This window comes from Puccinia triticina, chromosome 10A (genome assembly GCF_026914185.1).
Source record: "Puccinia triticina chromosome 10A, complete sequence".
NCBI lineage: Eukaryota > Fungi > Basidiomycota > Pucciniomycetes > Pucciniales > Pucciniaceae > Puccinia > Puccinia triticina.
In genome coordinates, this window is record NC_070567.1 from 1,414,399 (window position 1) to 1,484,022 (window position 69,624).

General features: G+C 48.1%; 11 protein-coding genes across 11 annotated transcripts; 5 read left to right on the top strand and 6 right to left on the bottom strand.

Annotated features, from left to right (window-relative positions):
* Positions 1-2,752: 2,752 nt before the first annotated feature.
* PtA15_10A163 (uncharacterized protein) lies at positions 2,753-3,367 on the top strand (the record flags this gene model as incomplete). Its single annotated transcript, XM_053160312.1, has 1 exon — positions 2,753-3,367. The coding sequence occupies one exon, from the start codon at positions 2,753-2,755 to the stop codon at positions 3,365-3,367; it is 615 nt and encodes a 204-aa protein (XP_053024299.1).
* A 118-nt stretch (positions 3,368-3,485) lies between these two features.
* On the top strand, positions 3,486-3,968 carry PtA15_10A164 (uncharacterized protein; the record flags this gene model as incomplete). Its single annotated transcript, XM_053160313.1, has 2 exons — positions 3,486-3,612; positions 3,841-3,968. The coding sequence occupies 2 exons, from the start codon at positions 3,486-3,488 to the stop codon at positions 3,966-3,968; spliced, it is 255 nt and encodes an 84-aa protein (XP_053024300.1).
* Positions 3,969-14,376: 10,408 nt separating this feature from the next.
* On the top strand, positions 14,377-14,850 carry PtA15_10A165 (uncharacterized protein; the record flags this gene model as incomplete). Its single annotated transcript, XM_053160314.1, has 2 exons — positions 14,377-14,451; positions 14,593-14,850. The coding sequence occupies 2 exons, from the start codon at positions 14,377-14,379 to the stop codon at positions 14,848-14,850; spliced, it is 333 nt and encodes a 110-aa protein (XP_053024301.1).
* Positions 14,851-16,082: 1,232 nt separating this feature from the next.
* PtA15_10A166 (uncharacterized protein) lies at positions 16,083-18,932 on the top strand (the record flags this gene model as incomplete). Its single annotated transcript, XM_053160315.1, has 8 exons — positions 16,083-16,098; positions 16,173-16,494; positions 16,569-17,747; positions 17,828-18,013; positions 18,083-18,378; positions 18,463-18,579; positions 18,660-18,770; positions 18,847-18,932. The coding sequence occupies 8 exons, from the start codon at positions 16,083-16,085 to the stop codon at positions 18,930-18,932; spliced, it is 2,313 nt and encodes a 770-aa protein (XP_053024302.1).
* Positions 18,933-19,683: 751 nt separating this feature from the next.
* On the top strand, positions 19,684-20,560 carry PtA15_10A167 (uncharacterized protein; the record flags this gene model as incomplete). Its single annotated transcript, XM_053160316.1, has 4 exons — positions 19,684-19,719; positions 19,964-20,311; positions 20,387-20,437; positions 20,531-20,560. The coding sequence occupies 4 exons, from the start codon at positions 19,684-19,686 to the stop codon at positions 20,558-20,560; spliced, it is 465 nt and encodes a 154-aa protein (XP_053024303.1).
* Positions 20,561-22,034: 1,474 nt separating this feature from the next.
* Positions 22,035-22,808, bottom strand: PtA15_10A168 (uncharacterized protein; the record flags this gene model as incomplete). The annotated part of the gene is made up of 3 exons (XM_053160317.1): positions 22,035-22,545; positions 22,631-22,709; positions 22,769-22,808. The coding sequence occupies 3 exons, from the start codon at positions 22,806-22,808 to the stop codon at positions 22,035-22,037; spliced, it is 630 nt and encodes a 209-aa protein (XP_053024304.1).
* A 13,109-nt stretch (positions 22,809-35,917) lies between these two features.
* On the bottom strand, positions 35,918-37,170 carry PtA15_10A169 (uncharacterized protein; the record flags this gene model as incomplete). Its single annotated transcript, XM_053160318.1, has 3 exons — positions 35,918-36,014; positions 36,144-36,209; positions 36,311-37,170. The coding sequence occupies 3 exons, from the start codon at positions 37,168-37,170 to the stop codon at positions 35,918-35,920; spliced, it is 1,023 nt and encodes a 340-aa protein (XP_053024305.1).
* A 2,658-nt stretch (positions 37,171-39,828) lies between these two features.
* On the bottom strand, positions 39,829-42,718 carry PtA15_10A170 (uncharacterized protein; the record flags this gene model as incomplete). The annotated part of the gene is made up of 6 exons (XM_053160320.1): positions 39,829-40,562; positions 40,648-41,114; positions 41,191-41,313; positions 41,408-42,064; positions 42,149-42,273; positions 42,371-42,718. The coding sequence occupies 6 exons, from the start codon at positions 42,716-42,718 to the stop codon at positions 39,829-39,831; spliced, it is 2,454 nt and encodes an 817-aa protein (XP_053024306.1).
* A 16,147-nt stretch (positions 42,719-58,865) lies between these two features.
* PtA15_10A171 (uncharacterized protein) lies at positions 58,866-62,569 on the bottom strand (the record flags this gene model as incomplete). The annotated part of the gene is made up of 17 exons (XM_053160321.1): positions 58,866-58,941; positions 59,021-59,137; positions 59,223-59,301; positions 59,360-59,498; positions 59,615-59,660; positions 59,754-60,049; positions 60,112-60,181; positions 60,259-60,378; positions 60,462-60,780; positions 60,869-60,938; positions 61,003-61,199; positions 61,339-61,445; positions 61,509-61,654; positions 61,748-61,810; positions 61,883-61,960; positions 62,033-62,083; positions 62,153-62,569. 17 exons carry the CDS (start codon positions 62,567-62,569, stop codon positions 58,866-58,868), a joined length of 2,391 nt encoding a protein of 796 aa, XP_053024307.1.
* Positions 62,570-63,800: 1,231 nt separating this feature from the next.
* Positions 63,801-64,559, bottom strand: PtA15_10A172 (uncharacterized protein; the record flags this gene model as incomplete). The annotated part of the gene is made up of 4 exons (XM_053160322.1): positions 63,801-63,911; positions 63,999-64,185; positions 64,349-64,413; positions 64,503-64,559. The coding sequence occupies 4 exons, from the start codon at positions 64,557-64,559 to the stop codon at positions 63,801-63,803; spliced, it is 420 nt and encodes a 139-aa protein (XP_053024308.1).
* Positions 64,560-65,578: 1,019 nt separating this feature from the next.
* PtA15_10A173 (uncharacterized protein) lies at positions 65,579-66,758 on the bottom strand (the record flags this gene model as incomplete). The annotated part of the gene is made up of 8 exons (XM_053160323.1): positions 65,579-65,634; positions 65,701-65,730; positions 65,804-65,888; positions 65,975-66,078; positions 66,159-66,213; positions 66,286-66,397; positions 66,472-66,562; positions 66,632-66,758. The coding sequence occupies 8 exons, from the start codon at positions 66,756-66,758 to the stop codon at positions 65,579-65,581; spliced, it is 660 nt and encodes a 219-aa protein (XP_053024309.1).
* Between the last annotated feature and the right edge of the window lie 2,866 nt (positions 66,759-69,624).

The window sequence follows — 69,624 nt, forward strand, 5'->3', positions numbered from 1 at the left end:
GTTATCCGATACTGAGCTAGAAGGAGAGTTGTTAAGAAAAGGAAAACAGGAGGGTGAGAATTTGACATGGTGAGTAAAGACAATCTTGGAGTTAGACGACACCCACAATTTATAGGTGTGATGATGCTCGTCATAACCTAAAAAGATTGCCTCTACACCTGATGGCGAGAATTTTGAGATTCGATCGGTCTTTTGAATGTAAGCAACTGCTCGACAACCAAAAGGAACCAGCCGAGAAAGATCAGGAGGAGTTCCATGCCAGAGTTTGAAGGGAGATTTGAAACCAATAGAGCTGTCCGGAGAACGATTTTCGAGGAAAACCGATGTAGTGACAGCTTCCCCCCACCAGAGCAATGGCATGTTGGCAGTGGGCAGCAAAGTTCTCGCTTTTTCAATGGTCGTCCTGTTTCCTCGTTCAGAGAAGGGGTTTTGCTGTGGAGTATAGGGAGCCGTGGTAAGATGTTTGATTCCTCGTTCTTCGTAAAGGGACTGAAATCGAGCGTTAACAAATTCTCCTCCATTGTCGGAAACCACTGAAACCAGTTTGTTGTTGGTAAAGGTTTCAGTCTGGTTAAGGAATCCGACAAAAGTGGGGAAAGTGTCAGACTTACGTCGCAGTGGGAAGATGAATTGAAATTTGCTGTAACCGTCCACGATTTTTAGAAAGTAGAGATTTCCACCACAAGAAGAAGGAGTCATTGGACCGCGGAGATCCATGTGAATGCACTCCAACGTCCTCGAAGCTAACGGAAATGAACCGGAGAACGGAGTTCTGTGCATCTTCGATAAATCACAGACGCTGCATTTGAAGGAGTCGAGTTTAATGTCGGGGAATGCTTTTTTTAAGTAGGGAAAGCTGGGGTGACCTAGAGCTCGATGTAGGTCCAAAGAGTTGAAAGAAGAATTTGCGGTAACCGCCAATGCTGAAGAAGTGTTCATGTGAATAAGAAGCACATTATCGGTGGTAGAACCCTTACATAACACATGATTGCCACGTCGACACTCGAAGCCGGAACCATTTGAGATCGATAGAATTGAGTAGCCACGGCGCATGTAAAAAGATTGAGGAATCAATGAGTTCGACAATGAGGGAACAAAGAAGGCTTCGGAGATGGTGATTGGTCCGACTGCAGTAAGAATGACAGCTGAGCCGAAACCAAGGACCGGAATCGCAGCACCATTTGCACCGTAGACTGACGAGGATATTGTGGTAAAAGAAGTAAAATATTGTTGATACTTGAGATAGTGACCGGACGCTCCGCTGTCAAAGACTATTGCATCAGCTATGCCGGAGTTGACACTTAGAAGAGCTTTGTTGGAGGCGTTTGAGTTGACTCGGTCAATGGCGGCTTGATGATAAGCTACAGCTTTGTCGGGATGCAATTAATGACAATCCTCTTCCGAGTGAGATGTGTCGGGATTGTGAGCGCCAAATCAACAGGTTTGTCGACGAGATTTGGATTTTTGGGAGGATCCTTGAAAGCTGGTAGAGTTGCTTTTGGGATTTCCTCGATTTTGATACAAAGCTAAGGCAGTAGCAGCCGCAGTTGCTTGAGATGCCGCTTCGGTTTGACGACGTAGCTCCGTTTCCAAGTCCGAAAGAAATTGAGCCATGGAAATCTTTGGGCGAACACCGTTGACTTTCTTCATGCTTGAAAATTGAAAAGCACGAAAAGTCCCGTAGGAAGATGGAAGCCGTTTGAGAGCAAAGAAAATCCAAACGAGTTCGAGACTTTTGACGTCGAAATCTTCTGCGCTTACTTCGATCATTAGTTGAAAGGTGGTTCAAAACTGATCTATGTTGTCGGCCATAGTGTCTTTGGGAAAAGTAAAGTCATGTAATTTATCCATGAGATTTGCCGAATTTTCGATGGAGCTTTCAGCATAGTGGTCTCGAATGGAATTCCAGAGTGCCACCGGATCGTAGACATCCAAATCAGGAACAAAACGAACGGCATCAATTCTTGAAAGATGAATTCGAATGTAGTTTGTGACTTGTTCAACCTTGCATTGATAGTCGGTGCGAGCAATGAGAGTTGGAGTATGTGGTTTTAGGAATTTATCTAAGCCTAAAAACCCCAACGAGCACCTGATGTCGTAGCGCCACGAAATGAAGTTGTGATGATTCAGTTTTTCGGTACACAGTTTGATACCTGTTGATGCTGAGCCACTTGATAGGGAAGACTTGGCGGCCATGGTGACGGGAACAAGGTCTTCGGGATGGAAAGTAGAATTAGAATCTTCTGAAAGCGATGCTGAAAGAGGTTCAATGTTTGGTTTTAAGTCGTGCTCGATTGAAGAACTGGTAGATGGCTTGTCTGGAGAAACTGGTCCAGGAGTGGCTTTGGGCGAATGAAGGCCGAAGTCTTCAAGAGGAGTTCGTTTTGCCAGGGTATTTGCTTTATTCGTTCCTTGAGCTTCGTCGGAAGTCTCGTATCAATCCTCTTGCTCAATGAGCTGGGCTCATAACCTATGAAACACCAGAGACAGCTGTGAGCAGAGCGAGGAGAGAGAAGACTCCGAGGGAAGCGAGCAAGGTCGAGGAAAAGACTAATACCTAAACGAGGTATTAGGATGACACAATGTGATGAACGTGTGAGGAAAGAAAGAAGAGAGAGCGGAGTAACAAGGTTGAGTACCGGTACATGAGATAGTGCGAAACCTAATGTATGATAACCAAATGAAGAAACCGCCTCCGGAACCTAATCGGTCACATACGTCATCTGTGACATGCCATCTTTATCTTCACATGATGCACATCCCATACAGAGAAGACAAGAAATTAATTGGAACGGTCCGGTGCGCCTCCATCAACGCCCATCTTGGCGTCGAACAGGCCGGCGTGATGACATGGACGCACATGCTCGTCTACTTCCTCCGAAGAGACTTGCCCTGGCAAGGATTGCAGGCGCCGAATAAACAGCGCAAGTACGATCGAATTATGGAGAAGAAGATGACCGCATGCAGCGAAATTCTCTGCCGGAAGCTCCCGCAAGAATTCGCGATCCTCCTCAGCTACTCGCGTTCGTTACGGTTCGATGGCAAGCCCGACTACGCCTGGCTCCGCGAGCTCTTCCGCGACCTGTCTGTACTCCACAAGGGCTTTGCGTACGACTACAGCTTTGATTGGTCGATCCAGACCGGAAAAGCCCAGGCCGAGGGGGCACGGCTTTGCGAGGAAGAAATGGCCGCCAAAGAGCGAATCGACTCGCTCGCTCCTCCTGCCCCTAGTCCTGTGGCACCCCTCAACAATGGCCGCGACGAGAACCTCCCCAGTAATGCCGAACCTCCCGAAGGAGCCCTTCCAACAAATACGGATTCCTCCAACAGAGAAGGATTCCGTCGTGAACTTGCCGATGATTACTAGGCTTCTCTCTGGGTGAGCTGCGGCCCTGGGTGCTCGGGTTGTCGGGAGAGGGTCTATATGTGGCTGCGGATACTCGATGGAGTGGATTACTCTTTGCAACAAGATATCTACGAGATAGATGGAGGTAGTGGAGGACGGGCACGGAGCAAAGGAAAAGGGAAGCCCTGGGAAGCTTTGTTCAGCTGGCATAAAGCAGAGTGCCAAGGGAGGGAGGGTGGACGGGCAAATGATGCCCGATCAGGCCGGTTAGACATGCCTCTTTTGGTCCCCAGTCCCTCTCTCGAAGATAGCAAGGCCTCTGATCCTCTACTTTCTTGTTTACATCGCCTCTCAACTCCCGTTGACTAATATATTCATATCTGTTAGGCGAAGAATAGGATCACTGTAAGCTCGCCAGTCAATGTGTAACCAAAGATGTGATTATGTATCCCTGACATTTCCCTGAACACCTCTTGTACTTATGCGCTTCACAGGTTCCCCGCAAATCGAACTAGGGAAGCTTCCAATGCGTCAACCAGTTTACCATCTTTACTCTCACAACCCCAGCCCCTCAGCCCCCTTGCCCCATCCGACTGAAATTCTGAATGGCAACCTCGACTGAACTATCCACTTCCTCTCCTTCTTCCCCTTTCCCTGTCCCACTCCAATTGCTTTAACTTCTAAACTCCCTCATGTACACATTATCAATCGGTAGTATGCTAACTGACATCAAAGGATAATAGTCTTCGCATGAGATCGCAAATCTGTAACAATTGTCTTTCAGGAATGTCTAGACTGAACATGTTTGTGTGGAAGTAAATATCTGATCGTGACTTTTCTTTTGAACTTCAAACCATGCAAGTACCGCTGGCCGGGGGTGTTCCCTATGAGACTGGCTAAGTTACGTGAGAAGAAACCCGATGTCTGGGCAGGATTTGCTGGGCTCGGATGTCGAACAACCTCGGCCCATGCCGTTCCCCTAAACTCGTGCTGCCCCCCAAAACTTAATGGAGGAACAGTGCGATGAAGCGCATCCGGTGGCCGGCACTGTTCATCCAGAGCTTCCCAGCATGGGCGGTGCCGGCCGTCACCAGGACTTGTCATCGACACATTGATGATTGGCACCGGTCAACAAGAGCTCAGGAGTTACGTATAGAAAACTCTTGATGGTTGTGTCTGCCCTTGCAAGTTCTAACTTCTAATAATCTCTGCTAAGGTTCCGATCCGGACCCCGCAGATCCGGAGACATCCGGAAACCCCGCAAGCCGGATCAGGGTTCGGGATTGAGCTCGAGGGATCCGGAATCCGGTCGGATAGTGAGCAGCGCTCCAAAAGCGAGATTTATGCGGGTAAACCCCAGAAAACACCCGAAAATAAGGTCTTTTCTCGGGGAATACCCGTTAAACCCGCATGAATCGGGCACCCTACCGGGGAATACCCGTTAAACCCGCATGAATCGGGCACCCTACCGGGGAATCCCCGGCATACCCGATCAAATTGGTACTTTTTTTGGGAAATGCCCCTTGCTTTCAGATCCGGGAAAATACAGCCGGATTCCGGATAAGACCAGGGTCAGGGTGCGGGATGGGTGATATCCAGCTCCGGGGCACCGGATCGGAACCTTAGTCTCTGCGCCTAGTCAGTGTGAGAGTGTGACCTTCCAAGACATATATTCCTGTCCTTAGTATTTTAAAACAATCATTATAATCAACCGCGTGTGACCATGGGCCATCCGTTGCGTACGGTACTTGTCTTTCTGGCAGGATTGCCGTTGCGGCGGTGTCCGGAATCAGGCTACACCACGGGAGTGCGCCGACGTCGGTTTGCTGATTGTTTTTGCGGGCAACCTGACCCTCCCCAACCCAGCCAAACCTTCTTGCTGGCCGCCGTTGTGGTGTCGCAGTTTGCAGCCACAGTGTCGGGCCAACCACAAGCGCTGCCGCACATCTGACGGCAGCAGGGGCAGGTCGTCGACAGGCTTCCCTTGTTCAAACAAATCTCTCAGCAACTCTCCAGGTCGGGAGATTATTGTTTTTGGGCAGCCAGGAGCGGCCCGTCGGCAATCAGCTGTCGAGCCACCCGTCATGTGATGGGTGCGTGGGATCATGTACTCGCACCTCTGCCGTGAGAGGCCGTGAGAGTCCAAGCATGAGAAAATATCTTCCAAGCTAGCCTCAAACTGATGTTGCGCTGAAACCCACGCTCAGAGGCACTGCTTCTGCCAACTGGCACTGCAGGCATCTCAATGTTGCTGCGGACCGCAGCAACATCTGACAATTCAGTGGGGATTTGAACCCCGTGCAACAAGTATTGCAGCAACACTTGGCCGGCTGTCCATCAGCCGGCCACCGGGGTATGTACACACACCGCACCTCTAGATGGCTGGCACAACGACCGGTCACCAAGAGGAGTACGCACTCCTCTTGATGGCTGGCCCAAGGACCGGCCATCAGGAGGAGTCCTTGTGCCGGCCGTTGAGAGTTGTCCACACTCCTCTCGATGACCAGCATAGCGACTGGTCATCGGGAGGAGGAGTCCACACTCCTCTCAATGACCAGCACAAGGAGCAGTCATCGGGAGGAGGAATCCATACTCCTCTCAATGCCAACACAGGCCGGCGTCAAGAGGAGTACATGCAACTTGATGCCTGGTCTGTGCCGTCCATCAAGGGAAGTGTGTATGTACTCCTCCCGATGACCGGGCCTTGGGCCAGCCATCAAGAGGAGTGCGTACTCCTCTTGGTGACCGGTCGTTGTGCCGGCCATTGAGTGGTGTCTGTACTCCTCTTGACGCCGGTGTGTGCTGGCATCAAGAGGAGTGAGGACTCCTCCCGATGACCGGTCCATGAGCTGGTCACCGAGAGGAGTGATGACTCCTCCTGATGACCGGTCCATGAGCTGGTCACCGAGAGGAGTGAGCGGAGTGTGTAATCCTCTCAATGGCCGGCACAAGGACCGGTCATCGAGAGGATGTTATGTACTGCAATGGCCGGCTGTCCAAATGCAAATCAGCCGGCCAAATGTCGCTGCAGCTGACGCTGCATATTCTGATATGCAGCATCATCATGTCGCTGTGGGCCGCAGCGACAGCAAGATGCCCACAGTGTTGGCCAAAGACCAATTTGTTGGTTTACAGGTAGGATTAGACTATAGGCTGTAGCATCCTCAAGATGGGCTGACCCAATTTTTTGCAAAGTCATTTTTTGTCAAAAAAAAAAAAAACTCTTCAATTTTTTTTCTCTTGAGCTCTCACATGAAATAATAACCTCTGAGATGAATAGGAAATGCAACGCTGAGGGAGGCCTTGACGGCAAAGCGCGGTCATCCTGACCCGGGTGAGCCTTGGCAAGACAGCTTCTGGGTTGGTTTGACAGCCCTGTGAGCTCAAGTCTCGAGTATCAGAATATGTCAGAAAAAAGACTGACCGTTGCAAGACACCGACGACATGCTGCCCTGCATTCGCATGGCAGCCCAACAGTGTGTCTTACACGGCGGTTTTGCTTTTTAAAGTTTCGCCCGTCAGATTGACTGGGGGTGGAAGCCACCGGCAAATTGACCCCCGTGCTGTCAAATTGCCGCCAATCTGTCCACACCCCCGCCGACACTCAAGCCCAGGTGAAGTTGACTCGACTTCAGGCAAGTTATGGTAACTTGCCCGGTCCAGTCGCTGGCAAACACGCCCTGACCAAACATTGCCGGCAGGCATAGCGGCAATATGCCGTCAAGAAGCTTTGACCGCCAGCAAGCCAACAACCACCAGCGGCCAGCAGAAGGGGGGCTACCCAGATTCCAAAAGTCCATGCGTCGGAGGGACACATCACCCTCAACACCCCTCCATCTCACCTCTAACCAAGTCCCTCGTCACCCCCAGAGGGACATTTCATCTTCAACCAATTTCCTCGTCACCCCTCTGGACTCCAGAGGGACATTTTACTTTCAACCAAGTCCCACTCACCTCCATCACCCTCACAGCTTTCCGCACAAAGTTTCACAGTGACTTCAGTCCTTGGACATCTCACCCTTCAACTTCGACGGGCTTTACCAAGGCTGGCACAGCTGCAACCCGTTCTTGCTCTTTGATGCGCACATCAACCGGTTCGTCAATCCAGTGAGCATCCTTCCGAGCAGGGCTTTTCCCCACCAACCCAACTTAATCCGCGGTTTTTAGAATGATCTCATGAGAGCCCTCTCTTGTCCCTACAGCCACCTCGGCATTTCAACCTCAAGGCTGAGGCTCGCCGCGCTGACAAGCTTGGATTTGTTGTTGATCAGTACAATCAAGTGAACACATTTTTGGCCAAAGCGTTCTGGTACATCCGTGTAATCCTGGGACGAGAGAAGTCAAAAGTTGAGTTTTGGAGGAAGCAATACCTTCTCTTTGATTACCAAGCTGTGTTTGTGTTTGAAGCATTGTGCATGGATGTGCCCGAGGCCACGGTCCAGATGTGAATATCAAGCCGTATATTGAATGGTAGCTGACCTTTCTCTCTCAAACCCACATAAGTAGAGCAGTATCTCAAATACCTCGCTGATTCCTGTTATTTGCATTGGCTTGGGTTTCTGAACTAGGAAGCCATCACCCCTCACCACAGTCGAGCTGCAAAAATGCGGCTCTAGGCTGCTCCATCTGACACCAAAGAAGGTTCTGGACGTGCGTATCTTGTCTTTCTTCAGGTGATTCCCACTGGCGGCCACACCTACTAATCAACATTCAAAAACATATTCATACATGTAGATCGCAGAAAAGCTCTACCAGAAAGGTCTCATCAGATTTTGCAACCAGGTGTGCAGCCTATCTCAGTCAAGGACATGAACGCAGCTGATTTTTTTGTTTGAAGGATGGTGACAACTTCCAGATGCCACAGAACGGGCGGAAGAACGACAAAGCCCATCTTCCCATCCACCCAACCCCACATGCCATCAACCTGAGTGGGGACAAGAAGCGGGTGTACGAGTTCATCACCCGGCAATATCTGGCATGCTGCTCAAAGAATGCAGTGGGCATCTCAAGGTGTATGTGTACAAAAAATGGGGCGGGATGCTCCTCTTGGACTGATCACTATTTGCTCCGTCTGTTATTCCTCCTCCCGTTGCCTATCCTCCTTCCTTGCTGTTTGTTCTCTTGCACTCCTTCTCAATCACCCAGATCTTTGTTTGTTTGCACTCGAAATACAAGAAAGGCAAAAAAAAGCAGAAAAAAGCACTAAACACTAGAGCCTCAAAACAGTTTAATGATGCAATGAAAACCAAAAAAAATGTCCCAGTAGCCTGTATTTGATTGCCTGACTTTGGTCAGGATGCCCTGTGAGCTGTCTAGAAGAATGTGAACCGAGAACAATCGGATGGTGAGAGTGCTGAGCAAGCCAATATGGGTCGATCCAGCCCAAATCTGGGTTCCGGGAGGGGTGTTAGGTTGGCGAAATGCCGGTGGTTTGCCGGCGTGAGGGGTCAAACTGACTGAGACCACCAATCTTGGGGGGAGCGGGCTGGACGGCAATTTGTCCTTGCCGTCAATCAACCCTTAAGTTTGCCCGGGGTTTGACTGGATGTGTATGGGCGGGGGGGTCGCGATGTTGACGGCCTTTTTGCCGGCTTACCGGAGGTCCCTTTTTGAACGGTCAAAGCGCGCTCAGGGGGGTCGGTCAATTTGACCACCGAACTTCCACACTTTTTGCCGGCCTCCCGCAACCGCTGTGTATGTTGTCGGTTTGTCGCTCCGAGGGAGCCCAGGACGAGGTCGGCTACCGGGCGGCTGACAGGCAGCGCGAGCTGGGTCGAGCCACCGGGTCGCCGCCAGGCAACTGACCGGCAGGCTTGCGGCGGATTGACCGAGGTGGTCGCCTGTCGTCAAGAGGTACGGCAGCCTGACGGTTGGAGATCCCAACGACGTGCTGCCCTGCATTCGCACGGCAGCCTGACAGGATGGACACCCTGATGCCGTGCTGCCGTGCATTCACACGGTAGGCCGACGTGTGTCCCTCTCTCGTTGGGTTGTCGGTCCGAGGGAGCCAAAATCGCTCTCGTGGTGTACAGTGGTGTACTGGCTCCGCCGCCAGGAATAATTTGATATTGTCACGTATTCATAAAGGGGGCCATCACCAGCCGTTATATCGTCCCCAGAACAGCAAACTCCCCACCCAACGTTTGTGCTATATCCATCAAAACAACCTTCAATACCTTCAACTAGAGGAAATCGTGGTGTATCCGCTGCAAGCTTTGGGAAAGGGAAAGAAATGGGAATTGGTCCTGAGTGGAATGTACAATGCAATCTTTGGGAGAGCGCATAGGGTTGAGAATATTATGTACAAAGTGAAGAATGATGATTATAAGAGACAATGGGGAAGTTTGATCATGGGATAGGGACATGAGATTCACCGTGTGTGCCTACCTTTGGTTGGCTAGTAAGGTTCCGTCGCCTGCCCGTCTGAGGATGTCGAGATTGACGACGTTAGTCACAGATGGGGCATCCATAGGCTCACAAACCATCCCAATCAACAAACCCGCGACGGGCGTTACCCGGGACAGGGCAACGTACAGTTGCCTGTGACTGAAAACCGGCCGTGGTAAATAGCGCCGCGCAATCAGTGATAGGAAAAGGGGTGAGGGTATGGATGAGAGCAACTGGGGTCAATTTGGCTCCAGGTCTTGGGCCCCCAAAGAAATAAATCATATAACATAGCATTGAAGGCCCATATTGTATATACATGTGCAAAGAATCCTGATCTCTGGTTCACTCAAGCTTGTGCTGGGTGAGTTGTGCGCCTCCTGATCACATCAAGGTTAAAAACATTGATTTTGGAATTGGGCTGTGTTGGCTTTGTGACAATCCCTATTGAGAGAGCCATGATGGATGTTACCTGGGAGAGGGCAACATACAGTTGGCCATGGCTGAAAACAGAGTATGGGAGGTACACCATGAACTTTACGCAAGTGATTGGCCCTGGGACTTGTTGATTGTGAGCGCAAATGCTATTGCAACCGGGAATCGGAACCAACTGAACAATACACCATTAGAGGGATTAGCTTTGTGGATAAGTTTGATCTTGGGCATGGTGCACGTAGAGCTGACATGCAATCTGGTAAGTATGGTGCACTTGAGCCCACCAGGGGCAATAGTCGGTTCCTGCTCCCAGGTTAAGGTTGCAGAGCAGGATTATGGGCATGGCAAACTTGATTTGGAGGGTTGATTCTGGCAGGCTGGGGATCAAGAACATACCACAGGAAAAAACCAATGATCACTTGTCTGCAGGTGACACAGCAAAGTAAAAAGGGGCCTTTTTACTATTTCATGTCACTTGTAGGCAAGTGATAATTTTTTTTTTGCCTGGTGATGTGGGGGACTTCTGCTGTCACTGCTTCCTCTTCATTGATCACATTCATATTGGTGGCCATGGCGTCAATTGAGAGGAACTCAACAAATCTCCTGGGCAGGTGCCGGGAACAAACATCATTGATGGTTGAGCAACACCAAAATCACACATGAGCCGTAATATTTGACGTTGGTGGCTCAATCTCGGGAGTGCAGAGGTGAACTGGGGTACATGGTGGTTATAAAATGATTGGGAACAGCTGTCTCAGTCAGGCTTGCATATACATCTCCAAAGTCCAGTGTCTGGGGGGTATGATATTTGTGCTGCCTGGTACTGTTTCCAATGGTCAGTAGCCAGCGGTAGAATGAAGCATTCAGCTCTGTCAGTGCAGAGTCTGAACCACCACTCAGCCTCAAGTTCTTGGTCAAGGAGAACTTGATAACATGGGCCCATAGAGATGAGGTGACCATGAAGGCTGCCTCCAGGTCAAAGATAGTCCCATTGCGCACAACCAAGAGCATCTGTTGGAAATCCCCCCCTCCCAAATATGACTAACATGCCACCAAAAGTTTGGCCGTCTTGCATAAGATCTTGAAGAAAGCGGTCTGCAACCACCTCAACAGCATGTCATGTTGCATTGAAACCTTGTCTCATATGATCAATTCACACCTGCCTCTTTCAATACCTAAGCGCATTGAGACCAAAGGGCAAACATGAAGGTGCTGGTTGAGTGGATTACTATTGGAAATTTGAGGCGGGAGTGGGCAGTGGCACCATTGACTGACATTAGGGAAGCAGCATCTGAGGATGAAACCACTACTGTGGGGATGTGCATGGCTTTCAGGGAATGGATAACAGTATTCATTGTGTAGGTTTTGCCACACCCACCGGGCTCATCCACATATAGCATTCTGGCAGCATTTGCTTCCGCCAAATGCACAGCTAAGTCAACAATGATCCATTTTTTATGGTTCAGGGTTTGTCACATTTTTTGGAATAGGTCTGCACACTCCCCTTAATGGAGATCTTCTTCATGCATGGTGTTTTCAATAATTGCCCCTCCCCAGCAGCGGGGGTATGGAGTCCAACTGGCAAGAGTTTTTCCACTCTTCTGAGGCTTCCTTGCCAGTAGGTAGTAGCAGAGCAAGATGTGAAGTTGATCTGAGGGGTTTTTGACCTGGTAGACCGTTTGGAGTTGGTGCAGCAGGTCATCCAAGAGCTCAACAGCAATGTGGTTGAACAATTCTTGAGGGTTTGAGAGTGGGCTGTGGATAAGTAGGATGCAGAAAAAATGATGTAGGGCTTTGCCCATCTGCCAGCCTGCGGTTTTGTGCCAGCATTGGCAGCAATGCAAGTCTGAGTACCTCTGCTGTTTTCCAGTAAGTGTCATAGGTCCCTCTGTTCATTGTTTCCATGTCTGTGAAGCTAGTGATACCTTGTCAGTGTAACAGTAGCAGACAAAGGTAATATTTCTGGCCTTTATTGACAGTGGGAAAATATACCGGGCTCATCATTTTTGTGTGTCTTTTCCTTGCTTCAAACCTGTTGATACCTTTGACGTGAAATGTTGCAGCCGGAAGGCTTCCTCTTGGGCATAAAAATTACACCTGCTTGCCAAGGTCTGGGAATCATCTTGGGCAAGCGGGTACATGTACATATTACTTGGGGATTGTTCCGCTGGCGCATGATTCCAAGGAAGATTCCTCCAAGCAGTTAAAAATGGTAACTGCTTTCTGGGGGGGCTTTCCAAACGGGTACACCTTTGTACTTGGCGGGATGGATTTTGTTCCATTCCCCCCATGACTTGTACCTGCTTGTTGAGGAAGATTTCTCAGCAAGCAGGTGCAAGGTCCTCAGACATGAGGAATCCTCCCGGGCAAGTGGGGATCCGCTTGCCGGGGATGATTCCAACAGAGATTCCTCCCCAGCAAGCAGTGAAAAGACCCGCTTGCCGGAGCAGCCTCCTCCTTGGCGATGTTCTTGCCGTTGAGGACACCTTTCCACAGAGCAGCTACCCAGCACCTGCTTGCCAAGCAGGATTTTATTTGCTAAGCTGTTGTATGCACCAGCACGCCGGTGAAGAATCATGCTTGTCGCTTGGCTCTGAGGGCCGGTGTCTTTAATGTATGGGCTCATCCTGGCTCTCTGGCTAGGGACAGTTGAAACTACGTGGTGTCAGACGCTTCGCGAATGACATTCCGCATAAGGTGGTGCGTGTGTTTCCTTTGTGGAAAAGCGCCGGGCTGAGATCGGCAGCCCGTGAATAAGTGCGAGCAGATGAGCGGACTCGCGGTCACTATCCAGATTGGGGGTCCTGGGGCTGATCGTGGCATGACTTCATCGGAGATGACCCCATGTTACCACTCCTGTGGGAGGACCGGGATAGAGCAGCTGCGCCGATTTTCTGATTTGCTTAAATAGGGCTCTTATTTTCACCACAAAATACCCCGGGTCTGCTAAGGCTGCAGCGCATCAGCGTGAGCCTTCCTACCCATCTAGACTTGTTTGTGCGCATTGGCGTCTGAACCCAGAGCAACAGCTCAGTCCAAAACTTCTTCGAGCACCAGGCCTCAAGGGGCCGAGCATCAGCTCTACCCCGCCCCGCGGCTTCGCCGCACTCCAACGGAGTGGGCGGCTTCGCCGCAAAATTGCTCATCCTGCTGAGGGGGCGGCTCCGCCGCCAAACGCGGCTCCGCCGCGACCCAACTTGCGGCCCCAAGGGGCCAGGTTCTTGAAGAAACAGCAAGAGTACACCACGGGGCGCATTCCTGGAAATGCCCTGCATCCCGCGGACGTTTCTCACTGAGACATGTCCAGAGGATGTCCGGAGGGCATCCAGCGGACGCGAGGGGCACTGAGCATCACTTGGACGCTTCTGGAAGCGTCCAAGTGATGCTCAGCACTCGGAAATGTCCACTGGACATCAAAAAACACTGTCCAGCGGACACTCCCAAGTGAGAGTGTCCGATGGACATCTTGATGTTCCACAAAGCTCAGCATCCATCGGACACTCCAGCCAGAGTGTCCGATGGAAACCAAAAACCACTGTCCATCAGACACTCTTGATCAAGAGTGTCTGATGGACACCATAACTCACTATCCATCGGACACCCGAGCTGGAGTGACCGAAGGAATTTATCAATTCAACCATTGGAACAAGTCTCCAATGGCTGCATCTTGTACTGTCTAGATTTCGACAGTCCAAGATGTTCCGCTGCCTGTTGGGTGGCAAGAGGGTCTGCCGTTGCAAACTTGACCCTATATAAATTGCGTTTAGAGACCTTGCGTCAAAGGCATGACGTCGCAGCTGGTTGTGGAGACTGTTCACTGCCACCTGCGAGCGCGAACCCCGGCGAAGCAGGTTGGTGTTCGATCCCCCTCAGGCCATGCCCTTCCCCTCGCCCCCCCTACAACCCCCCGCGCCTGATCCCACCTATCCACCAAACTCTGTGGCCCCCCGCGATGAGCGCGAGTGAGCGAATACACCAGGTCACAGATGGATTCCCTACATTTTTTTCCAACCTGGTGATAGTGGCTGATATCCGGTGGACGTTTTCATTTCATCCAGCGGATGCATTCTGGCGGGACGTCCGCCATCGCGCAATGCAAGTGGCATCCAGCGGATGTTTCCTGCAGCGCCAGAGCTGGACATCCGCAAACATGTCCATATACATGTCCGATCAACGTCCGCGACGGCCCGTGGTGTAAATTAACACACAAGATGAAGATGTTCATGTTTGTGGTCACGGTCGCGCTTCTCATGGGCGCCATCGTCGCACCGCGTGCAGGATCCACAGTGGGCGCACCAAGTCACGGATGCCCTAATCCTCCTTACTGTTAGGCACAGGTCAGGATCATCGTAAGCTCGCCATCTAATGTAGAACCAAAAGTGTGATTATGCATTTATCCCTAACAGCTCCCTGAACACCTCTTGTAGTTTTGCGCTCCTCAGGGTCCTCGCGAGTGGAAGTACGGAAGCTCCCAATGCGTCGACGAGTCCCTCATCTTTACTCTTACCACCCCATCCCCTCAGTCCCCTTGCCCGGCCAGGAGACACCCATCCGACTCAATGGCCATCTCGACTGAACTCTGCCATTCCATTCCTTCTTCCCCTGTCACGCTCCAACCGCTTCCACTTCCCAACTTCCTCATCACTATATTATCAATCGGTAGTACGCTAACTGACACCGAATGATAATAGTCCCCACATGAGATCGCCAATTTGTAACTATTGTCTGTCAGTAATGCTTAGGCAAAACTACATCTGTGTTTGGAAGGGAATGTTTGATCGTGACCTATTTTTTGAACTTCACGCGATGCAAGTACCGCTGGCGGGGGGTGTTCCCTATGAGACTGGCTAGCTAGGTTGCGTGAGAAGAAACTCGTTGTCTAGGCAGTGATCTCGGAGGTCGAACAAGCTCTTCCCCATCCCTCACCATTTTAGCTGAGTTGCCTTTAGAAAATCTCACAGGTTGGAGAATGGAGGAACAAGTTTGCGCTCAGAAGCTCAAAGCTCATGTGCACGTTGGGCAGCCAGGATCTGCCGTACATCCGTTGCCGGGCATGGATTGGCCGGGTTCAGATGTTGGACAAGCTCCACCCGAGCCTGATGCGCGGGGTGGCATGCTTTTCATTGTCTGTTGACGGTTGATTTGATGCGCAATCAAGAATCTTTTAGCAAGGCGTTTGTTACAGCTTCTCGTTTCCCCTGACGTTGAGAGGTATCTGATTTTCATTTGGTTGACTGCAGGCCAATCCACTCATCCCTTTATATGTCGATCCGCCTTTCTGTGACGCTTCAATTGTACATCCGGCTTCTGGTAAGGATCTTAATAAACCCGGCTTTCAAGTGTTGCAGATGCTTGGCGGCGTTGAGTCCCTTGTGTCCACATCGCATCCCGCCTAAAGGCCCTCCGTCAAATACTCCTAATAGGAAAGATGGGTGCCTTGTAGCGCTGCACTTCCCACTATCCTCACTTGATGAGGCATGCAGGCCACACACACACACGTCCCTTTCGGATGACGCTGCTTGGGTCATGGAGATTCCTTTCCAAGGCATCGCTTGCTCGCCTTAACGCCGGTGCCGGACTGGCCATCCTATGTTTGCCAGCTCGCCTCGGGCTGTCCTCATCTTTATAAGAAGGCCTCGTCTTCCTTCGTGTTTTCCCCCCATCCGCTACGGAAATCGATTCTTCTGCATCCCCCCTGAGACATCCCCCCCGTCGTGTGACATCTCCCCCGAGCCCCCCTAGGATATCCGTCTATCGAGGGCTGCACCCACATCTCGGACAGCCATCCGATCGGGATTGCCACTGAACCCGTTGGGCCCGTTTCCCCAGCCGAATCTTGTCGCTCGTCTCCTGAGAACCGCTTTCCCCAGACTTATCCCATCAGATCACCCACTTCCCCTTCCTATCCAAAGCAAAAATGGTTCACTCCGCCGGTCAGCTCAACTCTCCTGGCACCACATCGGATGGCCCCTTGACTGATCGAGATGCTTTCTCTTTTCCGCCCCAGTGCTCGGTTTCCCCCGAATTGGTGACAAGAGAGAGGTCAAAAAGGCCGTCGAAGCCTACTGGGGCGACAAGATCTCCGAAGCCGACCTTCTGGCTGCTGCCAAGGAGGTCAGACTCTCGAACTGGCAAAGAATCAAGGCCGCCGGTGTGGATTTCGTTCCCAGCAACGACTTCACCCTCTACGACCATGTCCTCGACCACTGCACCATGTTTAACGCCGTGCCTTCGAAATACTACGACGCCAAACTCAGCCCCTTGGACCTCAGCTTTGCCATGGGACGAGGTCGTCAAAGGGATGGAGTCGATCTCCCAGCTTGCGAGATGTGCGCATTTATTGCCCTTTCCGCCATCCAGTAGATCATCTGGAAGCTTGCTTATCTCTCTCATCTGCACACAGGAACAAGTACCTCGGTACAAACTACCATTACATCGTCCCTGAGGTTTCCAAAGCCACCCAATTCAAGTTGTGCCACCAAAAGCCAGTCGATGAATACTTGGAGGCCAAGGCTGCCGGGATCGAAACCAGGCCAGCGATCTTTGGCCCGCTCTCCTTCCTCCTGATGGGCAAAACCCCTCGATCGGGCAGCGAAGACTACGAGCCCATCACCCTCTTGGATCAGCTCGTGCCTGTGTACGTCGAATTGATCAAGAAATTGGTCGCTGCCGGCGTCAAATCCCTCCAGCTCGATGAACCTGGACTTGTCTTGGACTCGGCCGACGGCCTCGGCAAAGAACTCATTGCCACCTACACCAAGTTGGCTGAGGCCGCCCAATCGGTCCCCATCACCATCACCACCTTCTTTGGAAGCGCCGAAGCCATCCTTCCTTCGCTCGTCCAATGCCCCGTTCATGCCGTCCACCTCGATCTCACCGAACGAGGCAAGCCCGAGCAGATCAAGTTGGCCCTTGAACTACTCAAGCCCACCAAGGTCGCCCTCTCTCTCGGCTTGGTTTCCGGACGCAACGTCTGGAAAAATGACATGGGCAAATCACTCAGCATCATCAAGGAAGCCATCTCAGCCCTCGGTGAGGACCGGGTCATCGTTGCCACATCCTCCTCCTTGCTCCACACCCCGATCTCTCTGGCCGGTGAGATCAAGATGCCCGCAGACCAGAAGGATTGGTTCTCATTTGCCCTCGAGAAGTGCGAGGAAGTGAGCACTTTGGCCAAGGCTGTCTCATCCAACGTCGACGAGGCCGTCAAGCAAAAGCTCGAAGCCAACGCAGTCTCCATCAAAAAGAGACGTGACTTTGAGGCTCAAAGTGATGCCTCCGTTCGTGAACGACTCGCCAAGGTTACCCCGGAGATGTACAACCGAAAGAGCCCATTCGCCCAGCGTCGTGCCGCTCAAAGCGCAGTCGTCAAGCTCCCCAAGTTCCCCACTACCACCATCGGCTCCTTCCCCCAAACCAAAGAGATCCGAGTCGCTCGTTCCAAATTCACCAAGGGCGAGATCACCGCCAAGGAGTATGACGACTTCATCGCCAAGGAAATCGAACACGTCGTCCGATTCCAGGAATCTTGCGGCCTCGACTTGTTGGTCCACGGTGAAGCCGAAAGAAACGACATGGTCATGTCAGTAGTCTCTGACCCTCCTTACATAACCGATAGTGGTCAATCGCACCTTAACATGGCTTTTTATATTTTTTGAACAGGTACTTTGGTGAACAATTGAAAGGATTCGTCTTCACTGAGAACGCATGGGTCCAATCCTATGGCTCCCGTTACGTCCGACCTCCAATCATCGTTGCGGATGTTGCTCGACCCTCAGCAATGACCACCAGATGGTCCTCATACGCTCAGTCCCTGTCCAAGCTCCCTGTCAAGGGAATGCTCACTGGGTAAGCCACCGAATCGGTTATGTTGTATCCGTCACCGCATCCTGATCGCATCTGTTTTTTTCTTTTTAGTCCTGTGACTATTTTGGCCTGGTCTTTCCCGCGTGTGGATGTGTCCCGAGAAGTCCAATCCCGACAATTGGCCCTTGCGCTCCGTGATGAAGTGTGTGACCTCGAGAAGGCCGGCATCTTTGCCATCCAAGTCGACGAGCCCGCGATCCGAGAGGGCATGCCCCTCCGAAAGTCTGACTGGGACGAATACCTCCACTGGGCTGTCGACAGCTTCAAGTTGGCCACTGCTGGTGTCGAGGACCGTACCCAAACCCACTCTCACTTCTGTTACTCGGACTTCAACGAGATCATGGCCCGTAAGCCTTCATCGTCATCCACTTCTCTCTTCCGGCCCCTCACTCGAAACCCCTGTTAACTTCATCCTGTTTCCTTTCTTCCAGACATCGCTCGATTGGATGCCGATGTCATCTCGATCGAGGCCAGCAAATCGGACCACAAACTTTTGAAGGTTTTCGCCTCGGTTGATTACTCCAACCAAATTGGCCCTGGTGTCTACGGTAAGTTGCCCGTCTATCAACGCTCATCAATTTTCCCCGCTTTGCTCCTTACTGACTCGTGACCATGTGCTTTTTTAAAGATATCCACTCTCCTCGAGTTCCCTCCCAACAAGAGATCCAACAGAAGATCGCGGATACCTTGAAGGCCGTTAACCCGAGCTTGCTCTTCATCAACCCTGACTGTGGTTTGAGTGAGTAGACCCCACAGAATTTACATTTCTCTTGACATCTCGGCTGACCTGTCTTTTTTTCTTTCTCCCTCGCTAGAAACCCGTGCTTGGCCCGAGACCGAGGCTGCTTTGAAGAACATGGTTGCTGCCGCTAAATGGGCCCGTGAAACTTACAAGGATTAGATGCATGTATCTACTATTATCTTTCTTGTTTAGACCCCCTGACGAAGTATCCACGTTTACGATGAAGACAATCTCAATGATTCCCTATCCGCTCGTGTCGCACGCTGCGTTTGTTCAAGCCTGTCAACTTTTTCCGCCGTATCATGTTACCCAATGCCCCCTATGCCAAAAAAATTAAACTTTCTGTTTTCATCGATGACGACATGCCCACATGTGCAACTTGCCGGTTTGGCCTGGCCGGTTCAACTCTCGGCTGCAGCCCATTGGCGAGCTCTGAGTGCGGATTCCTAGCGACCGCCGGGCCTGCCCGACCCAGGTCGGCAATCATCACTCTGAGGAGCAACAACCGCCGGGGCCAAGTTCAGCCCGGTTGGCCTCGGTGCCCCTAGGCCTTAGTTCCCCTCTTCCATGCCGTCTCTCTGCGCTCCATTACTAGTGTCCCGCATGCTAGATAAATCCCCTCTTGTTTGCTCGGTTGGTTCACCCTCAGCAATCCTTCTTCCCCTGCATCTTCAGCATCTGCTCCTTTTTGCTCCCCTCTCGCACACCGTCTCCTGCTCGTCCTAGCTTATCAGCCCTTAGTCCTTGTCACTAAAATATCAGAGAATCTGAAAGATGGACTCCAGTGTCGCCCCGTCCTACCCCTCGTACCCCCAACAATTCGCCGGCTTATATTCTCCTTCATGGAGTATGCGTAACAACAACAATGGGAATTACAACAACAACAACAATGGTGATTACAACAATAATAATGGCTATCGCAACGGGTACCAGCCCGTTCAAGGAGGTGGTTATAACTATGTAAGCATCGTCACTTTCTTTCCCTTTTTGGGGGGTGCCTCTTTCCCGTCGAGTCTACTCATCGTCACTCACTCCTTCCTCTACGATGCATTTTTCCCTTACTTGGCTCGGCGGACCCTTTTGTTTTGCGAAAATAGCCCCAGGTAGGATTCATTTTTCTCTCCGCATGGATGAGTTCAAACATGGCTATCGAGTGTAGACTGATGTTGTTTTTGCGGTTGATCTTACAGGGTAACAATATGAGACAGGCCATCATGCGCGAGCAGGAGCAACGACGCCTGCAGTATCTCCAACAAATGCAAATGCAGGAGCAGCAGAGGCGTCCGGGCGGGACCCAACCAGGCGCAGGACAACCGGAGGGCCCGACTGGTCAAGCGCAGACCGAGCCCGGCCCTCCGTCCGACTTCGAATCCTCCCAACCCCCTCCCTCGGAAACGAGCATGAAGTCCATCTCTCCCGAGACTGAGATGGAGTTGAAGGCCGCTAATATCAAGACCGCCGACTTGCAGGCGCCCCCCGCTCACTTCAAGACGGCCGACTTGCAGGCCCAGCCGGCTCATTCCCCCGCTGGATCGGAGGTCTGTTCACCTATCATTCTCTCTTTTTTTCCGGGATACCGCGGGACTGATTCTTGGTGTCGACACTCTTATTAGCCGTGTGCACCTGGGGCTTCTTCCTCTTGGGGTCATCCGGTATGGTGGGGTGTAAGTCTTCTATCCCTTTCATGTGAAAATGACGCGTGTCATAATCACCCTTGATCGTTGTATTGATCCTCCCTTTCTTCTTCTTTTTTCTAGTGGTCTGATACCACCGGATGTGGCCAATAAGTCTGGCCCGAGTTGGTCCGACTGCCCCCACTCGAAATACAGAGCTGCCAAGCGCGATTAATCGGTGTTATAATCTCCTCCCCATATCTTTATTTCTTGTTCTTGCATATCATCACTTTAATTATGTACTTCCATTCTGCCCTCTAGACTCTAGCTTCGTCACTTTTTAATTGTTTGTTGGCTCCTCTGCGAGCTGATCTAATTTTCCACTTATCTTTTCTTTACCAATGTTCATAATTGAATTTTGGTTGACTTTAGAGGCAGGAACTCTTGGAATGATGCCACCAAGCTCGCGTACATCAAGGCCAGTGCTAAGAATTATTATGGGCCCTTATTAGGATGGTTCATTAAGACAAAGCTCAATGAGGCTTGAGCCTTGTCCAGAATTCATTATTTTATGTCTCACCTTATAAATGGACGAGTCCAGTCCACTTCCTTTTCCTACTTTCAGATGCCTGGATTTTTAGATGCCTGGATTTGACTTAAACTTATCAATGGCCTATAAGTTCAGCTAGTGGACGCTTCATCAAACATCCTGCAGGAAGTTCTTTTAACTTTATTGAATGAGATTTTTTTCATTTGTTGGAAGAATCAATCTTCTCCCTCAACCACCTTATAAATCATCCAAAGCTTTGAGGGTTTCATTGCAAAATTGGCTAATTTTTCTTGCGTCTCATCTGCTTCGTGTCTTACCTGCTGTCACATACTCACACTCAACCAAGCCATTTCACTTATTCCACGGCCAAAAAAAGCAAAGACTTGCTCTCATTTGTTTTATTGAGTCAAATTCATCAAGCATGATGCAAGAAGAGACACAGAAAAAGCAAAACATCCAATTACTTATAACCGCAGTCAGGTAACTGGATGCAATGCAGGAAAAATAATTTACACGGGTCGAGAGATGGTGGAAATAGCACGCGCGGAAGGCCAAAAAAAAATGAAAGTAAAGATGCACAAATGGGATAAAGATGCGAAGAAGTTCTCCCTCCTCGTACCAAAAAAGTATCAAGGGACAAGCTCCATTGGATTCCCCATGAACTCAAGGAAATGGCACATTTTTGATGGAGTCATTCGACCAACTGCCATATCAAACTGATCTGATTGCACGAATTTCCACGTACCAAGGCTCAGGAAATCAAATTTTTCTCTGCTCTCACTCACAAAGTTTTCTTTCTCACTCAAGAATCTTACGCGCACAGGGTTTTGATTACAAACATCATAGGTATTTTTTTGGGTTTAGTAGTATGTTTTGTGGAAGGAAAAAGAAGACATGGTCGATAGATGGCTAAATATGGATTCAAGGTAGGTTTCACAATCATCATCATTTAGCTAATCGAGAAGTCGCGCGTGATAAAAATAGAAATGATACACTTTGTCCGTACAGGCGGGGTGGGTTTAGAAGGAAAAAGGGGCTAATCCTATGATAGAAAGACCTTGGTCTCCGGTGATGAAGCGTGTTGGATTCCGTAATTCATCAATGACCACCGTAGCCGCCGTACTTTGGCGGAGTGTAGGCGGGGGGCGAGTACTTTGGGCCGTCTGCGTATTTGGGCTCCTGGGGCTTGGGAAGTGGAACTGGCGGGGCGGGCTTTGGGGCATCATACTTGGGATAGTCGGGCTTGGCTGGTGGTGGTGATGGTGGTGGGGTTTTTGGTTGCTCGTACTTCGGTTCTTCCTTCTTGGGGGGCTGATTGTACTTCGGCGGCTCGTACTTCGGCTCTTCCTTCTTCGGGGGCTGCTCGTATTTCGGAGGCTGGTAAACCGGAGGCTGATTATACTTCGGAGGCTGGTAAACTGGAGGCTGTTTGTACTTCGGAGGGTCGTAAGCCGGTGGCTGTGGGGGCTTCGGAGGGTTGTAAACCGGTGGCTGTGGGTACTTCGGCTCTTCCTTCTTCGGGGGCGTGTACTTCGGCTCAGCGGGCTTATAGGGTGCGTAGCCATAGTGTTCCTTGGGCGGGATGACATCTCGCTTGGACGATGCCGATCTAAAATAAAAACGGTGTAATGGGCGGTTCAGGGCCAGACCATGGATGGGAAATCCAACTAAATATATATAATTATTCCACTGACACTGAACCCAAATGGAGCGCAGAGGCTTGGAGAGCTGCAGAAGCCCATGAGAAGACCAGAAAAGCAATGCGATCAGATACTATAAAATTCGTGCAAGTAAAAGACACGGGGCGATGCAGATCAATTGATAAGGCTCACCCAACACGCAAGCCAAGATCGCGTATCTTAACTTGAACATTCTGATCTAATTTAGGACCTAGCAGGTTGGGAAAATTTGGAAAGCTGGAGGTGTTTTTGTGGATAAGAAGCCTTGTTGGGATTCTGATGAACTGATGGCGGATGGAAGGTGCCTGGAGAAATCAACACGGTCAGAAGAGCTGGTCTTTAAATATCCGAAAAAATAGCCGGGAAACCAGCTTACATACGGCCTGCCCTTGAAGCCTCCTCGTCTAGCACCGAGGTACGCGTATGTGCACAGCGGTGGAAGGACCGATTCTAAGAGGATTAAGGTAGTATTACAAATCCAAGGCTCTGTCACCAAACAAGTATCTGCCCCCAGCACCTAGAATCCTGCTGTAATTTGCGAACTATTCATGTGGAGCTAACAAACTCGGATGACTGATGCCAGGCCAAATTTTCTCTCAAAGAAACGCTAGACTTCGTCGAAAGAATGTTGACGCTTGGTTAAGTCATCAACATTTCTCGCAACGCAATGTCAAATCCGAATTGCACCTTTGTCTCACTGCATATGGGCTTTTCTTTGCGCACCAGATTATAGATGGTCATGTGCAACTTATTATGTCTTCGTATATCATCCGGCAAGAACGATGATTCGATGTACAAAGCTCGGTAAATTGAACAAGGCAAGCACCAGAACTTGGTTCTCTGATGTTCATCTCGTTGGTTTTTCGCTTCGAAATTCAACCGCGTCAGGTAGATATACAACCCTGAACAAACAAAGCTGTTTATGTGTTGGCGAGAGTCGGAGTATGAGTGGGGAGATTCTAATTCTTTACATCATTGCAGCCTTGGCTAGCCTTGGAGGCTCATAGACGGTTCCAGTCACTTCGCTTGACTGACTGCGGAGATGAGTAATGATTCGATCGGTGATGAACAGCCGCGTCGGCTTCTTACAAATCACTTTGCAGGGCAAAAGCGAACATATCGACCAAATTAGTAAAGTAGACTAGTGGGGCCCGTCGGCCGATTTCAAAGGAACTCGCGACCCGCGACTCCATTGGACTGGTCATTGAGGTCTTGGCACGCCTATGTCAAGGCAAGGGCAACCAAGAGAACCATCAGCTGTGAACCCAACTTCGACGGCTAGGAAATGGGGACAAGCACTCGGGACTTTGAGGCAAACAAATCACACCATGTGCGGCCATCATGACACTGGACAGCACTGAAACTCCTGAGCGAAAATAAAATCATCTTGAGCTTATGTGATTGCTTCGGCTAGCTCGCCGACGCTGGGAACATGTCCGAGTGCGGACCATGCTGTTGCGGTGGAGGCCACCGGGATTCATTATGTATGTACCCAGCTTTCGCTTCGAGTCCTATTCAGCAGAGCCAATCCGTGCTGAAAGGATAAAATCCATACAGACCCTGGACTACGCCTTATGTCAGGAAAACATACAATCTACAACATAGAACTGCGGAGGGAATTGCTGGTGGTGACCACCGCCACGCGCGAGTTCATCGACGAGCCAACCCTCAACCTCTCAGTGTGAGGGAGGGCCCACCAGTTTTAGGACACCGCGTCTCGTAGAGGGACTGCTCTCAGTACATCGAGCGTCTTTAAAAATCGGGCGACTTGTTACAAGCTTTCAGCTAGCTTAACACAGATGTCAGATGTTCCCCCTGGTGGAAGGCTCGCTGCCTATGTTCCTTGCGCTTTCGCTTTGCTTATTTAATTTCCTTTTAGCTTCATATTTTCGGAGATAAGCCCTTTAAGGGTTTCCTGATGGTCTTATCTTCCTAGGCAAGCCCGGCAAAAAATCATCTCAGGTTTAAGCCCTGAGACGGTCAGTGTAGTCGTAGAGCATGAGTGGAACCCTGCTGAGATGGTGGGAGGGCAATTGTTCTCGCGCGTCTGTGCTCTTTCAAATTCACAGGTCCTCATGGGAGAGGTGTTTTGCCTTTGAGACAGCTTTTTTAGAGCATTCGCATTCGTCGGGTTAAGTTGACGATTTTGGGCAACGTAACCCGAGCGGCAATCGCATCACCAGGAAAAATCAGTAGTCACTAGATGACAACTGACATGACACCTGCTCCAGCTGGCTATCCAGCCTCTAGTGCAATTTTCACAAGCTGATCCTCAGCTTTGTCCCAGGCCCAGCTGCTGCTCAGCCTTGGCCCAGGCCCAGCTGCTGCTCAGCCTTGGCCCAGGCCCAGCTGCTGCTCAGCCTTGGCCCAGGCCCAGCTGCTGCTCAGCCTTGGCCCAGGCCCAGCTGCTGCTCAGCCTTGGCCCAGGCCCAGCTGCTGCTCAGCCTTGGCCCAGGCCCAGCTGCTGCTCAGCCTTGGCCCAGGCCCAGCTGCTGCTCAGCCTTTGCCTGAGCAAGAACGGGCATTGATAAATGCACACCCGTCCCCCGGGGGCACGCCCACGCCCACCCCCTTTGAAAAGCTTTATCAAGGGCGTGCGAGGGCGTGCACGCCCCCACATAGGCGTGACAAGCGTGCACCGTGCCTGCTCGCCGAGAGCCCCTCGGTGGGCAGGTGCATGTACATACATATACCTGCTCGCCGAGAGCCCCTCGGCGGGTAGGTGTATGTATCCCTGCTCGCCGAGAAGGATAACTCTCGGCGAGCAAGTATACAAACACCTGCCCGCCAAGCCTGCTCACCTAGAGCCCCTCGGCGGGCAGGTACAGATCCCACCTCGCCGAGAGCCTTGCCTGCTCGCGAGAAGGATAACTCTCGGCGAGCAGGGCATGTATACCTGCTCACCGAGAGCCCCTCGGCGGGCAGGTGCATGTATACCTGCTCGCCGAGAGAAATTATCGGCGAGCAGGCATACAGATCCCACCTCGCCGAGAGCCTCTTGGCGAGAAGGTATACATATACCTGCCCACCAAGCCTGCTCACCGAGAGCCCCTCGGCGGGCAGGTGCATTTATACCTGCTCGCCGAGAGGAATCCTCGGCGAGCAGGCATACAGATCCCACCTCGCCGAGGGCCTCTCGGGAGCAGGTATACTTGAACCTGCCCGCCGAGGGGCTCTTGGCGAGCAGGCTCGCCGGGAAAGTGTTTGTATACCTGCTCGCCGAGAGTTATCCTTCTCGGCGAGCAGGCAAGGCTCTCGGCGAGCGGGGATATGTATGCCTGCTCGCCGAGAGGTGTATGCCTGCTCGCCATGGATTTCTCTCGGCGAGCAGGTATACATGCACCTCCCGCCGAGCCCGCTCGCCAAGAGCCCCTCGTCGGGCAGGTGCAAGTATACCTGCTCGCCGAGAGGCTCTTGGCGAGGTGGGATATGTATGCCTGCTCGCCGAGGAGGTATAAATGCACCTGCCCGCCGAGGGGCTCTCGGTGAGCAGGCTCGGCGGGCAGGTGTATGTATACCTGCTCGCCGAGAGGCTCTCGGCGAGGTGGGATCTGTATGCCTGCTCGCCGAGGATTTCTCTCGGCGAGCAGGTATACATGCACCTGCCCGCCGAGGGGCTCTCGGTGAGCAGGTATACATGCACCTGCTCGCCGAGAGTTATCCTTCTCGGCGAGCAGGGATACATACACCTACCCGCCGAGGGGGGCGGGCAGGTGTTTGTATACCTGCTCGCCGAGAGTTATTCTTCTCGGCGAGCAGGCAAGGCTCTCGGCGAGCAGGTGCATGTATACCTGCTCTCCGAGAGGCTCTCGGCGAGGTGGGATCTGTACCTGCCCGCCGAGGGGCTCTCGGCGAGCAGGTATACTTGCACCTGCCCGCCAAGGGGCTCCCAACGAGCCATGGTGCACGCCCGTGAACGCCCATGTGGGGGCGTGCACGCCCTCGCACGCCCATACAGCGGCGTGCATGCCCTTCGACTCGCACACCCTTGATAAAGGGCGTGCGGTCCACCTGACCGGTCCGCATATTCCCCCCTTGAAGGATTGTTCCCGCGCGCGCGGGAGACATCCTTCAAGGGTGTGTTATGTACACCCAACCAGCGCCACACGCCCTTTTCAAAGGGCGTGGGCGAGGGTGTGCCCCCGGGGGACGGGTGTGCGTTTATCAACACCCGTTCTTGCTCAAGCAAAGGCTGAGCAGTGGCTTTTCCTGTGCCAAGACTGAGGGGCAGCTGGGCCTGGGCCAAGGCTGAGCAGCAGCTGTGCCTGGGACAAAGCTGAGGAGCAGCTTGTGAAAAATGCAAGCTAGAGGCTTCAGCTGTGCCAAAATGGGCACTGAGCTGTGTGCCAGCCAGCCCTTAACTAGCAGATGGAGTAGCTTTGGAGCTGAAACCAGAGCTGTGTTATGTCAGTTGTCATCAACTGACTACTTTTTTTTCCTGGTGCATCGGTCCGGGCCAACCCCGGGTCAACAAGCCTCAGGTTTGATTTCAGGCTAAGGTCAGCTAAATTTAGCAAGCCTTAACCTGAAATCTAGCCTCAGGCTAGGGCGGTCTGCGACTCATTTCAGCGCACTTTAGCCTGAAACTGACCAAACAAATGTGTTTGCCCACTTGAAGGCAACCTTGTCAGCTAACCTGCCCACAAACCTGGGCTTATTTAACCCAAAAACTTAGCAAACAAATGTGAATGCTCTTAATGTGTATTTTTGCCCTGAAATTGCATAGCTTGAAGTTTCAAAATGCTAGTAGGCGGTTTTTCTGGGAGGTTCCGTACTAGTGTCAGCCTTAGAGTCAGTGTAGCTGACCTAAAGTCTGCCTTTTCTACCTTTTTACATATGAATTGCCTCATATATTTTCCCTCTTAAGAGATATCCTTGTTTTGACTTCATATTCTGTTTCCCCATGCAATTTCAACCCTCGTTACAACTTACCATTTCTTTGTAACTCTACTCCTTCCCTGAGTTCTTGAGGTGCAACGCACATGCGCAGTTGTGACGTGTAAGCGCTACCAGGCGTGCCAAAACCACATGTACATATGTAATTACATAAGCAAACTGTGAAATTTTTTGAATTCAGGATCCCCCTTGCCTGAGGCGGATCTACAGACTTCAGCACACCAGAACCACACCCCAGATAACCCAGGATCACCACCAAGAAGATTACCACACTCCCAGTATACCTACCGTCACAGGCACCTAGGATATTGACAGTAAGTAAACTCTTTCACTGAACCTTGCTTATCCAGAGTGAAACTCTGTTGCTCTTGATTGCCTCTTCATTTCTTTAACTCTTTCAATCATCAAAGATCAAAAGGTTGTCTCTGATTAAGACCTATAAAATCAGAGCAGAGTAGTAACCCTACTTCTGAATCCCACCAACGTTTCCTTGGTGTGAGTGGATGCTGTTTGAAGAAATTACAACCAGAGGCGAAGCAAGGCGGAGTGGAAAGGGGAAAAGTTGGCTTAGCCAAGAACAGACGAAGTCTGAAAATAGGACCAGATAACTCACTTGAAGGGGCTTAAGTGCCTTTGTAGATAAGACAGAGTGCGGGCTCAAGTGCGCACAAGGGATCAAGATGGTCAGGACTGATGATTTTCTTTGCTTCTAGTCTAAGGTGTTTTAAATAGACTAGATACAAAGTGTTTGACTTGTGGGTGCGAGTTATTCAAGCATAATGAATAAGAAAAAAGTCAAACAGAATCAAGGAGACATGAAACATGTGTAATGACATAAAAAAAAGGAAATGGTTAGGAGAGCTGAAACAAGTGAAATTCCAACACTGTTGCACTCTCTTGGCCTTGCACAGCTGGCATCCAACTTTTTCAGGTTGAGAATAGCCCAGATCAATAATTAAAAGACTTCAAGTCTAGGCCTGATCTTCTCTTTTTCTCTATTTCTTTCTCTCCTTCTGTTTGTATTTCTTTATCACAAGAAATCCAACCAGATTGCCCCCTTTTTCTTGTGTCCTGTAGTCACATAAGAGACTCAGGTTCACAACTAGCCACTCAACTATGGAGGGTGCGAAATAAAGAGAAATTATGTATTACACTGAGAGATGAATATGTTACTGTATAGAGTCTAGCAGAGTCCATTCCAACCCACACCAGGAAAAAGATATAGTCACTTGATGGCAAGTGACATGATGCAGCTTTGGTTTATGCTCCAGAGCTACTCCAGCGCTGCTCCAAGTCTGCTCCACCAGCGCTTGTAGAGCTTGCAGGACTGCACCAGAGCACTCAATGTGGCACATTCATCTGATCCTAAATTTTTCCCAGGAACAGCTGATGCTCATCAAAAGCTGAGAAGTAGGCATTGACTGAGCCTGGGCCATAGCTGAGCATTGGCTGAGCATTAGTTATTCCAAGCCTGATACAAAGTCCAGTTTCAACTGGACCAAGAATATTCCAAATCTGAACATCAGCTTAGCTGTGAGCCTGAGTCTCTATGGTGACAACAGGACACAAGAAATGGGGGGGCAATATTTGGATTTCTTTGGATAAAGAAAATACAAATATAAGAGAGGAAGAGAAAGAGAGAGAGAGACTGAGCAGAATCAAGATTTGCAGATATTCAAAGTTATTCAGGTGGGAATGCACATCCACTGGCAATGCTACCTCTTCAGAAGAGTGCTGCCAAGCTGTGCTAGAGAGTGCTACAGCCTCCTCTCACCAAAGAAACGTGGAGGGTCTCTGGATTAGATAAGTTTAATCCAGCCACAATTTTTTAGCTTCCTTCTGGATAGTCAAGGTTCTTTAAAGGGAAACCTGTCACTGCAAAAAAAACTGTGTCAACTGTGAGCAGTTGACATGTGGTAACTCTGAGGAAGCTTGTGGTGTTACACCAGCCTTACTCAAGGTTTGACTCAACCCAAGCTTCAATGCACAGTCACTGGGCACCTTGCACAGTGACTGTGCCAACAAAGGCACTTGCGCATCCAGGTGGAGTTACAATGGCAGCTTGACTCGAGTATCCTGCGTGTCAACTGCAAGCAGTTGACCAAGTTTTTTTTGCAGTGTGTGTGGTTTGTTTCTTGCAAAAACCACAGAAAAAGAATGCAGATATGAAGGGACAGCCCTGTGATCAAGAAGAGGCAAAGGCCAGCAGATATGGAGGGACAGCCCTGTGATCAAGATGAGGCAAAGGCCAGCAGAAAAGAGCAGATCAAGCAAGAAACAGAGTTGTACCTCTGAGATAAACAAGTTTCAGTGAAAGAAGTTACTTACTGTCAATATCCTAGGCACCTGTGACGGTAGGTATACTGTGAGTGTTGTAAACTCTTTGGTGGTGATCCTGGGGTTATCTGGGGTGTGGTCCTGGTGTGCTGAAGTCTGTAGATACGCCTCAGGCAAGGGGGATCCTGACTACAAAAATTTTCACAGTTTGCTTATGTAATTTACATATGTACATGTGGTTTGGCGCGCCTGGTAGCGCTGACACGTCACAACTGTGCATGCGCGCCACAACTCAGTAACTCAGGGAAGGAGTATAAATACAAAGAATTGGTAAGTTGTAACTAGGGTTAAAATTGCATGAGCAAACAGAATATGAAGTCTAAACAAGGTTATCTTGCAAGATAAAAAGGATATGAAGTAATTCATATGTACAAAGTAGAAAAAGGCAGACTTTAGGTCAGATGAGATGACTCTAAGGCTGAAATTAGCCAAAAATGGTCCCAAGCTGAGAATAATCTTGTAAAAGGCTTGTGCAGAGCTGAGGATCAGCTGGGACAATACTGTTCCAAAGATCAAAACCAGCTGGGCCAAGAATTCTCAAAAGCTGAGCATCAGCTGAGCCAATCATGGTCCAAAGCTGAGCATTAGCTGAGCCAAGGCTTTCCTAAAGCTGAGAATCAGGTGTTTTAAGACTATTCAAAATATTAGTATCACCTGATCCAAGGCTGGTCCACAGCTGAGCATCAGCTGAGCCAAGGCTGGTCCACAGCTGAGCATCAGCTGAGCCAATGCTGGTCCACAGATGAGCATTGGCTGGGCCAAGATTGATCCAAAGCTGAAAATCAGCTCAGCCAATACTGGTCCAAAGCTTAGCATTTGCTGGGCCAATGATAGTCCTAATCTGAGTCTAAGCTGAGAAATGACTGCACTAAAGCTGAGAATCAGCTGGGCCACGACTGGTTTTCAAAGCTGAGCATGAGCTGGGCACCAAAGCTGATCATGAGCTGGGAGCTAAAGCTGAGTAACAGCTGACCAGAAAGGAGGATTACTGGTGCCCAGCCAAAACTGAGGATCTCCTGTTGAAGTTCTGAGAGGTACGTAGGTGGGGGAGACATGTGGTTAGATGGTGGGTAGATGGTGGGTAGCCCGCTGGAGCTGGCATGATGTCACTTGCCATCAAGTGATTATTTTTTTCCTGGTGCCAGATCCTTGTTCTGATCCTCAACCACAAACCCAATGAAGGGATTTCACAAGAAGACCGCAGCACAAATAGGGCACAGAGATGAGCCTTTGGGCTTGAGAGAGGACGGTGAGGGGGATAGTGCTCACCGGATCGGCTCGGATAGTGGGCGCGGAAAAAACAGAGGAAGAACCGATGAGAGTTGATTGCAGGTTGTAGGCTATGTATATATAGACTACATACAGGGAATCAACTTGTGGGCAACATGACAATGGATATGCAAAAAAGGTGATGGAATCAGATGGAACTCAAGGAGAGATTGGTGACAGTCAAGGTATCACAAGCAGAGCGAGTGCGCACAAGGAAACACAGTAGTTGGAAAGCTAATTGGGCTAATCTAGACAGGGATCAAAGTCACATGGCTAGTGAGACAGGAAGCATGACCAATCTAAAAGGAAACATCAGGTGTGACAGGCATAAGGTGATATGAGAATGACAACCAAGAGCTCTGGGGAGACAATGAGGCAGAAGGAAGAGATAGGAATCCAACACCCAAGCTGCCACCAAGTATCCAACCTCAAAGTTTATCTCAAAATCCCCCCCCCAGAAAAGCTATCTATTTTATATATTCAGAGCTCATTGTCCAAACTGTAAATGAGGTCAGCCAAAACAGTGCCTATTCTCCTCTCCCAACTGCCTCAGCCTAGGAAAGACGGAGCTCCACAATAGCCATCCTGCGTCTAGGGATCTCAAGAGAGGCCATCCCTGTAGGGTCAGTGCCCTTGGTGCGCTTGGCCTTCAAATGGGTTTGCAGTCCTTGCAATGCAAACAAATCCTTGGATTGTCAATTTTTGAAGCAGCAGAGAGTATTGGCTTCACACTATACCACTCAAGTAACTTGGATATATTGTACCCAACAAATAGAATTGGGCTCAGACAATCCTCTGATGGGTTATGCACTTGAGCTGGACCTGGGCCACCCCCACTGCACTTTGGTAACCCACAATATGGTGTGCATTGGTGGTGGGGGCTGCTCTCTGGGTTCCCCAAACTCTGTGTGCAAAGCAAGCCTATGAAAGTCCTTGTCAGGAGGGACTTGCACCCTATCACCCCTTTTTGTGGGGGCTAGATTCTAAATTTGGGTGGAAGGAATTTTCAGATGTGTTTAATTCCTTGCTTACAAAATTTCCTCAAAATTCAATTTGCTGAGGTTGAAGACTGCCTTGTGCCTGTCCAACCTATAGAATCTGAGATATCTGAAGGTATTCCTTCCATTCCAAATAAAAGAATCAAATCCACCCAAAATATGGATTTTGCACCAGGAAGGTCTGTGCTCACCAACTTGGTTTCCACAGTTGGCTCTCCACCAGAACATAGAGGGAATCACTGGCAATATAAAAAATTGTACTATTTTCTTCAGCATCTTCTGATGAAAGTGAGCTAACAATATAGGAGCAGGTGTGGTAGGTGAGCTGTAGAAAATTGAACAAACTACCTTCAAAATTCATTCTTGGTGTGCGAGTTTGGGGAGCTAAGGGGTAAGTACCTCCTGATGGAGGCTTGCTTTGCAAGTTCACCCCCAAAGTATTGAGGGACTTTGTCAAGTTTGTACTTCCCTAGTCCGGCAGAAAGCTTCCCTCTCTCCCGGCTAGGTAAGCTATTTCCATTTCTTCTCATTCTCCTAGTTTTTCTAGTTATACTCACTAGAAAGAGCTTCCCTCTCTCCCGGCTAGATACCTGGAATACAGCCCCTACATTGGTACTAGAAAAGTTTCATAGGCTTTTGCCTTGTCCATCGTGCCCCTCTATGAAAATCAGTGAAGGACTCAAATCCTGACACCAGGAAAAATAATAATCACTTGATGACAAGTGACATCATGCCAGCTCCAGAGGGCTACCCACCATCTACCCACCCTCTAACCACATCTCCCCCCCATCTAATTACCTCCCAGAACTTCCACAAGAGATCCTCAGTTTTAGCTGGGCACCACAAATCCTCATTTCTGGTCAGCTGATACTCAGCTTTGGCTCCCAGCTCATGCTCAGCTTTGGTGCCAATCTCATGCTCAGCTTTGGTGTCCAGCTCATGCTCAGCTTTGAACCATTCCTGGACCAGCTGATTCTCAGCTTTAGTCCAGTCATGGCTCAGCTTGGACTCAGATTAGGACTATCATTGGCCCAGCCAATGCTCACCTTTGGACTAGTATTGGCTCAGCTGATTTTCAGCTTTGGATAAACCTTAGCCCAGCCAATGCTCAGCTTCTGACCACTTTTGTAACGGCTGATGCTCATCTGTGGACCAGCCTTGGCTCAGCTGATACTCAGCTGTGGAACAGCCTTGGCTCAGGTGATACTCATCTTTTGAATAGTCTTAAAACACCTGATTCTCAGCTTTGGAACAGCCTTGGCTCACCCAATGCTCAGCTTTGGACCAGTATTGGCTCAGCTGATTCTCAGCTTTTGAAAATTCTTGGCCCAGCTGGTTTTAATCTTTGGAACAGTATTTTCCCAGGCGCTGATCCTCAGCTCTGCACAAGCCTTTTCCAATATGATGCTCAGCTTGGGACCATTTTTAGCTAAGCTGATGCTCATATTTGGAATATTCTTTGTCCAGATTACACTTGACTTTGTGTTGAAATTTAACTTTAAGGCCACACAAGTTCAACACAAAAGATGAGCCTAGTGGCTCAAGAAAGGGTACAGTGAGGGTGAAAAGTTCACCGTATGTGATTCAGGGTGGCGCGGAAAAAATAGAAGAGCTAGAACCAATGAAGGTAATTGCTTGTTTGTATGCTGGGTTCAAGTAGAATAACAACAGGCGGCCAACATGTGGCTGGAAGAGAAAATAAAAGGAAGGTGACTATGAGACAAGTTACAAGTATTCTATCTCAGAGACTATGTTTGATACACGTATGACAAAATGTTATCTACTACTCACGGTTCTTAGACTACATGGTGTGATAGCTTCTGTACTAACAGTGATTCTGAAAATGCTTGAGAATGATATGAAACAATGTTATAGAGGTGTAAGTAAGAGAAAATAGCAAAATTCCAACACTTTGTATCAGGCTTGGAATAGCCAATGCTCAGATGTGGCCCAGGCTCAGCCAATGCTCAGCTTTGGACCAGGCTCAGTCAATGCCTACTGCTCAGTTTTTGATGAGCATCAGCTGTTCCTGGGAAAAATTTAGGATCAGCTGACTGTGCCAGATTGAGTGCTCTGGTGCAGTCCTGCAAGCTCTACAAGTGCTGGTGGAGCAGAGTTGGAGAAGCTCTGGAGAAGCTCCGGAGCAGAAACCAAAGCTGCATCATGTCACTTGCCATGTAGTGACTATATTTTTTTCCTGGTGTGAGTCCTTACATTAGTATCATCATTTTTTTCATTCATCTTGATTATTGTTATCAATGACATTCAACTCACTTGGTCTTAGGTGTGCCTCCACCACTTCTGTGTCCTCAGTGTGTTTGTCTCACTCATCACAGCCTCTGTGCTGCTTCAGGTGTGCCTCCACCGCTTTTGTGTCCTCGGCGTGTTTTTCTCACTCATCACAGCCTCCGTGCTGCTTCAGGTATCTTCCTTGTTTCCCATTAGGCAGGGTATCCATGTGAGGGAAGGGTGATGTGGGGCTGTTGGCGCGCTCCATTTGGGACACCATACTAGAGATGGCCATTTTGCACCCGCTGGCGGGTACCCGCCACCTTTCAGAAGGCAACTGCGTGCACTTGCAGGTACCCATGGCGGTGTGGGATGTTCAATCCTAGTAAAAATTTAAGGAATTCACTCCACAGCAGCCCTGGGTACCTGCCAGGGCACACAGTTGCATCCTGAAAGGTGGCGGGTACCCGCCAGCGGGTGCAAAATGGCCATCTCTACACCATACAGAGGGTGGCAACCTGTTGCATCAATGCTGTCACATTTCCAGGTGAGCACTGCTCTTCCGCTGGCCACAATATGGACAGCAATTCCATGGCTCTTTGGGATTTGGGGCAGCTGTGTGGTGCACATCCAGTGGCACCTGTGGGACATGGTGCCAAGAGGACTTCTGGGGCTTCTCCAGGATGGCGGCAGGGAAGTGGCATCCAAATGATGTTTTAATCCTTGCCAAGTGCCCGCCTGTGTACCTGCCTGAATTTCTACCTAGACTGGAAACCTGTGTCTAGTACCACTAGTGGCATGCTCTAAAAATACAAGCTTAGAATGGGTGAATTTGGAAAATGGCTAATTTGCCCCTAAATGATATCCTTGGATGCTCAACTACTGGCTTCTAGAAGATTCAGTAATTGGCATCATGCTTGCTGACACTGACAGTTTTCTAACCAAATTTTCAGGATTATCTCTGGGATTCTTTTGCTTTCATAGTGGTGAAATATTGATGATTCATTGCATTGATTGCAATATTGCCAAACATGCTATGAAACATTGATTTATTGTTGATAGGTGGCCATTTTTTATAGATATTACTCAACTTTTCATCAGCCTTCCAAGGACCTCACCTCAATCCATGGAGACTCAAAATAAACCTCAACTAATGATGATTGAAGTTTTTTTATGTAATCAAGGCCACTGATTAATAATCATACATGGAGATGAAATCAATGTATGTAGATTCCAAGAGACTGATTTATTGTGAGTTGTATTTGAACCAGTACAGCCAGAGTCAACCCAAAAGAAGCTCAAACCTCACTCAGTTTCTAACATCAAGTCTCAAGACCCAGATCCCCTATTATTTGTGCTGTTTTGAATTGAAAAAATAGGCAAATAAATCAATAAAAATTTCCATAACTATATCTGTAATAAATGTCAAATCTGTATGAAAAAATAATGAATAAAAAAATAAAAATAAAAAACTATATATCAAGCTGAATGAAACTTCAATTCATTTTAGACTCAAAATTTTGCTAGATAATTAATTAATAGCTTCTCTGATACACGCTGGCGGATGCTACTACTAGACATCTCTTTTGTTTGTACAGTTTCCAGAATGTTTGTGTCGTGTCAGAAGATCGGTTCTTGTAAAGTTTTGCCCGCATTCGCATTGATAAGGGCTATGAAAGAGCACGTTGAAAGTTTTTGAAGTCCGTTTGCATGTTGAGTTTTGCCAAGGGCCAACTGTCAGGATTTGCATGGATACACCGTCTTGAGAAACTGTCACTGGATTGATAGATAAAGCTCACCGTACTCCGGTGTGTGACCGCTCATGTCGGGTCAAGTCATTCCGGCGATAGAATAGGGCCATACAGCTAGAAGAAAAAAATGGGATCATGAGAGGCAAAAGAGTCAGCCATCATATTCGGAGTATACGAAGTACTAGCCAGTGAAGTGGAAGAGGAAGCAGCCGTACTAGGTGCACTGGAACCGTCTTTCATCTTTGTGTATTGCGGATATGTGTTGGGTTAGATTGAAATTTCTCGTAAATGATTTGCCGCACCCCCATACTGGACAAAAGTAACGAGTTCCTGATGCTGTTTCTGTGGGTTGGATTTTTAATCTTGGTGAAATTTCCGGCAAATCTTGGGTTGTTTTGCCTCCCGGTTCCGAGCAACCGACCTGAGATTCCCTAAGCTTGGAAATTTGACGGGGAAAGTTGGGATGTGGTTGAATGCTGATTGATTCAGAAGTTTTTCCGACTTCAAGCTGTGGCCTTTGGCATTGAATTATGTTATCCGAATGGGTGTAGCGTTTGGTACGGTGATCTGGCACGGGCTTGTCTTCTAGAAGACAAGGATTTTCACTTTGCTTGTTGTGGTAAGACCTGGAGAATTGCATGTTCGGTTGATTGCATGAATCACTTGCAGATATTCTTTCCGGTTGAACTTGCACCTCTTGTCTATATCCTTTATTATCCTTGAGGTCCACGTAGGTATCCTGCCGACTCGTCGAAGCTTGATACAGAGTGCCGCAGCTGCGCCTTTCCGAGTGATTGATACTTGGAGGCATAGAGGAACATCCTACATTGTCAATCGGACCGGATGGCAATAGTTCTCCCTTTGGAGATAGGAGATAGCTTGAAGAAGATTTACTCTGAGGAGTGGAAGAAGAGGCCAGAGAGTAAAATGAGAGGTCACTATGCAGTCGAGTTGAACAGCCCGTGTGATGCGTGACGTTCCGGTTGGAATGATCTCGAAAATATTGAAGTACCTCCGGGTCATCAAACTGAGCAACAGCTATGCGCAGAGGAGGTAAATTTGGTCGATTGATCATGTTTTCCTTTTACAAGGAGTGGCGATTCAGTGTCGACTGGGATAGCTTTGGACCAAACGTCAGCCCCGGGGTGAAGCAGAGGATAATGCGCCCAAGGTTGAAGTAGAAGCTTCAACAGCTTGCGATGCGATGACGGGGCAATCGAATGGGAAGGTAGAAATTAGCCGCATACATATATTCCATAAAAGTCCTTTGCAGGATTTTTCGGCAGTAAACTATTATAGCTGATAATTGGTGCGATAGAAACTGCAGTAGATCCCAAATGTGAAGGCGGAAAAAAAATCAAGCCAGGGTGTGGAAATGCAAGTTTCTTGCGACTGAACTTGGTAGTGCGAAACGTCGGGGGAAAAAACTCTGCGCAAAAGCTACTTTCAAAGAAGGATAAGAACTTGACTCTGGCTTAAAGACCTTGCCACCAGGAGACGTGTTTATGATGGATGTTAGTATGTGTGAACTCCCAAAATTGGGCAGCAAGCAGGAAGAGCCTGTGCAAAGTTCAAGCGCATGTTCTGAATGATTTGAAAGTATTTATTCCACGCAGAGCTTCTCTCAAGTTCCTGGTCAAGCCGCCGAGGGCTCATCAGACCTGGGGTATCATCCGGGTCGGACAGGTTGCTGAATGGTTTCGAGATTCTCCAGGCGCCAACTATCTAGCCGCTTCATCACATGTAGACTATGATGGGAGGAGAGAGTTTCTCTCGAACGCGTCCCGTCAACGGTCCGTGAGGATGTTGTAATAGAGAAGCCTCATAATACACATGTATGGAAACAGAGAGATGGTTTGATCTGACAGAATGCTTGACGAGGCAGCAACGCGCCACGCTGGTATAGTCCCCGAAGCTAATGTGAAATATGCACATATAGTTCTAGTAGTAATTCTCTAGAAGATGTGTTTCGGTCGTCAGTGGCACAACATGTCATTCGGGCAGGTCCAGGGTACGTATCATCGTATTAGCCTATGCCGCCTGCGCGCACCCAATGACTCCCAATGACCGAGACACTGCTTTCACTTTCCTTCAACAAGATTGGACCATTGCGCCTCTAGCGGCAAATTTGTCGGCCCACGCCACCACGGCAGGGCAGATGCAAGCCCCTGAAGGACGCGCGTGATTCGGGGAAGTTCATCCAGAATGCAGGGATTGGAGACCGGGAAGTCAAAGTGTCAAGTGAGACCCAGGTGCTCCCTAGAGGGGGTCGCTCTGCGCCCAGGAAGTTAAATTCGAGGGCAAACTGAGTCTGAGCCTCTCAAACTCCTGGGAGAACCAGGGGAACCCCGCGTCCGAAGGACTTTCCCCTCCCTAGGGACTACTTGTTACAGGTGCTCCCAGGTGTGACTACTGTGAGCACAATTGGCAGCCCAAGGGTTGAAGGGGAGGTGATGTAAATATGTAACTAGAATCCCCTCAATCATTGTGCCCTCGTCATTGAATAGGACAATGTCTCACCATATGTTTATGGACTATTCTGCTGGATTACAGAACCTCAACCCACTAACTTCATGTCATTAGGCTTGGTCATCAGATAACGTTTCGCAGTTGGTGCTTCGAATCCTTGTGAGTTTGCGGACGGACTCGAATGTTCAAAACACCCAGTCCTTGCCGACATGTATGAGCACATCCCTTGGACATTTTGACACATACAACAGCCTCGTGTTTTCAAGATTTGTTGCATGTACTGCGGCCGAGATATGTATTTACATGACTCCCGGGTGGAGGGAAGGGAATGGAGGACTTTCCGTCAATCTGGAAACCTCTTCCAGATCCAGATTCAGGCCCAGATTTCCGGTGGGTCCACGGGGGAGCCCCACCAGAAATGTGGAATCTGGGACTACATGGAGGACTTCCCGTCGATCTGGGAACCCAGATTTTTCCAGATTTTGCGGGGAAATCTGGGCTCAATCTTCCCAAATCCTAGATCTTCCCAGATTTCCCTGCGAAATCTGGGAAAATCTGGGTTTCCAGATCGGCGGGAAGTCCTCCCATATCTGCATGTGGAAGGACTTCCAGATCGACGACTAGTGGAGGACTTCCCGTCACTTTTGAACAGATCTGGAATTTCAGATTTCGCAGGGAAATCTGGAATCTGGAACTCTGGATCACTTCGGGGATCTTCGGGGACCCAGATTTCCCTGCGAAATTTGATATCTGGTGGCTCAGATCTGACTTTCCAGATCGACGGGAAGTCCTCCAGTGTAGAATTAGATGTAGATAGAAATTACAGGATGGCACAAATATTTGCCAGCCATGAAAAATATTGTGCCACATTTAATGGGTTACACCGCGGGTCAAAGTCGACCGAAACAAGCAAACCTGGGAAGTTTTAGAGGCTCCTTAATTCTACATGTGTGGTGTTAAGAAAATTCGAGGATGGTGGGAATTAGATCAAACAGTGATTGTCCGTGACTGTTGGACTTGCAAAAAGAACATTGTATTGCATGCCTAAACACAGTGTGCCGAGTTTTTATTTCTTGAACATTATATTGTCAGGCTTCTTTTTTTGTAGATAGCTAGTCAGATTATGGAAAAATCAATATCCAAAAAAAAAGGAAAACAGATCAATTGAAGGCAAAGAAAAACATAATGAAGTAAGAGTGAAAATTTCCAAGCCTATGAAGGGAACATGTTTGATAGGAGGAAAATGGTGAGCATGGCTTATTGATTAATCCTCGTCGGATGATTCAGATTCGGCCTCCATCAACATTTGCAACAATTTCCCCCCGACTTCCCTTAACTTCAGACAATGATTCCTTCGATGCTCATCCTCCTTGTCATTATCGGGAAGGGGGTGGACAGGTTTGAGAGCTTTGGATTGCACAGATTTGAACCATTTGAGGAGCGATTCTTCAGAGATAATCTCCAAATTGTAGAATGCTTGTAAACATTTCGAGAAGAACTTGACCGATTCTTGAGATTGAGAGCTAGTAAAGTTCTTTTCAAGGCAACAGAAAGATTGTAAGTCGAGCAAGATTTCCACCATTTCAACTAATTCTTCTTCTTCTTCTTCCTCTGTCCGGCGATTGTTACCATGGCTGGCAGTATTCATCATGTTCTTAATCAATTGGATCCATTTATTTAACTTCGATAGATCGTGTTGCGCCAGTGTGAGAACGCGAGCAAAGACGATTTTGCGAACTTGCGATTGAGGTACGTTAGAAGCCATTCTGAGGGTTTTGAGCTCGATTGTTGCGTTTTCGACGGTGTGGTCTTCCTCGAATGCGCGTTCTAACGAGCGAACACATTCGACAACGAAGTCTTGGGTAGAGCCGACTTCTCCGATGGATTCGATATTTTGAATGTTCGCTGATCGAGAAGAGGATGCATTTGACGAGAGTGATGAAAGGGATGTGGTAGATGAGTTTGGCGACTCCAAATCTTGGTTCTGGTATGTGGCACCTGTGTCCAAGAGATTTATTTTCCGCCAATATTATCAGTATCAGATCTCAGGGGAAAGTTTGCGAGTTTCAGGGAGTAGGCTGACCTAATCGAGCAAACTTCAAGTTCCTTATGTCTATATTCCCCAGCTCATCATCGCTGTCCTCGCTCGCGTTGCCATTGAGCGTACCTATCTGACTGGATGAGTCCTCGGTTTGCGGCCAAACGACCCCAACCGACCCTGGCCCCTCCAGCTTATCCGATCCAGTAGGCCCTGAGAGACTAACATTGACGCCTGTGAGCACAATACCTTCTCCAATAACTACACCACTTCCTAGCAAGCATCCCCCTTCAATCACACAGTCTGCTTTAATCGTTACATTTGAGCCGATAATCGAGTTTTTGATTTTTGTGTTGGATCCAATCGTAACGCGATCGAAGATGTATGAGTCTTCAACCTGAGAGCGGTCTCCAATTAGAGAAGATGATCCAATGTATGACTGTCGGATTTCAGCTCGATGAGAGATGGTACAGCTTGGCGCCAGACAAGTCGAGTTGCCAATCTTAGATTCACTAATAAACACCTCCAAATAGTTCAATCAACGTGTTGGAAGCTATGTTATTAATTAAAACCAAATCAACCACTTACGGAGCAAGATCGACGTCTTTCCCAATGTAAATCATTCCTCGACGCTGAGAAAAGACAGGATGGCCTTCCAAACGAGTCTGATCCAAAACAAATGGCTGGGACCGACGTGCTATGATACCGCGTCTAAGGCCAAACCGGAATGTTTAAGAAGAGGGAAAATGGTTTGCACTTCGGGATAGAAAGCACAAAAAAAGGAGTTGTAAAATATCTGACCTACGCGGCTCGATCGTATGTTTTGACGTCACCAACTAAAGTTGCCCATTTTGCACCTGATCCCAAGTTTTCAGATTCCTTGACGACCTCACAAAGTATGGTTTTTCCAAGCAAGTCGCTGGTCAAGATTCCATGTACGAAATCTGGACGGACGAGTTGATAGTCAAAGTTTTCGGTAAACAGTTGGGGTACTTCTACCGAGCATAGGTCGATCCCCACCGACTCCAGATCGGACCTCATCAGAAGATCTTTGGGTTCATGAAACAGCTCTGGCGGAATTTGAATTCGTTTAGGACGTGGGAATTTGTGCGGTTCGGTGTGAAAATAGAGTAATCGAGAGGTCGGATCGAGAAGATGGATGGCTGTTGAATTTGATGAACCCATTCTGCTAGTTCGCGACTCCATAATTCCAGAGAGACATGGTAATCCACCATCCTCCTTCCGGCGGACAGTAAATCTCTGGGCAGCCTTGGCAAGATCAAGGTTTCCGATATAGCCACACCTCGCCAAGATGAAGGTGCCTATATCCGTGCCACTTCCAGTCTTTGTTTTCAAGAGTGCCCTTGAATCAACTTCTCTCAAGACATCCCCAGGTGTGAATGAAGTGGTAGGAATAATCGTAACGACCATCGAGGAGTCCGGGTTAAGATACGAGGTAGTTCTGATTAATCACAGGAGCGTCTTCCGTTAGTGGGACTTCCCAAGCAGAAAAATGTATCCCTGAGGTTAAAAAAAGGAGACTTACGAGAGATACGATCGGACCATATCCGTTCCATCTCGAATAAACAAAAAGACTTGTTGAACGCCACCTAGAGCCAAAGAATCGAGCGTCCACGACAACAAGGGGGTACCTAATAGCGGTAGGAGACACTGTTTTATTTGGTTTCCACAGAGAGACAAATAAATCACTCCGTCAGCGCTATCTTCAGCCATTCCGCATGAATTTGAAAGTAGAAAAGATACGGACCCAAGGCAAACTTTCACCCGTTTTACTACCCCTACTCTCATCATCTTCGTCGTCGTTTGCTTGTCTTGCCAAGGGTCCCCATGAGTCTTGGGCACCGAATGGGTCCACTAATAAGACAGACTGTAGGACCTGCTCGTCTTTCAAGTCGGCTTGAAGGTGGGCCGAATTTTGTTTCTGCTTGGGTGGCATGGTTGTACTTGGCGGTGTTTTCTGGAGCGACGAAAACAGAGAACGAGGTGGCTGAGGATCACTGCGGGCCCCGCGATCGGCATGGTCAGTGGTCAGGCCCTGGACTGTCACAGAGCTGTGACAGCCGGACGGCATCTCCTTGAGTTCCCATGCCCACATTTTGCACAATCACAATTTTAACTACATAAGCCAACACTCGTGGTGAGCGGGTCTGGGCGGCAGCCCAGTCTCACCAAAGAGGCTTATGGATTGGCGCACCAAGTTCGCGTGAGCCAGACGTTATATTGAAGCCATTTATCAGACTTCCTCCTCTGGCTTCTACACCACTCATTGTCATTATTTCTTGTTTTGTTTTTCTGATAGTCCACCATCCTCTTGATTTTTCCATATTTTTTTTATTGTTGCATTTCCACCCCATCATTTTTGAAACTTGAGGACAAGAAAATTTGAATTTCCGTTAAGGTCTGTTCTGTGGAGAGGAAGATGGGGTCTGGGTTCTGGGGTTCTGGGGGTTCTGGATCCAAGATGGTAGATTGCAGGATGAGGAAGAGGCTTGGATCTCCAGCCTCTCGAACCTTGAGTATGGTCCGTGACATGTACGTGTAGTCTATGTACATGTGAGTCTGCGCTGCGGAGCCCGCACTACGGCTCATAACATTATCCCCCCTTTAATGCCCAAGCCGCCCCCTTTTCTGGTTGGTCAATGAGAAAAAAAAAATCCTCCTCTTTTGGCTCTGCATTCTGTCCCCGGGCAGCATTAAAAAACCCAGTGGGAAAAAGCTTGCCCTCTCACTTTCTTCTCCGCGTCCTCCGATGCCTGGCCGCCGCCTCCGGAAATTTTGAGTTAAACTCCGCCAATAGGTCTCCGCTGTTCTTCAAGTTTGCCTCCGGCTCCCAAGAATTTTCCGCCGGTCCAAATCCGCGCCAGCTGACAAGGTATTGAGTCGTCCGCCCTCTCCGCCGGCTGTCCAGTATTCCGTCAACCTCCCACTCATCTCCGCCGTTGACTGTTACTGGCTCCGGGGTCCGCCGCTGTCGGTGGGCGATCTCGTCGGGCTTGTGTTTGCGGAGTACTGACACGTGGAAAACTGGGTGGACTCCCTGCATGGAAAGCGGAAGGGTCAGTTTGTAAGCGGAGGTTGAAATTCTGCTAGCTATTGGGAATGGTCCAAGCCAGCGGTGTTCCAATTTGGGGCTGGGGTGTGTTGTCGAGATATTGCACCCATCTAGCCAAACCTCGTCTCCACTGTTCCATTCCGGTGTTTTCCGCACTCCGCGGTCAAACTGGCTTTTCATGACCTCCTGCGCCCCTTCTAGACAGTGCTTCAGTTTGTCCTGTACCTCCGCAAGCTGGCGGAGTCGCTCTGCCACCGCCGGTGCACACTGTCCCGCCAATAGAATTCCGCTGTACAATGGGTTGAAACCGTAATTTGCCTTGAATGGTGACACCCCTGTTGACGTGTGATCGTTGTTGTTGTAAGCAAATTCCGCCGTTGCCAGGAGCGGAGCCCAATTGCCCTGTTGATAGCTCACAAAATGGCGGAGATATTGCTCCACCGCTTTGTTTGCAATTTCCGACTGTCCGTCTGTCCTTGGATGGTACGCCGTAGATGGTTGGAGGCGGATGCCTAATCTGTTGTCCAATTCCCGGGTGATTTGGGATACAAAAATGCTCCCTCGGTCGGAAACAATAGTCTTTGGAGTGCCGTGGAGTTTCCAAACGTGCTCCGCCATCAGGTCCGCTAACTGCTCCGCATTCATGGACTTCCTGCAGGGGATAAAGTGTGCCATCTTTGTCAGACGGTCAACAACAGTCAGTATATTGCTGTTGTGGGAGCGGGATTCAGGTAGGTCTGTGATGAGGTCATAGCTGATGTCCGTCCACGGCCCCGCCGGAATTGGCAGCGGCTCCAGTGTCCCAAATGGCTGTTGCGTCGAGGCTTTAACTCTTTGACAAGAATCACATCCATCCACGTATTGGTTGACGAACTTCTTCTGGCCGTTCCACACAAAACTCCGTCGGACCAGGGCAAGGGTGCGGGATTGGCCTGGGTGGCCCGCCGCTTTGGTGTCATGTTGGCTCTTCAGGATCTCGGTCCGCAGTGCTGGGTCCGCCGGTACCACTATCCGCCCTTTGTTGTACAAGATGCCATCAGTCTCCGTGTATCTGTTCCGGTTACCTGTGGGGGTTTTCAAGGATTCTATCCATCCGGTCAGTTGGGCATTGAGTGGGGTCAATTCTCTGATTCTTGCAATGATCTCCGCATCAGCCATTGCCAGTTCATTTTCCGCTCCGTGCTCCGCGTCTATCCCCAGTACGTCTACCTCAAACCAGTGCTCCGCCTCCGCCAAGTCAATTGATTCGTCCTCGAACCAGGATTCAAACTCCAATATCTCCGCAAAAGTCCGCTCCGTGATGTTATTGGGCTTCAGCAGCTGTCCAAAGGTCAGTTTTTCACCAGGGGCGGGGGCTAGGTCCGGTCTTCTTGATAGGGCATCGGGTTTGGTGGCTTGGTGGCCCGGGCGGAAGATGATTTCAAAATCAAAGCAACCCATGGTCTCCGCCCACCGCGCCTGTCTCCAAGTGAGCTCCTTGGTGGTCATGAAGCTTTCTAGGTTCCGGTGGTCCGTGTAAACAATGGCGGTCAGGCAGTGCGGGTTTCCTTCCAGGTACTGCCGCCACTCTTTGAAAGCGGCAACAATGGCCAATAGTTCCTTGTCAAAGATCTCGTAGTTCTTCTCCGCCTGCACCAATGATTGGGATAAGTAAGCGACGGGGTGGATTTCTTTGTCTTTGTTGCAGACTTGAGACAAGACTGCTCCAAGCGCGAAGTCGGAGCAGTCACATTCCAGGATAAACGGCTTGTATGGGTCCGCAATCTTAAGTATTGGAGCGGAGGTGAAGGCGGTCTTTAGGCATTCGAAAGCGGAGTTACATTTTTCATCCCAGACAAAGGGGGTTTTTGCTTTGGTCAGGTCGTGTAGAGGTCTGGTCTTCCCCAAGAAGTGGTCAATGAACCGGCGGTAAAAGTTGGAGAATCCGATGAACCGCTGAATTTCCGTAACGTTCCGCGGTGCGGGCCACTCCTTCACCGCCTTCACTTTTGCGGGGTCCATTCTAATCTGGTTACACGCAATTAAGAGTCCAAGATATTCCACCTCCGGTTTCAAAAATTCACATTTCTCCGGTTTCAGCCATAATTGGTGCTTGCTCAGGGTCTCCAGGATTCCGTTGACCGCCGCCGTGTGATCGGAGCCTTTCTGTGTGTATACCATAATGTCATCCAGGTATGCGGCGGTGTCCTTTCCAATTCGTCCAAGGAGAATGTCCTGCATGAAGTATTCAAAGTATCCTGGCGCTCCTGTGGGTCCAAACGGCATGGTGAGCGGAGCAAATTGCCCCGCCTTGCAGATGAACGCTAGCTTATCCTCATCTCCCTCCGCCACTCGGAGGTTTCCGTAGGCGTTGCGGAGGTCCAGCTTCGTGAAGGTGTTGGCGTCTAGCAGGCTGTCAACCAGGTCCATGGTCAGCAGAAGGGGGTAGCGGTTCTTCACTGTCAGTGCGTTGAGTTTTCGGTAGTCAAAACAGGGGCGAAGGTTTCCGTCCTTCTTTCCGGTGAATAGAACTGGGGCTGCCCATGGTGATGTGGTCCGCCGGATTGTTCTGCTGGCCAGTCCTTCCGCAATCAGTGTGTCAAGTTCCTGGTCCTCCGCCGGTGAAAGCGGAATGATCCGGCTTGCTTGCGGTGTGGCTCCTGGGACTAGGTCAACACAGAAGTCATACTTTCTTTGTGGCGGTAGGCTCTTAGCACTGGATTTCCGGAACATGTCAATGAATCAATGGTAGCACTGCGGGACAAGTTCCTCGACGGTCCGTGTTGCAATAGCGGCCTTTCCCGCCGCTGCTAGCCGGGCGGAGGTCGACCACGATGTCTTGGCGGCGCTAATCTCTGCAGTGTACAGTTCTAGGAGAGAAAGGGGCTTGCCAGCTGATTTGGAAAATGATTGCGGAGAAACTTTATTGGACTCACATTGCGGGGGCGGTAAAATACACACCCCCTTGTCACAACTCCTAGCTTTCCCCATCATGGGCCCTTGGCCCTCTGTTGAGGATGTTTGCGGAGTGGACGATACCGCCGAAGCGGCAGCAAAATTGTCGGCGGGGTTAGCGGGGTTCCATTCCAGCTGCAGGGGGGTGGGATTCCAGTCGGGGTGCGGAGTACTATCTACGGGGACAAAAAGCTTGCCAGCCCTTTCAGGGAGTATGAAAGAGGGTAGTCTATCGAAATCACATTGCGGGGGCGGTAAAACACACACCCCCTCGTCACGAATCCTAGCTTTCCCCATCATGGGCCCTTGGCCCTCTGTTGAGGATGTTTTCGGAGTGGACGAAGCTGCGGAGGCAGCTGCAATGTCGGAGTGGTCGGAGCGGAGTGTGCGGGTGGTCCAGTCAATTTGGTGTCCATGTTTGCGGATCCATGGCATCCCAAGGATGCCGTCGTACGTGTCTTTCAGTCGGGTGATGATGAATTTTGAAGGGCGGGGTTCTTCATTCAGGGTCAGGTCAATCTCATATGCCGCTCGGGATGTGGATCCATCAAATCCCAACACTGTCCGCCTTGAGGCGGTGGCGTTGCGGAGTAATCCCGCCACGGCGGCATAGGACTCGCTCAACACATCATGGGTTGCTCCGGAATCAATCAAAAAGGAGGCAGGGGGTAAGGGGTTCTGGGGTGTGGCTCTGGGAGTTGTGATGGTGTGAGAGATGAAACATCTGGGGTCAATTTCATTTCTGGTTAAAGTTTGACTAGCACCAATACTACAAGACAACTCCGCCGCGCTCAGGAAAGGCACAACCTTCATTCCTGAGCGCCTCCATTTTTTGACGAGTTGGCCCGGCCTTTTCCGCCTTTATCCGCTGGTCCGCCTCCGCCTATCGCCGCCATCCCTTCCACTAATTGTTGGATCTGATCCTCCATTGCCGCAATCCTGGCGTTTCCGCGGCCTTTCCCCTTCTTGGTCAGACAGTCGCGGGAGATGTGGCCCTGCGCTCCACATTGGAAACAGAGTCCTTCCCGCATCATCCTGGCCTTCTCGGAGTCGGATAGTCGTCCGTTTAACGCCGATAGGTCCATGGCGTTGGGGTCGATCTTCTGTTTAGCCGGCGCTGTTCCGGCATCCGCTCCGCTCATCGCCGTGTCAAGCTCTAGGGCCAAGGTAGCAACCTCATTAATGGTTGTGAATGCGGTGCAGGAAACGATGAGCGCCATCCGGATGTCCCGCTTCAGACCTTGGCGGTACTGGCTGAGGAGGGTGGGGATTTCCCATCCCGCTGCGGAGGCGTGCTGGACGAAGGTGTGGGTGTAGTCCGCCACAGAACCGGTCTGCTTCAGCGCTCGGAGGGCTTGTTCCGCCTTTGCCTTCTTTTCTGGGTCGAAAAACATGCCACGGAAGGCTGCCGTGAACTCCGCGTAGGTCAGGGTGGGTGGTTCCACTGCTGCCTGGTCAAGGAACGGGGCTGCCCACACGCCCGCGGGGCCGGTCATGTACGAGGACACAAAAAGGATTTGTGTCGTGTTGGTCCGGAACAAGTGCTTGTTCACAGTCATATAGATGCCAACCTGGCGGGCAAACGTCTCCGCCACCGCTCCACGTTCTCCATCGAACTTGTTGGGTTGAGCGATCTTGGGGGTCTTGGTTGCGGTTGGGGGAGGGGGTGGATTTGGAGTGCGGAGTGCGTCCTCCAACTTGGCCTCGGCCTGGCGACGTTTTTCCTCCTTGTTGTTGGCCTTCTTAGTAATGTCCGCCAGTTGTTGTTGGAGTTTGGCGGCTTTGGAGGCATCCATTGTATTGCTGTGTGATGTTGGAGCGGGATATTCAAGGTTTCTAGGAGTGGATTGCGGGATATTCAAGGTTTCGGAGTCGGGATGTTCAAGCATTATCCTCACACGCCGCACGGATACGCAGACCACAACCCCCCTCATCCTCAAGACAATTGGAGAGGATCAGGGAAGAACTGGAGACGCTCCCAGGACGACACTCAGAGAGTTCTAGAAATAGGAGAATACCTAATGAGAGCAACACAAGGAGTGAGGAGAGGCTATGGACGCAGGAGAGCCAGGGGGAGAGGCCCTTATTAGATGAATCTTTGCCTAAGAGTTCTTTAAGTAGTGATTCCCCACTAGGCCTTAGTTTAGATATTGGCAATCTCTCTGATCCTTCAAATAGAGAATTTTTCCTCAATAATCTTAACACTGAAATGTCTAGAAATGGCCCTTTGTTTCTAGAAGAAAAATTACAAGTCCTGTTCTCTAAATTTCTCTCTGAATTATCTGGTACTGTTGAAACCATTCCTGGTACTCTTCTTGAATCTTGTGTCAGCAATTTTAAAGATGTCCTGCATCATTCCATTCTTGATTGGTTTAAAAATGAATTCATTCCCTTTTTTCTTGATCAAATCCTGAACAACATAGGTGAAAGTGCCAGAGAGAAGTCCACAGTGAATAACAATGTGTTAGAACAACTGAAGAAACACATAGATGAGAAGTTTGAGACAGTTCAAGATCTAATTCTGGTGAATGAATCCCAATGTCATTCTAATATGGATACAATTGGTCAAAATCTGAAAGATTTTGAAGAGAAAGTGAGCAAAACTCTTTCATCCATTGGTAATCAAATCAATGACCTTCATGCCAATGAGCAAAACAGATTTGAACAATCTAAGAGGAGATTCAGTGACATATCTTCTGTAGTAAACTCTGTGAGCTCAAAGCTAGATTCCTTGATAATACCAGATGACAGAGACCAACCCCCTCATCTCTTATACAATAATCACTTTCAGAATGTCCACCATGAGCAACAACAGGAACACAGAGCCCCTCCTCCTGTTACTACTCCTGAACCCCAGAGACCATCAAGAGATAACTTCCCCAAGCCTGCAAGCAATACTCCTGATGCAAATGCTCAAGAAGAATTCCCCTACATTGATCATGGAGCAGTAGACTTTGAAATGAGGAAGGAATTGTGGAAAGGTATCCCTAAGAATGGAGACTGGGAGAAATTCTCTGGAGAATTGCCTTACAATCATGAACTTTGGATTAAAAACACTGATATCCTGGTCAGAGACTACTTGATGCTGGATAACATGATAATCAGCAGATTAACAATCTTGTTGACTGACACTCCAAGGAATTGGTACCTAGGCATCAGAGACCAGTATGGGAACAAATCTTGGGCTTGGTGGAAGAATGCCATCAGAAACAAGTTTGGCACTGAGAACTGGAAATGGAAAATGCAACAAGAGTTTGAGAATGATCACTTTGCCTATGATGGGAGGAAAATCGATAAATGGTTTGGTAATCAGAGAGAAAGACTGAAAGCTTATCAACCTGAACTCAGTGAGTATCTTATTTGTGAGAAAATCTTGAAGCAATGCCCTCCAAACCTTGAGCATGCTATTAAAAGCAGATACAAAAGAGATGCTACTGAAATGAGTTTTGAGGATATGGTTATAATTGCTGAAGAAGTCATAGACAGAGTCATGAAAAGGAACAAGCCTGTGACAAACAATTATAACACTCCTAACAGATCCCAATGGAGAAACAATCCTGCCCCTGAGAAAACTGATAAGCCAACTGACTCCTCTACCAAAAGGAATCCTGTCTCTGCCCCTGAGAAAGAAAAACTTGTATGTCATTTCTGCAAACAAACTGGCCACTTATCCAGGGAATGCCCTAAGAAGAAGAACAGAATCAATAATGTAGGAATGGATGATGATGATGATCCCAAGAGTGACAATGGAGAAGATCAAGGTGAACCACATAAGTCTGAATCAGAACTGGATGAAAAGGAAGAGAATCATAGAACCAATCACATGATCCTTGCCATGGACAATGGAAATGGTGCCAACTATGATCCATTAGTTGATTTTGATTTTGGAGCACATGCAGTGGAGTGTGAGATAAACCAAGACTTCTCCATTGCTGAAATTCAAGCTGAAACTCATCAACCCCAGACCTGGGACAAATCCTGCCAATCTTCCCACATAGAGGATGCTAGACTGATGAAATGTAAACCTGATAGAGGAAAAGCTCATCTTACTGGAAAAGCAAGTCTCACTACTGTCCTCATTGAATCCAGAGAACACTCATGTCTTCTTGATAGTGGAGCTTCTTGCTCAATCATCAGCAACAAATTGCTGGATTCTATAATACCAGAATGGGAAAACAAGCTCATGCCAATCAACCATGCTAAATTTCACAGCTGTAGTGACCAATTACAGCCAATGGGCATAATAGAAATGGCTTTGATTTTTCCTCACACTAAAGGTTCCATTAGAATTCTAGCAGAATTTGTAGTTATGAAAAATGCAAGAATAAACTACCTTATCCTTGGAAATGATTACATGTCTCTTTATGGTTTTGATATTACAAACAGTAAAGAGAGATTCTTCACCATTGGGAATGAGAACAAGAGGAAGAAATTCAGTTTCAAATCCCATCATCTAGAAAAAATGAGTCCTTCAAATGAAATCTCTGCTGTAAAGAAGTCCAATCCCCAACTGCAACAATTTATTGCAGAAGAACTTTGTGAAGCCAAGTTCAGTGATAAACTAACCATTGACCAAAAAGAGAAGCTGTTTGAAGTCCTCTAGAATAACAAAACTGCCTTCTCTAACACCAATCAGCCCCTTGGTGCCATTAAAGGTCATGAAGTTCATCTCAAATTGACAACTGAGAGGCCCTATCCTCCTCTGCTCAGGAGACCTCCTTACCCTGCCAGCCCCAAAAGCAGGGAGGCTCTTGAGCAACATATTGAAGAACTGGTAAACCTGAATGTTCTGAGGAAAGTTGGCCATAATGAGGTAGTTGAGATCACAACTCCTGTAATCATTGCCTGGCACAATGGAAAGTCCAGAATGGTAGGAGATTTCAGAGCCCTAAACTCCTATACTGCTTCAGACAGGTATCCCATTCCCAAGATCAGTGAGACTCTGAAAAACCTAGCAAAAGCTAAGTATCTGACTAGTATGGATGTACTTCAAGGTTTTCACCAGAATGTTATTGCAGAAGATTCCAGACACCTACTCAGGATTATTATGCACAAAGGAATCTATGAATACCTGAGAATGCCCTTTGGGATCAAGAATGCCCCCTCTCATTTCCAGAGAATGATGGACATTGAGTTCAGAAAAGAAATTGATGAGAAGTGGGTCATTATCTACATTGATGATATCATCATTATGTCCAACACTTGGGAAGAACACCTCAATAGGATAGACAGGATACTGAAAGTTGTCATCAATATGAATATGAAAATCTCCCTGAAAAAGTGTAACTTTGGATTTGATCAGATCAAAGCTCTAGGCCATCTTGTCTCTGGAATTGCCATAGGAATAGACCAGAACAAAGTAGCTGCTGTCCTCCAAAAGCCTGTGCCTAGTAGTAGGAAAGAAATGCAATCCTTTCTTGGTTTTGCTGGTTACTACAGGCAACACATTGAGAAATTTGCAGAGATAGCAAAACCCTTAACTGAGCTCACAAGGATTGATGTCATATATGAGATGACTCATCATAGGATAGTAGCCTACAACTTGTTGAAAGAGAAACTGACCACTGCTCCATTGCTGCTGTTTTCTGACTGGGCCCATCCTTTCACACTATATGTAGATGCTAGTATGACTGGTTTAGGTGCTGCTCTACATCAAGTCCAAGTCATTGATGGAGTGAGAAAAGAAGGGCCTATTGTTTTCATATCCAGACAACTGAAGGATAGTGAAACAAGATATGGTGCTAGTCAACTTGAATGCTTATGTCTGGTTTGGGCTCTGGAAAAACTTCATTACTACTTGGATGGCAGTGTTTTTCATGTTGTAACAGATTGCACAGCTTTGAGATCACTGCTGAACATGAAGACTCCCAACAGACACATGCTCAGGTGGCAGATTGCCATTCAGGAATACAGAGGCAACATGACTATCATCCACAGAGATGGGAATATTCACAAGAATGCTGATGGACTTAGCAGATGGGCCTTGCCAAATGATCCTAGTAACCCTGCTTATGACCCAGAAGACAAAGATGATGATAGATTCCCCATCATGGGCATACATGTCTCTACTTTCAAGAATGAGTTCTTTGACTCAGTAAGAGAGGGTTACAAGCAAGATAAAAACACTGCTGTATTGTCTGAACTTTTGTTGAAAGATGCTAAAGATGCCCAGCTGAAAAATTCTCTACAAGATCCATGGAGAAAGCTATATGATGAAGGAAGGTTCTCTATGTTTGATGGCCTCATCTACTTCAGAGAAAAACACAATTCTGTCCTAGTCCTAGCTGACAAAGAAAGTGTCAACACCATTTTGCATGAATGCCATGACAGTGTCTACTCTGGTCATTTTTCTGAAGAGAGAAAGTAGCTGATACTGCCTGGTGGGCTAATTGGAGACAGGACACTGGTGAATACTTCTCTTCCTGTGATAGATGCCAGAAAGCAAATAAAGCCACAGGCAAGAGATTTGGACTGCTCATGAAAATTGAAGAACCCTCAAAACCATGGGATCTGATTAACATGGATTGGGTAACATCCTTGTCTCCTGGAGGAGCTGCTAGTTTCAATGCTTGTCTGGTAATAGTAGACAGATACTCTGAGACCCCCATATTTGTACCCTGCTTCAAGGATGACTCTGCCATGGACAGTACTGCCATACTGTTTTGGAACAGAGTAATGCCCAGAACTGGCATCCCCAGAATCATCATCTCTGACAGAGATCCCAAGTTCACATCTGAATTCTGGACTGGTTTACATAGCATGCTAGGAACAAAACTCTCCTTCTCCACTGCTTACCACCCCCAGACTGATGGATTGGCTGAGAGAATGATTCAAACACTGGAAGATATGATCAGGAGGTTTTGTGCATATGGCCTAGAATTCAAAGAAAATGATGGATACACTCATGACTGGGTTTCACTCCTACCAATCCTTGAGCTAGCATATTGTACCAGCATACATTCAACCACTGGAAAACCTCCTGCCATCCTAGAGAAAGGCTGGATCCCAAACCTTCCCAGAAATTTCTTGAAACAAGACTCTGTAGACATTCATCCTACTGCTCTTGCCTATGGGAAAATCTTTGAGAAAGCAAGAAAACATGCTGAACAATGCATAACAGAAGCTACCTCTTACAACAAAGAAAGATGGGACAAGACTCACAAAGAACCATCCTTTAAAGTTGGTGACAAAGTCCTGATATCCACAGCAAACTTCAACAATTTGTCTGGCCCTAAGAAGATGAGAGACTCCTTTACAGGACCATTCCTTGTGAAAGCTTTACATGGGAATAATGCTGTAGAAGTGATTCTGACTGAAGAGTTCAGCAGGAAACATCCTACCTTCCCTGTCAGCTTGGTAAAACCATACAGAGACCCAAATCCAGATAAGTTCCCCTTTATACAGAAGGTTAAAGTTGTCATTCCCCCCATGGATAAGACCCCTCAGAGTAAAGTTATACAGAAGATTCTCAGAGACAAAAGATTGAGAGTGGAGAGCAGAGATGTTATGATGTGCTTGGCTAGATACAAAGGCATGAGTGCTGATCATGATGAATGGCTCCTTGAGAAGGACATTCCAGACTCTGCTATTCTTCTTAGGAAATTCAGAAGTGAGAAGAGGTCTACCCCTGTGGTTTAATTTCTTACAGAAATTCAACCCTTTTGGTGGTAGGGAATGTCAGCCTTAGAGTCAACTCAGCTGACCTAAAGTCTGCCTTTATATACTTTTTACATATGAATTAATTCATATCTTTTTCATCTTATGAGATAACCTTGTTTTGACTTCATATTCTGTTTCCTCATGCAATTTTAACCCTATTTACAACTTATCAATTCCTTGTAACTATACTCCTTCCTTGAGTTATTGAGTTGTGGCGCGCATGCGCAGTTGTGACGTGTCAGCGCTACCAGGCGCGCCAAACCACATGTACATATGTAAATTACATAAGCAAACTGTGAAAATTTTTGTAGTCAGGATCCCCCTTGCCTGAGGCGGATCGACAGACTTCAGCACACCAGAACCACACCCCAGATAATCCCAGGATCACCATCAAAGAGTTTACAACACTCCCAGTATAACTACCGTCACAGGCGCCTAGGATATTGACAGTAAGTAACCTCTTTCACTGAACCTTGTTTATCTCAGAGGTACAACTCTGTGTCTTGCTTGATCTGTTCTTTTCTACTGGCCTTTGCCTACTTTTGATCACAGGGCTGTCCCTCCATAACTGCTGGCCTTAGCCTTCTCTTGACCACAGGGCTGTCCCTCTATAACTGTTGGCCTTTGCCTCTTCTTGAAAAAAGGTCTGTCCCTTCATATCTGCTGGCCTTTGCTTCATTCTTGGTCACAGGGCTGTCCCTTCATATCTGTCAGGATCCCTCCACGTTTCTTTGGTGAGAGGAGGCTGTAGCACTCTCTAGCACAGCTTGGCAGCACTCTTCAGAAGAGGTAGCATTGCCAGTGGACGTGCATTGCCACCTGAATAACCTTGAATATCTCCTTATCCTGATCCTGCTCTGTTTCTCTTTCTCTTTCTCTCTCTCTCTCATAATTGTATTTTCTTTATCCAAAGAAATCCAATTATTTCCCCCTTCTTTCTTGTGTCCTGCTGTCACTATAGAGACTCAGGCTCACACTGGTGGTTCAGGATGCCATAAAGTAGATTGTAGGATGAGGAGGGAGCCTGGATCTTCAGCCTCTCAAACCTTGAGAGTGTGGTCCGTGACATGTACATGTAAGCTATGCACATATGAGAGCCCATGCTATGGCTCATAACATGTACATAGTTAGGATGGTAAGAAATCAAATTCCATAGTGGGAAATATGTGACATGAACAAAACATGAAAAGATGTGTCATAACACACCAAAGCTTCATCAGATGTCACAAGAATCTGGATTGCAGTTGCAAGGGGCATATTACTGTACGGCCTCGCCCACAAAATCAGATCTGAGACACAGGCCAAATTAAGCCCATATACATGGGCTTAAAATACAACATTTAAATGATAGTTTTGGGCCTTTTGGAGGCTGTAGATTCTAGTTCTATTGGGGCTAAGGTTTCTGACCAGCCAATTTTTTTAGCCCCTACATTACAAACCCGCTGCTAAGTACATGCCATAAACATGTAATTGTGGCTTTATAGGCTGTAGTTCCATGAATATGGATCCCATAAACCCATAGCCACGGGGTCTGGGCACTCATCAGCCCATAGCTACAGAGTCCAAGTGCCCTCTTCAGAATCCTCTCAGCACCCTTCACACAACGTGAACATAGGAGAATGGTGTGAGACAACAGTGTTCACAGATCAATCATCAGTGGATGGGTTGTCCAACCTGTAGCTGACCCAACTCTTGCCGCCATTGTTGCTCTTGGCACAGTCGGTGCTGTTCTTGTCCTAGTACATATTATGTCTTTGCCAGGTTTCTGTTTGAACCACACGCGGCTGTCGCCGGCTGCTTCTCCTTGGGACTTGAGACCATCCCAGAGGTTGTTCATTCAGAAAATCAGTGTCAGATCCTGCCAAATTAGGCTGAATTTCCCGTTTTTTTTTTTTTTTTTTTTTTGTTCCTCCCAGATCCCAAAATTCCAAACCAGGGACTCCTGGGGGTTTACTCTGTATAGTAATATGCCCCTTGCAACTGTACATGGCACATTCATACCCCTGCCAAACAAGGTGTGATCAATCAATTGAAGGTCAGATCATATACAGCTAGCCTAGAAGAGCTTGCAACTTTGGCCGCTGTGGTGGTCAAAATGGTAGTCAAGCTTCAAGATCAACCCTCAAGAAAAACATCTTCAAGATCAAGACTCAAGCCTCAAGATCCTCAAGGCTCAAGATTCAAATCCCAAGATTCTCTCAGATCCTCCTCCTCCCTTTTCCCCCTACTCTCCTCATTCTCACTTCCCCTTCTTTCCCCTTCTTCTCTTTCTTGGTCCTAACACAGATCCGTCTGTGGGTTTATTCCTAGTTGTTGTCCTTTTCTGGTTTTTGTTTCTTCCTTGTCTTTTGTCATGTTTATTTCCATTTCTCCTGGTTCCTCTCTTATTTCTTGTGGTCCTCTTTGGTTTCACGTTTCAGGTCTTGGTTTTATTTCTCTTCCTTTTTTTCTTCTTTGTGTTGTATTTTTCTTTTCTTTCTCTCTGTTGTCTGCGGTGGGTGCGCGCGAGGAGATGATGACATGTCTGTGACAGGCCTCCAGGAATCCAAGTTCCCGGCGAACTTGGAGGATAGGGGGCCATAGCACCTGTTCTGATGCAAGACGGGAGTTATCGTAATCAAGGTCTTTTTTTTTCTTCTTCGAGTCAAGAGTCCCATCAAGAATCCCCAGAATCCACCTACCCAGCAAACCCAAACCGCCGCCAAGGATCCAAAACCCCGGCAAACTCTCAAAACCACTCCACAACAGCTATCAACTCGAATCTCAACGACTCATCATCCGGACCATCCGTGAGGGCAGTCTACACGACACCATTCCCCTCCCAGCGCAGCCGCCGGCCTAGCACCGAGCGGAGCTCCATACTGCAAGCTCTGGAAGTTTGTGCCGCAGCGGTGAAAGTTTTGCGCAGCTGTAGGGACTGTGCACGCGGACTGTGGTCGGGGGGTCACGGGGGAGCCCACAGGTACATAGCGCCACCGATCCCCTGCCACCCACCACTATCCAGCCACCACCGCTGTTGCATCCACCACCATCCAGCCACCACTGCCGTCGAATCCCCCACCGCTATCGCATCCACCACCATCCAGCCACCACCGCCGTTGAATCCCCCACCAGTGCCGTCAAATCCCCCACCGCCGTCACATCCAGCCACCACTGCCGTCAAATCCCCCACCGCCGTCGCATCCACCACCACCGTCAAATCCCCCACCACTGTTGCATCCACCACCATCCAGCCACCACTGCCTTCAAATCCCCCCAAACACCATCCTCCTCAGCCCCACACCCCTCCCCACCGCCCCCTGTAACCAAAGAGCAGTGCACGACTGAACCAAAAAAATACACACCCCACCACTCCCCCACCGCCGTTGATGTATGTCAAGTATACTGCCGCATTCAAATACCTGCGTGGATTGTTCCGATGGCCGGATGATTCTGTCTGGCGGCTGAAGTGGATTTGGGGGTGGTGGTCAAACGGGTGGATTTGACGGCGGTGGTGGCTGGATGCGACGGCCGTGGGGGATTTGACGGTGGTGGGGGAGTGGTGGGGTGTGTATTTTTTTGGTTCAGTCGTGCACTGCTCTTTGGTTACGGGGGGCGGTGGGGAGGGGTGTGGGGCTGAGGAGGATGGCGTTTGGGGGGATTTGACGGCGGTGGTGGCTGGATGGTGGTGGGGGATTTGACGGCGGTGGTGGCTGGATGGTGGTGGATGCGACGGCGGTGGGTGGCAGGGGATCGGTGGCGCTATGTACCTGCGGGCTCCCCCGGGACCCCCCGACCACGGTCCGCGTGCACGGTCCCTACAGCTGCGCAAAACTTTCACCGCTGCGGCACAAACTTCCAGAGCTTGCGGCCAAAGCCGCAAGCTCTTCTAGGCTAGCTGTACATCAAGAATAATTTCATTTTCAGGACTGTGAGAATTGACATGCATCTTTTTAAAGTTGAGAAGAATTGCTTTAATTTATCTCCCTTTTTACTGTCACCTCTCCCTTTTCAATTAATGACCTGGTTCAAATTAGGGGGGTTCACAATTGAATTTTACTAAACTTTGAGCTAAATTTAAGGCTTTTATGAACAAAGTTTTAAAATTTTGGTAAAACACACAGCAGCAAGTGATACTGATCAGTTGGTGCAAATTATCAACTTTTAAAAAAATGTTCATAAACACCTTAAAATATGTTCCCAAGTCATGTGAATTTCAATTGTGATTGTGAACCCCCCTATTGGGACTTTGACAGTTTTTTAACAGATTTATTATTAGAATCTTGCAAATTTTGAAAACTAGTCAAATTCTTTAGAATTCACTCAATATTCTGAGTTTTCAAATTTACACGAAACTTAACCAATAAAATTTGATGAAAATGGAATTTGCTCAACATGAACCTGGCTAACGATTGGCCTTCTTTCACCCTCCGGTCTTTTTCTTGTCTTTCATTCAAGCAATTCGCCCAAAGTTTAATTCACTGTCTCCTGCCTTGACAAGTGATTACAAAATGTTATTGAAGAAAGCGTTCATTTCACCTTATAAACAAAAGATAAATTAGAATTGAGATCGACACAAGAAGAGTTTCATGTGTTCCTTCTGATCTTGTCTGATCTATTATTCGCTTGAGCGGGGATCAGAAGTCAAGAAGCAGTAATCCCTAGGTGTAGACGAAGGAGGGTTGAGAAAATACCTGTGATGTGTTTGGTTGAGTTTTGAGAAGCGGTTCAGATGACTCCAATTTCACCCTGAGCGCTTAATTCATGACTTACGTTGGAAAATTGATTTTGCGACCATCACCCCCTTGAAAGAAAATGGCTAAGAAAAAAACCACCAGCTCCGTTCCACCGTCGAGAGCAGCCGACAGAATGTAATTGTATTTTCGAAACCTGTATGGTTTATCCAACACCAAAAGGGCAGAAATAGGGTTATATCATGGTTCATTGGATACGTAAATCAAAGTATGCTAGTTACCATCGTGTTCGATACTTTCGCGCCCAGAATTGTGACATCAGTCCTATAATGGTGCGCATGTTTTCTCCTGCCGAGGCCACTTGAAAAAGAAGCGAAGCGTTAACGCAAATTGAAGCTTAATTTATCGGAAAGCTTACAGGTATAAAGACCAGTCGTTGTCGCAAGGAGTAGTGGGACGTTGAAGAGATCGAACTTGTATCGTGGGAAATACTTATGGGCAACGAAGAACGGGATGGGAAGGAAGAAACCAACTACCATGCCCCAACTGACTGCCGACTTTTTTCCTCATTCAACACAAAAATCGACGAGTCACGCTCTAGCTCAACCACATCAAAAAGAAAAACCTTTGGAGGTTCTGTTCCTATCAAAGTACAAGAAAGATGGGGATTTACGTATTTCTGACCAAAAAGGAAGAGGCGCCTAGAAAATATTCCCCAGCTGAGATGACCCAGGATTAGTGGTGTCGAATGATAAGCTTTGAGTAGAAGAATTCCGATCATTAGATCAAAAGAAACAGGAAAAATCGCAAACCTAATGGCGCGAGCCTGAGAAGCAGCAGTTTCGGCACCAGAAAAGACTCCGTTGCCATGTGTGGAGATCAGTACGTCACGCTCATTTTTTAGGATCGCTTTCACGATTATAACAGTAGCCAATGTACCGACTCCACCGCCCATTAATTGGGAGTAAACTACGAGATACTGTGGCAAATGGACGTATTGACCAAATTTAAGATCTCGAAGGATACTCATGGCCTGCATGGCACTTCCTGCACCGTAGGCTGTGAACCAAATGCTCTGAAAAACGCGACCTGGAAACATAAGACCGCCCTCCATTCCTCTCATCGTTAGTTATTGGAAGGTAAGTTACATTTACCTTTTTAAGAACTTACAAGCATTTGAATTCCAGGTGTGAGCCTTACTTGGAAACCGGTTACCGCACTAATAAAACCTCCCGCAAGTCTACAGTCCAGCAAACAGTTCATTCATTAGTTTGCAATTGATCAATTATTCTGGAAATTGTTGAAGTTGATACGCACGTCATCAAGAAAGAAACTATCAAAGCAACTAATAAACCAACAAATGATATCCCCGAGGGACTAGCAGCGGACATCCCAAAAGTCAAGCCAAAGGAGACAACTACCATCACCGCAAACCCCCTGATTACATCCAGTGATAGTGAGAAAGTCAAAGATTCCAATGAATATATAGCTTTACGAAATCAATTTTCCTCAGAGCGCACCAGAGCGGGAAATCCTTGTATTTCTGGCAAACCACTCGATGTGGGTCAATCTCTTCCGGACTCTTCAATCTCTTGAGAAGTGGACCGATGAGGTGGTAATTATTCAAAAAAGCATGTGAAAGAGAACTAGTCAAATAAGCCGAAGTAAGAATCTGAATCAAGTAAAATGTCGCCGTAAAAAAGGGAAGTCCGACTGTTTGTATGAACGCCTCGTTTGCTGTCCCATCTGCGTTGATAGCTTGTCGATATGGATATGGCTTCCCATCTGCGGTAAGGAGACTTGCCGACAGGAAAGGAAAGTTTTGATTGAGACCGGCACCTTGGTTTTCGTGAGGAATTCAGGACCTGGTTAATGAATTGATGGCAAAAAATAAATTGTCATAAAATAGACAGCCAAAATATCGTACCATGCCATGATTTCGAATAAACTAAGAAGAAGGCGAAGATAGAAATCACCAAAGACACTATCTCATGAATCTGTGATAATCAAAATCATCAATTTACTTTGTCTCTAGTTATTTTATTTAGAGCTTGAGCTTACCTGCGTGCTAAGAGGCATAAAAAGTGGGCCTCGGCCGCCGGCCAGAGACCAATCTAGGGAAATACTGAAGAGTCCCATGCCTTCGAATGGTCTAGCACCACCAAAAATGTTGGTTATGAGTTGGTTTTTTGGCAAAGTCAAACAGAAGACGTTGATGGCCTGGAAAGCGGGTGCAATATACGTTGGGATAATCTCGTCTTAATTCCATTTCGTGCACCAGGCCAATGTTTTATGTGGAAAAAAAGAGCCTTGTCAAATGAATTTGTGAACCTATACTCTGGTAGTTATTTTGCTATTGAACCTTTTTTCCTTGAGAATCGATCAGATGAAACTTACAAATTCCAATCGCTAAGAAAGCCTTCATGAAGAATTTTACCTGATCGTCGGCTTTTGATCCTACCTTGAAGAGGGAGTTCAAAAGAGAAACACTGGGAAGCGATTCACTAAGAGCAAATGCATCTGCTCAGCAATGGTCCTCTTCCTAGAGGGTAAGATGAGATATTTACGGATAAACAGCTCGAGACGGATAAATCAAGAGAGGTTGCATTAAGCCAGCCCATCCATATGCTAAGAGCTGCGCGCCAATTAAAATCCCAAGAGCAATGCCGAAATTGATGACTTGGCCAAAGTAGAGTTCGTATACTGCAATCAACTGACCATCCGTGATGGCCATAAACAAGCGGAGAAAAGTGTGGCTCAGCTAATTAAACATCGATCCCAAAACCCAAAAAACCAATTTATGCACCTCTGCTGGAATTGTAGCTACGCCTGCCGCAGCAGCCATCAAAGCTGCAAAACCTGTCTCTTTCTTTGCACGTTTGAAGATTTTAATTTCATGTTATGAGCCTCGAGCTTCAATCGAAGGTGGTGAGTTGCCTACAAGACTAAATGGTCCTGGATTCCACCATTGGGGGCCAGGTAGCAATGCGACACTTCGGCCGATGATAAATGCTACTATCTGATCGGAAAAACAACGCCATCAATAAAGGGTCATACATTTAATAGTCACCAATATTTGGTACCCGCTCACTTGAAGAAATGGAAGTTTGATTTGCATATGAACCGGCTTGAAATAGAAAAGCTATTTATGGTTCGTCAGATTATTAACTGTTGTGTGTTGGTCAATTTTATCACGAAAAAAGAGGGGTACCTGGGTTACTGAAGCGCCCAAAGCAGCTAGAAACACTCCGACCAAGACCGATCTAACAGTTAGAACCGGGCTCCCAGGATCATCTTCCAAAGGTATGATTTCTGCTCCGCTATCAGGAATAGGCGGGTTCTTGACATCCGTCTCCAAGCCTGGTTGTGGAAGAGCTGGAGGCGAGTTCAGATCTCGAAGTGATTTTCTAGATGACTGATCGCTAAAATTCAAAGGACCCTTTGTCTCTTGAATGTCTGTCAATGGGCTCTCCAGGAAACCTGTGAGGGTCTTCATTGTGCTCTCATTTAAGCTGAGTGGGGAGGCGTCTGCTGAGATAATAGGGAGTTCTTGGGGGCCATTAACGATCGATTGAGATGGTTGAAGCGCGCCTATCGGCTGGTCGTTTTCTGGCTGGAGGGAGGCCATTCGTGCCACGAAAGATTGCTCGTGTTAGCGATCAGAGGGTTACAATGGTGAGATGAAAACAACTGGAGGCCACAGTTATCATATGAATGGATGGATAACTATGATATCGGGCCGTCCTCCCCTGTCTCTGAGTTTTCCGCGCCTGAATCATGATGATCATGAATAATCACACAGGCAAAGTACTGTGGAGGCAACCAGGTTATACGATATCATGATCTCGTCCCATGATTCTCTCAGCCGCCAACATGGTTTCGTCCTGCGGCAAAATTGGTCTTTGGTCTCTCCCGGAAAGGTTAAAGTTTTGAATAGATATCCATCGCGCCGGAGAAGGCCGGAGGACAATGCTGGCTGCCAAACTAAAAACATCCCGCCACAGAATGTAAGTTATGACTGACTGCTACGCATATGCCGACATGAATCTCGACGTGAGACCAGTTGAAGATGTGGAACAAAGGTGGATCCTCCGAGTGCTTTTTGCCTATCCCGAGGAACTCCGAATAGATCACAAGATCTCCGGTTTTTCAGCCCGACTCACTGAAAGAGTGAAGTCGAGTTTCTTACTTTAGAAATTGCTGTCCACCGCTTCAGCGGAGATTGTGCTTCGCGCAGCTCCCGCACCTGTCTCTCAGCCAGATAGCAAGCGACTGAAATTATAATAGGTTATGGATCATGAATGGGGTCATTCGCAAGGAACAAAGCACAGGAATTCCTTCGCCTCAATATTCACGAGTGGAGTCTGAGAAGAGGCCCGCTGGCGGCAACGGCTGTTAGGGCAGAATTGTTCGATCAGTCCTGCAACTAGGCGCCCAAGAACGCAGAACCGGCTGGACAGCATATGCCCGGTGACAGCTCAACTAAACCTGCTTGTTTAGTATATGAATGCTAATGGTGAGGGTGTCGAGGATTGGTTTTCCGAGGGAACGTCACTTACCCCGAAGCCTTGCACTGATTTTGACTGCAAATAAGTGCGGAACAGCGAAGCTGACCTGTTATGATAAACATCACATTTGCTTCTTAAAGGTCTAAGACTACGTAGAGTGAGCGCACTAGCATTTGATCGCCCTTCCAGAGGTGGCGCGATTCCAAGGCTATATAAGAAGCTATCTGTCTTGCTAAGACTGAGCCGACCGGAATGATAATATTTTCATTTTCGACTCCTTTGGATACGCGCAGGCATTTACGAAACGAGTTAGATAAGAGAGAAATGATTAGAACTACAACGAGAATCGTTTTAACTCGATACTCTTTCCGACACTCGAGGTTCCCAACTTTGAACCTTAGGAAGAGTGGTAGGATAAGTTTTGAAGGCACCCCTGGTTCCTGTGATATTCTCGACGTGCGGCTAGATGAAAACAGAAGATTAGGTTAGGAGATGTTCAAATTCGATACGATAAAAGAGGAGCGTAGAGAATAAGCGAGATGTGATTACCGTTTGCCAAGATTGTCGAGATTGGATGATGATTGGATCCAAATGAGGAGGATCTTTACGGATATGCTGGAGCCAAGAGTGCCATTCTGGAGGGACCTGACTCGCATTATAATCATGAACTTTGTAATCTACCCATCGATTTCTAAACATCGATTCGCTAGGGTCTTCAAAATATTTGTTACCATGTCTGCATTCGCCGTCCCAGGAAGCCAGATTCAGAGATGACGTTAGATTTTGTCAGTCAATCATCAAACATCGATTCGGACAGGATTTCAGACTGCTTAGCCACATGCGTGAAACTGTTCGGATGGGTCTATGTATGCGAGAAGGAAAAGAAAAAGAAACCCAACTCGTCTATGCCTCTAAGAGTTCCAGGTTTAGGGTCGCCGATGTACCACAACTGCCTGATGTATTCCTAGATGATTAGAGAAAGACCGAGTCAGGAAAGCACGTCGATCATTTCGATGAGATTGATTAGTACATACTATTCAATCGAGCACTCACCCTGGGACCGAGAGTCAAGAAGTTTTTGATCGTTCGAGCGAGACTGGGTGTAGCCATCTTTAACAATCGGTCTATCGAGTGCGGTCAGTTGCCGTTGGAGTCTCGGGGCAGGCCGATGACTGGCTCGGGCGAGATCACCAGTTGAAGTATCGCCACCGCGCGCGCGGGCTGGCGCGGAAGCTCGGAACACATGGCGTCTCCCCGGGTACGGATCAGGCAAGTAGCAGAAAATCCATGCTTCATAAATACATAATCCCTTTCCGAAGAAATTGGTGTAGATGCTCCTTTCCATGGATAATTATCTTGGCACCCTTTGCCTCATGATTCTAGGAAGTTCATGAATCATGAGCACCTTATATTGCCATTGGTTCAATCTGACCTGAGATGGTCCAATGATTTTGCAACACTGATTGCCCATCTATACTTATGGTGTTCAAAGTTGGTTTGCATAATTTTATGCATGCATAAATCATAAAATCATAAAATCTTTTTTGCAGGGGATATGACTGTCTGATTATGTAATACAAAATTTCCTCACCAAAATATTTTTATGATTTTATGATTTATGCATGCATAAAATTATGCAAACCAACTTTGAACACCATAACTGCAACAAGACCATCAATAGATCAAGTCAAGATAAGAACAATAGCACTGTTCACGTAAGAAATCTATGACCATGTGAGAGATATACATCAGCATACTTTCCCAGCCAAATTGGCTGGCACAATGGGATAAACTTTATTTCAATCTTGCTGATGTTTAGCTTGCGTGAACAGTGCTAATCTGAGAAACGAAGGAAAGGTATCCATAATACACACAGCCCGCTGCTCCAAAGTGATTCACGCTGTGCGGTCTCTCTTCTATCATTCTACCGATGGCGATCTTACTCGTCTGAGAAAATTAAACAATAAAATCACGATGTATCCACACAGATCATCAAATTGATACAATGCCTTAATGCAGATTGTGATCTCGAGTTTAATTTTAGTAAATGTACAACGGACTCGAGAAGCAACCGAAGAGTGTGGTGGCCAGAGGACTGCGACAATTAACACACCTCCACCATTCAAGCTCTAGATCAGAGCCAACCCGACGGTAGATACAGCTGTCAAACCAAGGACGGTGTACCCTTTGTAGAAAACGCACTTCAGCTGTTGAATCGAGGACTGGATAAATAATGAGAGCGGCATCTTACCTGCGGTGTAGCTTGTTTTGAGGTCAAGGACTAAATGAACACGATCTGAAGTGAGTTAATCGAGCAGCCAACAAGAATAAACCCTATGAGTGAAATGCCTCACGGTATCCCATGTCCCAAGCTAGATGTCTGACTCCGTTAAATGTGTGATAGGTGAATGGTAAAGCAACGATAGCTTTTCCGGCGACCTATAATAAGCAAGTCGACGAGGTGCGAAGGTAGATCAGTAAGCCAGATGAGTAAAAGTTGCGAAGCTATTAGTATGTAGTTTTACCTTGGCCCATTCGGGACTGGAGGCCACAACTTGTACAACGGTATCTGAATCTAATGGGATACTACCAGACAAGGCCATGTAACCCAACGCATACGCGTAAAAACCTGTCCAGGAAGCAAGCTTCAATCTTAACCTTATTGCTTAACTCTCGTAGAGTTTTTTGTCGGGGGGAAACAGCACTCACCGCCTGATAGGGCGCAACCGGTAACTCGGTTTGCAATACTAGAATACCAAGTCAACTTGATAATGAAGTGAAGGAAAATGAAGGTTAGTTCGAAAGCCCATCCACTTAACTAAGAAATCGCGCTCACCTGGGGTTGGTAGATGGTGAAATGAGGAGATGAGGGACGAAGCTTTCGCTGCTCATTCAACAACTTGAGTGCATCGTCTTCGGAGCATTTGAGTGTCTTGGAGCTGTTAAACCTGAAAAACGGGAGACAAGTCAATCAAAAACATAAAAAGTTACGATAGAAGTAAGAATAAAGGGCTGGATATACCTTCGTTGATGAAGGCCCGATAAGCTCGCCAAGACCGGTGACTTGAGGCAGGTGGTGTGTACGCCGAGTCGGCTGGCGGGCTTGAGCGAGGCTGGCAGACGGAGAAGGTGAGCGGATGAGATTTAAATCAACGACTTCGGCAAGACGTGTGTGGACTTACTAGCAAGCAAGGCTTGTTTGAGGGTTGTGGTGCTCATTGCGGGTTTGTTGGTGGTGGTCAAGAGTCGAGGTGGATGTGATCGGCTGTTGAGTCTTGAGTATTGACCAATGGCAGGCCGTATGATCATCACCACCCGGTGCCGGTGGGTCTCGGAGCCCTCCGACGGGGGTAAACCACCCCGAGGGCTTCCCCGTTTGCGTAAGTCCTGCGTTCAGGATGGCCAGGAATATGAGGTTACAAACACAACAATGGAGGACTTCCCATCAATCTGAAGGCCCCTGCAGAACCAGAACTGCAGCCAGAAAACCATAATTATTTCAGGGAAATGGGGCTGCAGATCTGGTTCTGCACCCCCCTGCATCTCTCATGTTACTGTCCTCAAAGCTGAAGACTGAGAAGCTGTGCTTAGCACCGGGTCATACTGAGGTAGTTAGTAAGAGAACATGGAATGAACCTGGAAAAACTGGGGTAAAAGTCAAAAAGTTGGATGAACTTGGTTAAAGCTCAGACTCTGAACCTGGTTCTTGCGTGTCAACTGACAGCAGTTTATTAATTATTTTTTTTGAGCAGTTTATTAAGTTTTTTTTTTTTTGCATAGTGCAGGTGCAAAGTTCCATCACTAAGGAACTTCATCAGTTTCAATAAAACTGTAGGTTTGATAAAATGAGATGAAGGACACTTGTAAAGAGTGGGAGAGTCTGTAAGGCAAGGGCATGTGATGGAGGAAATATTAATGGTCTCAAGGCTGGGGGACAAGTTCTGGAACAAAACTAATGGACATTAATTTCAGTGATGAGTTTAGTCCCAGATTTCTCCTATATACAAGGATGGATACTAGAGGGAAGAGAGGGATAGAGGGAAAAGATATTTTACCTAGCTCAGTGATTTATGAGGTCAGTGCCATATCTTTAGGCCCGGTTTGGCTGGGCCCAGCGTCATATGTGGGAATAAGCTGCTGCGTAATAATCCCAAGCAAGGTTTATGAACCTTATTGAGATTATTACCAGGCTTAAATTATTTTACATGGCTGTTTGGGACGGCCACTGTCATGAGCGTAGAGATGGCCCCGTGGGACCCGGGTACCGGTTGACACCCGGGTACCAGGTTGAAATTTGGCTGAAATTAGGTACCAAGTACCACACCCGGCACCTCTGAGCGGGTACCGGCGGTACTTACAGCCAAAAATGTAGTAAAAAAATATTTAATCATGTTTATTCCCCAACTAGCACTGACTACCACACATACAGACTATATACAGATTGTTGAGTGCTATCACTCATCAAGTACTATTGCGTTTCTCTTGCCTTTCTTCTGCATCTTCTGATTTTCTTTAGCTCCTTGTTTCCACTGCGCCAAGAAAACTGTAAGCCCCCCTCCTCAGTTGGGCTTACAAGATGTCATTGGATGACACAAGCCTGTCACAGTATTGTATATAGCCCTCTCATCTTTTATCCCTGGCTCAGCAGAGAACTGATCCCTCTTCTCTCTGAGCCAGGTAAGCTCTTTCCTCCTTCTCTTGTCTTTCTCTTTCATGCTTCTCACAGGAGAGAACTGATCCCTCTTCTCTCTGAGCCAGCAATCAAAGCCCCCCAGTTTGGTCCTAGAACTCCTCCTCCGCGCCCATTCCGCCGCTCCTCCGTCATCCGCTCCAGTGAAGGGACTCAACCCTTACAACACCCCCTGGGATTTTATTGTTCTTCGAATAGAAAGCAACAGCCATGCCCCTGCTCAGCAATTGGGGTGCAAGTCTGTGCCTCTTTGATGTCACGTAATCGCGCCCAAAGCTGAAAGCCCGCTTGACATCAACCAATGTTGCTAGGAATTTCAGACAATCAATGATGCGGGACGATTTGTATGATTGGGATAGTTATTGCTCACCTGGACAGCTTAAAATGTCTAGTGCCATATGCACCAGTCCCCATGCATGTTTCCTAAAGCCTTCTGTTTCACCCACCAATCCAAAGGATTCACCGGATTGCCATCCTCAAGAATAAGTGCGCCATTGAGCCACATATCAAACGGGTCACATGAGCTGAGGCTACCTTGGTCTGCAGCAGCATTTCCAAGGCAGGCAAGCATTGAGGTATTTGGCTATAAAATCAAATTGCATTAATTTCATTGTTTACACCACATCAAATTTGGAACGAATAACTCACCTTGGCGCTTGGAGTTGGTGCAGTGGTGGTAGGGATCACTTGTGGCTTGTAATGCAAGACCCACATGTTGTGTGCAAGTGTAAGCCCTATCCCTGGGGTCTTACAAGAACCTTTCACAAGATCACCTCAGCTTGTGACATTTCCTTCCGACTTAGTTCAAGCCAATTTCTCCCTTCCTAGCTGGCAGAGATCCTGTTCCCCACATCTCTCCGGCTAGGTAAGCCTTCACCCTTTTCCTTTCCTTCTCTCCCATTCTTCTGTTCCCTGGTTGTACATACTGAGAGATTCTGTTCCCCACATCTCTCCGGCTAGCTTCCTTCCTCATCTGAAAAGAACAGCTGTGAACTAGAACTTGGTCTCCAAGACCCGTGCCCCGTTGTGGTGGTCATACCAGTAGAGGCCCACAAGAGCATCAAAATCATCAAGTCAGAAAGATCAGCAATCTCACCAGCAAAACCCTTCAGCCTTAAGATTCTCAAGATCCCTCAAGATTCATCCTCAAGATGATCCCTTCCCTCACTTTCTCACAGCCTCAAGATTCTGGATCCCTCCCAGTTTCTCTTTTCCTTTCTTGGTCCTAACACATGTACTATGTGGGTTTATTATGATGTTTTATTTCTTCACTTTATCCTGTTTGGTTTCCTCTTTAAGCTTTGTTTATTCTTTTCTTCTGCTTGTTGTTTGTTGGGTTTTGTTTTCTTTTCTTTCCTGGTGGTTTTGTTTTGTAGTTAGGGATGTGATGACATGTCCTGTGACATGTCACTCCCCAGAGTCCAAGTTCAAGTTTGAACTTGGAGGATGGGACAACATGGGACTTGCTCTGATCCAAGAGAAATT